The sequence below is a fragment of the Lissotriton vulgaris genome, chromosome 3_1 (genome assembly GCF_964263255.1).
Source record: "Lissotriton vulgaris chromosome 3_1, aLisVul1.2, whole genome shotgun sequence".
NCBI lineage: Eukaryota > Metazoa > Chordata > Amphibia > Caudata > Salamandridae > Lissotriton > Lissotriton vulgaris.
This window is the reverse complement of record NC_141689.1, coordinates 345677491-345749579: the sequence shown is the minus strand read 5'-3', so window position 1 is coordinate 345749579 and position 72089 is coordinate 345677491.

The window sequence follows — 72089 nt, the reverse complement described above, 5'->3', positions numbered from 1 at the left end:
CCGGAAAAAGTCCGTCATTACACTGCCCCACTTTGTGTGTAGGCAACCCAAAATCCTTGATTTGGTCTAACCATTATATGGTACAAGCTATTGGATGTCCTTGGCCCTTTAGTCCTGACCTTGGAAGGGAATGTGGACTTGGATGGAGAGTCATCAGAGCAACTCCCTTTTCCAGCCTATTGATAAAATAGTACCAATTTAAAAAAATGCACCAAGAGGAGACAAACGCATTCCACTTCTTGTCTTTCCCCCGAGCAAAAAACTCCACTGCAAGCTGTTGAAAAGGAAATAGAGGAAATAGTATGACATGGAGGCAAAATAAGATCTATAAAGAGGCCCTAAAAAGCATCTGGAGAAAGAATTCAGAAAGTGTAGTCTGTGGCCTTTTCAAGGCAAATAGCCAATGCTGGTAATGCATCAAAGGAAATCATCTTTAAGACTGTTCATCCTTTCTTATCCCCTGCTGTCTGATAACAAAAAGTGACAGTTTTGCACACCCTATGGAATAACCTGTTGGAGTTCTTCTATGAGGAGATGAAAAGCATCTTTAAGAATTTTGACAATGTAAATGGCTTCGCCTCTGCAGACACTGATTGCCAAGGACTGGGCTGCAAGGTGGAGAGGGACAATGACTTAACTTCTTTGAAAGAATCTCTCAGGCAGACTCAGGGTTGGTAGTCCTTAACTGCAGTTCAGGCTCCTCCATCAACCCTTGTAAACCATGGATTCTAAAACTAGCAGCCTCAGCCATAAACTCCACTATAAATGCTTTGTTAAATCAATCACTGCAATTAGGTTCATGAGGAACAAACTTAGACAAGGGGAAAAATAAGTAGTTAGAGCTGTCTGCAGAGGATGTTCGGCCTGGCCAGACAATGCTTAAAATCTTTCTTGTCTGATTGTACATAGGCCGTGCACCTTCTGCCTTACATGTCCAGCTATAAGGAGTTGAGGCACGGTGTCCCTCAAGGATCTGCCCTCAGTTCTACCATGTGAAGTGCATGTAACGTGTCCCTGGCCAAGGTGGTGGAACCTTGGGGTTTCAATATTGTGTCATATGCTGATGGAACTCTATTACTGCTGTCTTTCTATCAGTTTGATAACATATTAATACAGAGGTTCCAAGGTTATCTGTCTGAAGTGGGTGGATGGAGGCAGATGGGCTGTCTAAAACGTAACTCTGGCTAATCAGAGGTACTATTCATCTGACGCTCTCGCCATTGAGCCTACGTGCTGGTGGCCAACAGATGTAAGGAAACACCCAGCTCCATCCATGCAGTAAGAATACTGGGGATAAAATGTGTTCAGGAGTCCTACTTTAAAACCCAAATCCGTCCATCACACCCTCTTGCTTTGCCTTGCTGAAATCCCTAAAAAATACCTTAAAATGCCTTACACTCCACATGCGGAAAATAAATTGTCCATTCTCTAGTGACCTCTACATTAGACTATACCAACTATATATATCCAGGGATCCCAACTGGTGTCATCAATAAATTACAGATAGTACAAAATGCTGCTCCGTGGCTAATTCTTAATCACCCCAGATTGCATTTCATCTCCCTATTTGCAGAAACTTCAAAGGTTCCCAATAATCCAAAGGATCAGTTTCAAGGCCTTACTTATCACTTTTAGAGTGATATATAATAAGGGGCCTGTCTATTTCAGCAGTAGGTTGAAGGAATATGTACCTGCTAGAGTGCGGCACTTCACAAACCAAGGACTTTTGCTTATTCCAAGAGTCCGCAATGTGTTTCTTTTTATTTCAAAAGTATCACCAGGTATTACTGGCTAGTGTAATTAATTAAACAGAAAAGACCCCCAACGTAGTAACAATGTCAAAGTATATGCATCCCCATCGTTTTGTCTTTAGTCCCTCCCTTCCAGAGCTCACTTGCCATGCTATGTAGGTTACCCTCACTCCTCGAATCCACCCCCCTGCAATCAGAGTTAGAAAACAGACCATGACCATGTCCAACCCTGCCCCTTTAAGGGCTTGATTTTATTTTACCAGAGCAGCACCCACCCTCCTTTTAGTAATAGCTGTATACCCACTACCTTTGCGACCCCTGACGCTCCTGGTAATTCGCTCCCCCTCCACGCAGCTCCACCTGTGTGCCCCTGCTGCTGCGTACCCACTGGTAAGTGTGCTGTACCCCCGTTTCTGTGCCCCGTTTGTGCCCTCTGTGCCACTGTTTTCCCCCCTCTCTGTGCTCTGTTTTTGCTTCGGTGCCACTCGTTTTTCCCCTCTGCTTTGCCCCGTTTTGCCCTCTGTGCCACTGGCTTCCCCCTCCTCTGTGCTCCGCTTTTGCTCTCTGTGCCACTCGTTTTTCCCCTCTGTTGTGCCCCATTTTGCCCTCTGTGCCACTGTCTTCCCCCTCCTCTGTGCTCCGCTTTTGCTCTCTGTGCCACTCGTTTTTCCCCTCTGTTGTGCCCCATTTTGCCCTCTGTGCCACTGTCTTCCCCCTCCTCTGTGCTCCGCTTTTGCTCTCTGTGACACTCGTTTTTCCACACTGTTGTGCCCTGTTTTGCCCTTTGTGCCACTGTCTTCCCCCTCCTCTGTGCTCCGCTTTTGCTCTCTGTGCCACTCGTTTTTCCCCTCTGTTGTGCCCCGTTTTGCCCTTTGTGCCACTGTCTTCCCCGTCTCTGTGCTCCGCTTTTGGTCGCTGTGTCACTCGTTTTTCCCCTCTGTTGTGCCCCGTTTTTGCCCTCCGTGCCACTGTTTTCCCCCTCTTTGCACCCCATTCTGCTCTCTGTCCCACTGTTTCCCTGCCCCCCCTGCCCACTCGCTGCTCCAGCCTCCCAGCTGCTCCTCCCTCCCACCCCCCCATATAAGCAGGACACTGCATGGTGAGGTGAGCGACCCCTGACCCTCCTGGTAGGCCGCTCCCCCTCCACTCAGCTCCGCCTGTGTGCCCCTGCTGCCGCTGCCGAGTACCTGCTGGTAAGTGTGCTCTACCCCCGTTTCCATGCCCCATTTGGCCCTCTGTGCCACTGTTTTAGCCCTCTTTGTGCCCCATTCTGCTCTCTGTCCCACTGTTTCCCCGCCCCCCTGCCCACTCGCTGCTCCCACCTCCCGCCTCCCAGCTGCTCCTCCCTCCCACCTCCCCATATATGCCAGACGCTGTGCTGTCGTGCAGCGGACACACGCAGCGGGTGCGCCTCAGGGAAGCCCGTCTGCGCCCGTCTGCGCCTGGACCGCGCCCAGCGCCAGAACCCCTGGACCTCACGAACGCCACAACACGAGACTCCACTACGACGCCAGCACCCCCTACGCACTCAACGCCAGCCGAAACCACACCTGCTTCCAGTCTGCCCCAAAAACACCCTTCTCCTGCCACACCTGCAGCTTCACCTGTGACAGAGCCTCCAAACCTCCAAGGACTGGACCCAACCACTTCCGCTGCATACTCCTCAACACCCACTCTGCACGCAAACACGCAGTCAAGCTCTGGGATTTGCTCAACACCTCCGCCCCAGATGTGGTCTTCCTAACCGAGACCTGGTGGAACGACTCCTCGGCGACCGACATCGCCATAGCCATCCCGCAGGGATTGCGCCAACGGAATCGGAGGAGGAATAGCCATCGTCCACAAGTCCACTCTCAAGGTCGCCACCCACGCAGATGACACCCTCAACACCACCGAACACCTGCACTTCCGGATCCACAACGACCCCAACACCACCCTCGGAGGAACACTCGTCTACAGACCCCACGGACCCCGGGCTCAGTTCAGCTTCTCCATCGCCGACCTCGCCAGCACCCACGCACTCGCCTCCACGGACTACAACCTCCTCGGGGACCTGAACCTCCACCTCGAGAACAACGACGACGCCAACTCTGCCACGCTGATCGACAACCTCCCCAACCTCGGCCTCAGACAACTCGTCACCACACCCACCCACGCCACAGGCCACACGATGGACCCCATCTTCTCCACAAGCACCCACGTTGCCTTCGACCACACCACCGAACTCCACTGGACCGACCACTGCTGCATCCATTTCACCTTCAAGAAACCAACCACGCACCACTGCACCCAACAGCTGCCTCGCCGCTGCTGGAGCAAAGTCACAGAGGACCAGCTGATCACCACCCTCGCCCAGAACCCACTAACCGACCCCACCAACCCAGACGCTGCAGCCCGCAACCTCAGACAGTGGATCGACGACTGCACCAACACCCTCGCCTCACTCAAGAAAGCCTCCAACAGCCACGCCAGCAAGAGAGCCACCTGGTTCACTGACGGGCTCCAGACCTCCAAACGCGAACGCCGGAAACTGGAGAAGAAATGGCTCCACGAACACATACCGGACAACCACGCAGCCCACTAGGACGCCATCCGCAGACATCACCACCTCATCAGATCAGCCAAGAGATCCTCCTTAAAAGACCGCCTAGATAGCAACGCACATGACGGCAAAGAGCCCTTCAGCATCGTAAAAGAACTCTCCAACCTCAGCGCCAATGCCAACGACATTCCGCCCTCACAAAAACTGTGCGACTCACTGGCCATCTTCTTGCACCACAAGATCGCTGACATCCACGACAGCTTCAACACCACAACTGCCCCGACTACGCCAGACTCCACCTCCCCTGCGAACACCACCAGCGCCAACCACCTGACCTCCTGGACCAACGTCAACGACGACGAGACACGCAAGGTCATGAACTCCATCCACTCAGGATCTCCGTCAGACCCGTGCCCACACCGCGTATTCATCAAAGCAGACGCAGCCATCGCATCCCAACTATGGAAGGTCATCAACATCTCCTTTGAAACAGCGACATTCCCGGAAAGTTGGAAGCACGCCGAAATCAACGTCCTCCTCAAGAAGCCCAAGGCGGACCCCAAGGACCTCAGGAACTTCTAGCCCATCTCCCGTTCCCGTTGAAGGTCATCGAGAAAATCGTCAACATGGAATTGGCCCGCCACCTCGAAGACAACAACATCTTGGACTCATCCCCGTCCGGATTCAGACGAAGCCAAAGCACCGAGACTGCCCTAATCGCCGCCACAGAAAACATCAAGCGCAAACTAGACAAAAGCGAAACATCAGCCCTCATCCTCCTGGACCTTTCAGCTGCCTTCGACACAGTCTGCCATTGCACTCTAAAGACACGTCTCCAAGAAGCCGGAATCCAAGAGAAGGCCCTTGACTGGACCACATTCTTCCTCCCCGGCAGAACCCAGAGCATCTGCCTCCCACCCTTCCGATCTGAAGCCACCAACATCATCTGCGGCGTCCCCAAGGGCTCATCCATCAGCCCACCGCTGTTCAACGTCTACATGGCTCCCCTTGCACAAGTGGCCCGCCATCACGACCTCAACATCATCTCCTACGCCGACGACACCCAGCTCTTCCTCTCCCTCACCAAGGACCCACACACTGCCAAAACAAACCTCCACGAGGGAATGAAGGCCGTCGCCGACTGGATGAGGAGCAGCCGTCTGAAACTGAACTCAGACAAGACAGAGGTCCTCATCCTCGGACCCACCCCCTCAGCCTGGGACGACTCCTGGTGGCCGACCACACTGGGAACAGCACCGACACCCACCGACCATGCACACAATCTAGGATTCATCCTCGACTCTTCCCTCTCCATGTCTAAGCAGGTCGACGCCGTCTCCTCCTCCTGCTACAACACCCACTGCACGCTCCTCAGGATCTACAAGTGGATTCTGACCAAAACAAGAAGAACAGTGACACAGGCCCTCGCAGGAGCAGACTGGACTACGGCAACACACTCTATGCAGGAATCCCAGCCAAACACCTAAGGCGACTACAACGCATCCAAAACGCCTCCGCCCGACTGATCGTCAACATCCCCCGCCGCGGCCACATCACCCCCCACCTGAGTGAGCTACACTGGCTCCCCATCGACAAGAGGATCACCTTCAAGCTCCTCCCCCACTCACACAAAGCACTCCACACGCCAGACCAGTCTACCTGAACAGCAGACTCAGCTTCTACACCCTCACCCGTCAGCTCCAATCCGCCAGCCTCGCCCTCGCTGCTGTCCCCCGCATCCAACGAACAACCTCCGGCGGCAGATCCTTCTCCTACCCCAAGACCTGGAACACCCTCCCTACCCACCTATGGCAGACCCAAGACCTACTCGCCTTCAGAAGACTCCTCAAGACCTGGCTCTTCGAGAAGTAGCGGCACCCTCCTCTCCTCAGCGCCTTGAGACCCTCACGGGTAAGTAGCGCGCTTTACAAGTACTCTGATTGATTGATTTGCTCTTGCCTCTTCAACTATTTAACATTAATGATGTCTGCCAACTGAGAGTCAAAACAAATCCTCCTCCCTGTTCTTAACACTGTTCCCTCCTTCCTATTCGTTCCTTATCTGAGTAGAAAAGTGATGTCTGCTACCTCCCCCAATCAGTCCAATAGCACCTTGATGCAGTGGCCTTACAAAGGGCCTTCATGCTAATGGTGGTTCTCCGCTAAGAGGGAAGAAAAGATACAAGGTCCTTCTATTCCGAATAGCCCATGTGAACCGACCAAAGGATTCTCATTCAGCATCACAGGCAACTAAACAAAAAGAAAACAAAATGGAATGGAAAATTCAACAAAGAGATCATCATAACAGTGCATAATATCTTAGGACTAAGGAGAAGACAGATTCAGTAGAATAGGTGTGTCATAGATTAGGGTGAAAAGTGCAGACTACCTATCCTTGGGCAAAGGCTGCTGTAATTATTTCTCTGCACTATGATGCCCCATTCTTGCCTAGGTAGGAAGGATGGCGTGGGCAAATTTCAGTTTTTTGTAATCTCCTGCTGTTACAGTCGGCATAGCTTTAACCACACCTGGCCTATGGAACTCAAAAAGATAATGTCAATTTTAGATATTTATGGTAAATGTGGTACATGAGGAGTCATAGGGCAGAGTAGAGGCTCCCATGATTGTGTACCATTTACTAAGAGCCAATCACGTACAGACTCCAGACAAGACAATTGCTTACAAGTACCCTGCAGGTCATAAAAGCAATAAAAAATGCAAATGTACCTGCCAAGTGACATGCCCAGACCACATATACTTAATTACAGTTTGCCACTTGAGCCACTAGTCTGTATTATCAAACCTCTCTCCAACCAATTGGAGTAGGCCTCTTTGATTACTCGTTTCTCATGGAAGTACATAGGCATTGGTCCTTCTTTTGGCTGTTGTCAATATCACTTGCAGGTTTTATTTCATCAAACAAGAGATGGACCTGATGAACAAGAAAATGAAAAGAACTTAAGCCTTAGTCTAGTCTACGTAAAATAAGTGGTCTCAGACTTTCGTTTTTGTGTTATTGTTCCTAGTTTAATGTGAAAAAGAGTTCATCCTCAAACCTAGGGTAGTCGTCTGGAGAATGATTAATTGTGATATCCGACCATTACCCTCCTTTATAGGTGTGTGTTATGAAGCAATATTATTTTTGGGCATGAAATGTTTATTTTATTTTAATCATCATGAGCCTCTTTAAGTTTTGATGAGAGAGACTGGTCCCTCTGACCATGAAAACTGCCCCATCTACTCTGAACACATGTTCCAAACGGATCCAAGTTAAAATATCGATATCAAAAATATTGATGAAAAAAATATCGATGTAAAAATATCAATAACAAAAATATCGCCACCCTATACTTAAAAAGGTAAGTACAGTAATATTGACTCAAAAATATTGATGTAAAAAATATCAACTTTAAAAAATAACATAACTTGAATTAAATTAATTAAATATTATTATTATTAATAACAAATTAAATTAATTTGAATATATATTTTAACTAATTATAACAAATAAACTAAATGTAATTAATATAAACACAAAAAAGTATGCCTCTACATATATTTACTTAAATACATTTTCTATTATCTTTATTTAATTTATAAACTTTATTAATTATATAAACATAAAATAAAAACATATATAAATAATTAAAAATAAATAAAAATATTTAATATATTCTATATAAAAAAATACATACATTTGATAACAAAATATAAACCTTAATAGTTGAAACATTAGATAGCGAGAGGGTAAAAATTACTATTCCCACTCCAGTGAGTAAAACAGTAGGGAAAGCGCTGGATAGCGTAGGGGTAAAATGTACTATTCCCACTCCACAGAGTGCATCAGTAGGGAAAGCGCTGGATAGCGTAGGGGTAAAATTTACTATTCCCACTCCAGTGAGTACCAAAGTAGGGAAAGCGCTGGATAGGGTAGAGGTAAAATTTACTATTCCCACTCCAGTGAGTGCAACAGTAGGGAAAGCGATGGATAGCATAGGGATAAAATTTACTATTCTCCCTCCAGTGAGTGCAACAGTAGGGAAAGCGCTGGATAGCATAGGTGTAAAAATTACTATTCCCACCCCAGTGAGTGCAACAGTAGAGAAAGCGCTGGATAGCATGGGGGTAAAATTTACTATTCCCACTCCAGAGAGTGCAACAGTAGGGAAAGCGCTGGATAGCACAGGGGTAAAAATTACTATTCCCACTCAAGTGAGTGCAACAGTAAGGGAAGCGCTTGATAGCGTAGGGGTAAAAATTACTTTTCCTACTCCAATGAGTGCAACAGTAGGGAAAGCGCAGTATAGCGGAGGTGTAAAATTTACTATTCCCACTCCAGAGAGTGCAACAGTAGGGAAAGTGCTGGATAGCGTAGCGGTTAAAATTACTATTCCCACTCCAGTTAGTGCAACAGTAGGGAAAGCGCAGGATCCCAAAACAATAACATAATTAATATATAAATATAAATATATTATTATTAACAAAGATAAAAAAATTATTATTTAGCACTATAAAATCCACAACAACAAATACCTAAAATTAATTACACAATTACATTTAATATTTACTAATTAATTAATGAAAAGTAATTTTTTATTATGTATTGATTAAACAATTAATTACTTACCAGTTTTAACACCATTTACACATTTAAACACCACAACACATACCTAAAATTTGTTACACAATTACAATTAATAATGACTAAATAATTAATAGAAATTAATTGTAAACTATTTAATAATTAATCAATAAAAAATTAATTACTTACCACCCTTCACACCATTTACATATATAAACACCACAACACACACCTAAAATAAATCAAACAATTAACATACTACATATTAATTAACTAATTGAAATTGATTAACAACTCATTATCAACTATATTTAATTATATTTAATTAATAAATGAACACATCAATTAATAAATAAATTTTACATAATTAAATTACTTTCCCCCCTATTCCCCTATAAACCCACAACCCGGTACAGAACTAATAACGCAAAATTAACTTAAAATAAACTAATAAGTAGAAAAATTCTAAAACATATAATGAAATGACAAATAGTTTGTATTAAAAACACTAAAATACATAACACCTTTTGAAAGTTTTCCTGCAGCAGGTGAAACAATGGGATTGCTTGACTCATGTACTGTCGCCCATGCCTACTTCCAATTTCACAATCTCAAAAGGCAGTAGCATTTACATCAGGCACTCCACTAGCTCCCATTTATCCATCTCCATAATCATGGCTTTGGCAATTGCATCCTCTCTCCTTTGTAGTACGTAATGCTCAAACATGCATTGCAGTTGTGTATTAAATGGAGTTCCAACATGTTGGCACTTCCTGTATGAGGACTTTTACAGTGACTCTATTAGCATGATGAATTATCTTTAACTGCTTTTGTCTTTGTACAAATGACTAAAATGAGTGCCAGTTCCGTGACAGGTGACCAGTATGCTGTTGCCTACTTCGTCTTTCGTGAGGAAGTCCTGCACAGTTATGTTTATACAGTGCGCTAAACACTGGACTCTGAAGTATCCTCCATCAGATATGTATTTGACAATATGACTGCCATTGTCAGTGGTAACAATCCAATGTTGAGATCTCTGGGTTGAAGTAATTCATTGACTTTGGTATTAAATTTGTCCAAGATGTTGGCAGTTGTGTGAGTTTTTTCTCTATGGCGAAAACTTGCAACTGTTGCATACCATTGAATGCCTTGAAAAGCATCATCATTGGTAACACCAGTGGCTATCCGTCCTTCTTTCTCTCAGCGGAGATCCACTGTGCTGTGATGCTTGATAACTGGTCCACGTCTTTCATGAGGAAGATGAACTGCCGCTTGAGTAGAAAATCTACTCGAGTGGCAGAAAGAAGCAGTGCCCTCTTGCGCTGTGCATGGTGCAGTTTGTGCTGATTTCTTAGTGCAGGACAAACACCCAGCGCTATAAATCTGTGCAATCTGTGCAAAAGGTGCGTAATAAAGCACTCTGCTGCTTGCGGAATCCTTGTAGCACTGCAGAGTTTTGGGTCACTGTGCTGAGTTCCACACCCCTCTTTTTACGCAAAAGAAAAAGGAATGAGGTTAAGCATTAACATTTTGGCAATCTTCCCATTGTATAAATTGATTTTCTCATGGATGGGATTGGTGTTAAAGTGACTCCTTGGTGAACGCAGCGTTGATTGTTGATTGTTTTGACTATATTCTTTCTGATACTTACACCAGTGACCTACGCAGAGCAGGTAGTCTGCTTGGGTTCTTTGCAGTGACTGTATCACTATGTTACTTGAGAAACAGAAATAGAAACGGTCACAGGCTGCTTCACATGATGCCGACATCCTCTTCTTCCTCACAACCACCTCCATTAGTTTAACCTTTTCTTCTCTCTCACCAGTAGCTGTCTTTTTGACATGCTCTTCCAACTAACATTCATGTTGATTTCTCTGCTGGCCAGTTGGTCCCTGGTGCATAATGTACTCCTGACTTACCACAAAGAATGTGCTTGCAGCAAATTAGCATTCGGTGATGTGCCACTCATGCAGCCTGAGTGTGAAGACATCCCAAATTGGGGAGGAGAGCTTTTTTATTGTGCCAAACTCTGAATAACTTGTTGAGGTGAAGCCACGCGGTTTTGTTTGCTTTTCTCTATGGCAGGCTATGATTGTAATAGGAGCGATGGTTGATGCAAGTGTTTTAATTCTTCAAAAATGGAGCCAGGCAGTGATGATGCAACTACATTGCTCAAAGTAGGTTCATTAGAGGTGATCTGTACTACCTTTGTGTCACTCTTCACACTGGTAGTCATTGGCTCAACATCATCTTCCTCAATTCAAAGTCTTTCAAGAGACATCTGTTAGAAATGGCAATTTCAGGTTGGCTAAGGCTTGCGCCAAAGCCAGGCAGAAACCACCATTCTATGTCAGGACAAGGAAATCACCCGCCAAGATAACCCCTGCTCACCCTCTTGGTAGCTTGGGATGAGCAGTCAGGCCTACCTCAGAGGCGATGTGTAAAGCGCTTGCTCTCGCACCCATCAACAACACCCAAGGCCCACCCCAAAGGAAACTCCACACAAGGTTATATATAAAAATAGCCTTTGTATTATACCAAACACATTATATAATAAACAGACACTTTACAATGTGCCATAGGCACAGGCAGAATTTAAAGGGGATTATATACATGGGACAGGGCCACATAGACCACAGTCTGGAATAAGCACTTTTAGAACTAGCACTTGGTAGAATTAGTCCTTTGTAGGAATTACGCTTAGCACATAGCACATATAATATATGTAGCACCAAATAACAAATTTAGCACACAACCATAAACCACTGGCAAAAGGTAAGTACCACCTACGCAATCCTAAACACCTTAGGCAAATATCACGCAGGGAACCATGAACTCACTGGCATCACTATATTAGGGCAAACAACCTCCTAAGCATAAAAATACATTTAGGGGTATAGGCATAAAAGTATTGCATATGTCATAACAATCACATTAGGCAGGTAATCAGATCTGCGCCTAAATCCCATGAGGCAAAAACATGTAATTTGTCCCTAGGCCAACCTGGCCTCTCATGGGCTGAAACGCCCTGTGTCCAAAATGTCAGGGCAGGCTGCGCAGGCAGCCAAGGAAGAATGTGCCGGGCCTAAACGAAGCAGCTGCCCACTAAGTGCGGGGCAGCTGGGGATCTCCTCTGGGCTTCCACAGAGACAATGGGGCCCAAGGACGACGTGGGAGCCACGTGGGCTCTAGAAATCAAAATGCGCCCTGGGAGCCATCTAGGCTCTAGAAATCAAATGCCCCAGGTTGGAGCCTCGTGGGCTCTGAATATAACTGTGCCCGGGAACCACGTGGGCCTGTAACAACAATGCCCCAGGATCGTTGACGCCCCGGGGCTCGGAATTCATCATTGCCCCCAAGAGCATCTCGTGGGTTTGGAAGAAAAAAATGCCCCCTTTGAGCTGAGATTACAGGGGGGACCGGCCCGCTGTAGGAATAACGCTTAGTGTCAGGAACCACACAATTACTACCATCTTGAACAAACCATTGCTTTGTACCTTTAAGAGAAGACCCAAAGTGGTAATCAAACCACACATGGTCAATTTTTGGTATAATTTATAATGACAGCTAATCATTGCAAGATGGCCGCCGCATTGGTTGAATGCGACGCCATTTTGTTTCACATTCACAGTCTAGTCTATTTAGATGAAGCGCGCAGGTTCCACTGCGCACTTCAATTTGAATCTGTTTGAAGCAACACGTTCCGAACCGTCTCTCCGCCTAGTCTAGTGCGTGAGAGGGCGTTTCATTAATTTCCAGTCTTCAGAAGTCGTTCAGTTTTCGAGAGGCTGAGCTAGTCTCACTCAGCTCTTGGAAAATTCAGTTGTCATCTTGAGTCCAGAGTTCCAGAGTATTTCGTGCGCTGAGAATCATCAGCGGAGAATACAGCGAGTCGTCATCAGAGATTCCGAGTGCTTCGTGCGCTGAGAGGTATCAGTGTGGTAGTACTCACTAAGGAGGAACTGTAAAATTAGTGGCTGGGAAAAGTCAAGCGTCGCCACTACCCAAGTAAGACTTTTCCATTGGTTGTCGCTCTGAACAATATTTCCTCAAGACAACGTCCTTTTGAACCCTGTCCTTTTAGCGCTTTACCTATCTTTTCCTTCCCTTTCCTTCCTTCCTCGTTTCCCCTTTGCGTGTCAACTAAAGGACCTTCTCGTTCAACAATTCCAGGACTTGAAAGAAAGTCAAGGGTTCTCCTCAATGTAAGGATATTGAATAGACAACTCCTCTTTGGAATTAGAAGGTAAAGGTTCTAGTAGTTGTTGAGAGTAAGAAGGAAAGACATTTAATAATTAGTACTAAGATTGTTTTCTCATTAAAGAAAATTCACATGCTCTGCTAGTTCCATCGAGTACCATAACTACACCACAGAAGAGAGGCAATACTCCAAGTTAACACTGGTATAGTAGATTAAATATTAGAGAATAGCAAGACAGAGAATTGGTTAGAGTGTTTGTGTTTAAGTCTCTTCCCATTTGTGCATTAGGTGTCCCTTCAAGAAATACGAAGACCAGTGGCTGCCTCAGAAGATTATTCGAGGACAACACTTGGAGTGTCTCTTCTTTCTCTTCCAATTCCCCTTTCCCTTCCGTTGGTGGAGTTGCTCTGTCAGAAGCGCGACGTCATCGGCGGTTGGAAGTTGGGAAAGAGCGGCCATTTTGTTCCTGCGAAGATTCTGGGTCCTGACAGATTGAAGTGCCCACGAAATTACTTCACCCGAGCAAAATGGTGGAAGGGTTTAATTTAAAGTCCTTGGGGGAGATGATAGGAGGAATCCAGCGTGAGATGGGGGCAGTCAGAGAAGAAAATAAAAATTTAAGACAAGAGTTAGTAGCGTCCCGACAGGAAACCATGCTTCTCTCACAGAAGGTTGACGGGTTGGTTATGGGGAATCCGGTAGCTTCTTCTTCCACCACAGACAAGTCAGCACCTGTTCAAGACCCCCGAACAGTGGCACAAGTAATTCATTCCGTTTCACCTTTACATCCTTTGGCAGCACCTGAAAGGTTCCTCGGAGACCCAAAAAAGGCCCAATTATTTTTAACTCAGTGTTCCTTGCACTTTATGTGCCGTTCTACCCTATTCCCAGATGCCCAGTCTAAGGTAGCGTTTGTTTTGTCCTATCTAGGAGGTGATGCAGCGAATTGGGCCATGCCTTTGGTAACCAGAGATGATCCCTTTTTGCATGATTTTGATTTGTTTAAAGCTGAATTTTTGCGCATATTCGACAGGCGTCGGATATCCCAGGCCACTGATAATGAGTTGCTTGAGCTTCGTCAAGGAAATAAAGATTTGATTACTTATTTGACACAATTTAACAAACTATTCGTGGAAACTAACTGGCCAGAAGAAAAAAGGGCAGCGCTCTTCTATAGAGGTCTACGAGATTAAATTAAAGACACCCTTGCTCAGATTCCCAATCGGCCTACAGATCTGTCTGCTTTGGTGGATCTTGTTTTGGAAATTGATTTCCGTAACTCAGAAAGAAAAGGTGAGAAGAGGAAGAGTTCAAATGGAATATCCCACGCTTTGACAGAGTCCGAACGGAAGGAGGGAAGTCGGCAGGGTCTAATTCAGAGGTGGAGCCAATGCAAATTGGAGCCGTTCGGGGTCCTTTGAGTAAAGAGGAAAAAGACCAGCGACGATTAAAGAAACTGTGTTTATATTGTGGAGCATCTGGACACTTTGTAAAAGAGTGTCAAAAGAGACCCAAGTTCCCGAAGGAGGGAAACGCCTTGAACCATCAGTAGAGGGGGTCGCTCTGATGGCAAAAGTAGAAAAGACGATCCCAGACACTCACGTAATAATGAACACCTTGCAAACGTTTATCCCTCATGTGATACTCCATATGACACTCAAATTTCAAGAAAAAGAAATTCTGGGAGTAGCCGTAATGTTGGATTCTGGAGCCACCGGAAATTTCTGTGACATAAAATATGCCCAGCGAATGGGAATACGAGCAATTCGGAAAGAAAAGAGTGAGCCAGGCCGTGCTGTAGATGGAACCAATTTGTCTTCGGGCCCCTTCACTTGTCACACGGAACCTCTAGAATTAATCCAGTCAGATGGTCATCGTGAGATAATACAGTTTAATTTGATTGATGCACCTCAATTTCAGCTCATTCTGGGGTTACCTTGGCTGACTATTCACAACCCCACCATAGATTGGGAAAATCGACTGTGCAAATGCAATCCATCTTCTGCCAGGAACATTGTTATCACTTACATGAATCAGAGTTGGAACCTACTCAAGCAAGTTTATTATCTTTTGGAGGACAGTCGATCGGAGTGATCAACTCAATTGAGATTCCCCAGGAGTATTTGGAGTTTGCAGAAGTTTTTAGTGAAAAAGAAGCCGAACAGTTACCTCCACATCGTCCTTACGATTGTGCAATAGATCTTGAGCCAGGTTCTGTACTCCCGTGTAGTAGGATATATGCATTAACCGAAGCAGAAAACCAACATCTCAAAGAATACCTGGACAGATACCTTGCCAATGGGTTCATTCAACCTTCGCAGTCCCCAGTATCCTTGCCTTTGTTTTTTATCCCTAAGAAGGAAGGAACCTTGAGGACTTGTATTGACTATCGAGCCCTAAATCGAGTTACGATCAAGAATCGTTATCCACTTCCACTGATTTCAGTTTTGCTGGATCAAATTAAAGAGGCCAACATTTTCACTAAATTAGACTTGCGTGGGGCTTACCATTTGGTCCGAATGAAGGAAGGCCACGAGTGGAAGACTGTGTTTCGAACAAAATTTGGATTGTTTGAGCATCGAGTCATGCCCTTTGGACTTTGCAATGCCCCCGCAGTCTTTCAACATTTCATCAATGATGTAATGGGAGATCTACTGGATAAGATTGCAGTGATCTATTTAGATGATATTCTAATCTACTCCAAGGACCCTCGAGATCATCATAAACATGTGCGATTGGTGTTAGAGCGTTTGCGCACTCATCAGCTCTATGTGAAACTTGAAAAATGTGTTTTCGGGTCTCCTCAAGTAGAGTTTTTGGGGTTCATTTTGTTTGCACATGGGGTTACCATGGATGAACGTAAGGTGCAAGCAGTTTCTGAGTGGCCGTCACCAAGAGATGTAAAAGAGATTAAGAGGTTTTTTGGCTTTGCCAATTTTTACCGACGATTTATTTAAGGTTTCTCTCAGCTGATCGTACCCATCACACGTTTGTTGAAAAAAAAAGGAGTAAAATTCCAATGGACTTCCGAAGCAGAACAAGGCTTCTCCAGTTTGAAGAAAAGATTTACTTCTGCACCGATCCTTTTACTTGCAGATCCAGATGAGCCTTTCTTTGTTGAAGCGGACGCTTCTGATCAGGCCATAGGAGGTGTACTTTCGCAACGACATCGTGACACTGGACAGCTACATCCTGTGGCGTATCGTTCTCGGAAATTGAGCTCTGCTGAAATTAATTATACCTTTACTGAGAAAGAACTCTTAGCGGTTAAAGATGCCTTCGAAGATTGGAGACACTACTTATTGGGAGCCAAGCATACGGTCACAGTAATCACAGATCATAAGAACCTCCTATTTTTGAAGACCGCCAGGACCTTGACGCCTAAACAGTTACGTTGGTCCTTATACTTTGCGGATTTCAATTTTGTCATCACTTTTCGTCCAGGAAGGCAGACGCATTGTCGCGGCTGAATACAGAGGAGGTTGAACATTCAGTAGAACCACAACCCATCATCCCTGAATCTAAAATTGTGTGCGCTCTTTGGATCGAGAAGTTTCATGAAGAAATAAAGAAAAATCTTTCTCCGGAGGCTATGCGACAGTGGGTTCCCACGATGTGGATAGAAAAATTTGCAACCAGTTACCGTACTATAAAGACTCTTTATATTTACCCACCAAGGAATTACAAGATCAAGCCCTTCAAGAATGCCATGATCAGCTTTTAGCAGGTCATAAGGGAATCAATAAAACTCTAGATTTAGTTCAGCACTATTTTTGGTGGCCTGGGTTGTCCTCGCATGTTAAGCAATATGTTCAATCTTGTGAATTGTGTGCTCGAGGTAAGGCTTGCAGACAAGCTCCTCAAGGTATGTTGCAGCCTTTGCCCACTCCTTCTCATCCGTGGCAGATTATTTCTATGGATTTGATTGTAGATTTGCCTTTGAGTCAAGGTTTTAACACTATTCTTGTAGTGGTGGATACCTTCTCCAAGATGTCTCATTTCATTCCTCTAACGGGGGTACCCTCAGCAAAAGAGTTAGCCAAGGTGTTCAGTGAGCATATTGTCAAGATTCATGGGGTTCCCAAAGTGGTAATTTCGGATCGAGGTACCCAATTTGTGTCCCATTTTTGGCAGGCCTTCTTGCAGGGATTAGGAGTGGAGCCCAGATACTCTACCAGTTATCACCCAGAGACAGACGGTCAGACGGAGAGAATAAATCAAGAACTAGAACAATATCTTCGTTTGTACCTGTTGGATCGGGGAGGTAACTTGTCAGAGAAGCTTTGGATGGCAGAATTTGCATGTAACAATGCTAAAAGTGTATCTACTGGTTATTCACCCTTTTATCTAAATTATGGTTATCATCCGAACCCTTTTCACACACAATTGGATTTAAAAGTTCCAGCTGTGAAAGAACTAGTGAGAGATCTAACAACCCTTCATCAGTCGGCAGATTCTAATCTAATTAAAGCTAAGGAGAAATACAAGATAGGAGCTGACAGACATAGGAAACCCGCACCCAAGTATGTAGTGGGAGATCAGGTTTGGTTGTCTACTAAAAACCTTTGTTTGAAAGGGAACAGTAAGTTTCAGCCTCGTTTTGTAGGTCCCTTACTCCATGACACAAGTTTTAGGGCCTGTTACTGTAAAACTGAAATTACCTCCCAAGTTAGGCATTCATCCAGTCTTCCATGTATCCCTTTTAAAAAAGACATCCCCCACTGTACGAATTTTAAACCCCCCGGAACCATTAGACATAGATGGACACCCTGAATATGAGGTAAAAGAGATTTTGGACTCTAAACGTTCTAAGGGGAAACTTTTCTATTTGATTGATTGGACAGGTTATGGCCCTGAGGATAGGTCATGGGAACCATCTGCTGATGTTCATGCCCCTCAGTTAGTCAAACACTTTCATTCACAACATCCTCACAAGCCAGGACCGATAAATCGGTCATTGCGGAGGGGTACTGTCAGAAACCACGCAATTACTACCATCTTGAACAAACCTTTGCTTTGTACCTTTAAGAGAAGACCCAAAGTGGTAATCAAACCACAAATGGTCCATTTTTGGTATAATTTATAATGACAGTTAATCATTGCAAGATGGCCGCTGCATTGGTTGAATGCAACGCCATTTGTTTCACATTCACAGTCTAGTCTATTTAGATGACGCGCGCAGGTTCCACTGCGCACTTCAATTTGAATCTGTTTGAAGCAACACGTTCCGAACCGTCTCTCCGCCTAGTCTAGTGCGTGAGAGGGCGTTTCATTAATTTCCAGTCTTCAGAAGTCATTCAGTTTTTGAGAGGCTGAGCTAGTCTCACTCAGCTCTCGGAAAATTCAGTTGTCATCTTGAGTCCAGAGTTCCAGAGTATTTTGTGCACTGAGAATCATCAGCGGAGAATACAGCGAGTCGTCATTAGAGATTCCGAGTGCTTCGTGCGCTGAGAGGTATCAGCGTGGTAGTACTCGCTAAGGAAGAACTGTAAAATTAGTGGCAGGGAAAAGTCAAGCGTCGCCACTACCCAAGTAAGACTTTTCCTTTGGTTGTCGCTCTGAACAATATTTCCTCAAGACAACGTCCTTTTGAACCCTGTCCTTTTAGCGCTTTACCTATCTTTTCCTTCCCTTTCCTTCCTTCCTCGTTTCCCTTTTGCGCGTCAACTAAAGGACCTTCTCGTTCAACAATTCCAGGACTTGAAAGAAAGTCAAGGGTTCTCCTCAATGTAAGGATATTGAATAGACAACTTCTCTTTGGAATTAGAAGGTAAAGGTTCTAGTAGTTGTCAAGAGTAAGAAGGAAAGACATTTAATAATTAGTACTAAGATTGTTTTCTCATTACAGAAAATTCACATGCTCTGCTAGTTCCATTGAGTACCATAACTACACCACAGAAGAGAGGCAATACTCCAAGTTAACACTGGTATAGTAGATTAAATATTAGAGAATAGCAAGACAGAGAATTGGTTAGAGTGTTTGTGTTTAAGTCTCTTCCCATCTGTGCATTAGGTGTCCCTTCAAGAAATACGAAGACCAGTGGCTGCCTCAGAAGATTATTCGAGGACAACACTTGGAGTGTCTCTTCTTTCTCTTCCAATTCCCCTTTCCCTTCCGTTGGTGGAGTTGCTCTGTCAGAAGCGTGACATCACCGGCGGTTGGGAGTTGGGAAAGAGCGGCCATTTTGTTCCTGCGAAGATTCTGGGTCCTGACACTTAGCACATAGCACATATAATATCTTTAGCACCAAATAACAAATGTAGCAAACAACCAGTAACCACTGGCAAAAGGTAAGTACCACCTACTCAATCCTAAACACCTTAGGCAAATATCACACAGGGAACCATGAACTCACTAGCATGACTATACTAGGGCAAACAACCTCCCGAGCATAAAAATACATTTCGGGGTATAGGCATAAAAGTAATGAAATCAAAATGGGCTCTGGGAGCCTTCTAGGCTCTAGAAATCAAATGCCCCCAGGTTGGAGCTTCATGGGCTCTGAATATAACTGTACCCGGGAACCACATGGGCCCGCAACAACAATGCTCCAGGATCGTTGGCGCCCTGGGGCTCGGAATTCATCAATGCGCCCAAGAGCCTCTCGTGGGTTTGGAAGAACAAAATGCCCCCTTTGAACTGAGATTACAGGGGGGAGTGGCCCACTGCCTTCCGGGGCCGCTCTTCCAGCCAAAAAAATGCTGCCACCAACGTTGGAGCCACGGGGCTCTGAATTAAGTGATGGGGCATGGGATAGGCCACCACTATGCGTGTGAGCCCCACTCGGGGGACATTTTACCCAACAAACTGTCTCCCAATGTCAGAGTCCCGCTCTGGGACTCGGCACCCAGTAAGCTAGCCCAATCACATGGCACTTCACTCACCGGGGCATCAAAGGTCGCTCCGATCCTCTCCTCGGTCTCCCAGGGGAATGGGCAGACCATGCACAGCTGTGCTCGCGGGATTCACCTCCGGCCGGGCTCCGATTCCTGCTCAGGGCCGCCTGTCTCCTTTCGGGGATGCGACCTCGGGCAGAGATGCCCTCTCTCCTTCCGGAGACCGGGGAGGCGGGACTTCCTGCTTTCACGCCTGGGACAGCCAATAGCAGCGCGGCCCCGGGCGTCGAGCCTCCGGCTCGGCGACGGTGACTCTTCCCACACAATACGGGGTAGGCTCCCGTCTTGAATCCCAAAGTCTCGGCGCGTCCCTGGCGGGGTGAGCACCCGCTAGGGATGAGAAGGGCAGATAAGCTGGGTAGGCACTGGACCAAATCAAAGGTCCCTGGTGGGGTGGGCACCGGCTAGGGAGAACTATAGAAATCACAGGGCAGCAAAGTCACGGGGTGGGCACCCGTGCGCTTCAAGTCACAGTCACCACGGCGGCCACAACGCGGGGTGGGTACCCGTGTTGCATTCCCAAACAGGCGGCGGCCAGCCAAACAGCGCATTGCTTTCCCCCACACAGCGCATGGTGGGCTCCTGCCTTAGGAAACTAAAGTCCCACTCCAGGAGGGCAGGGACAGAGCGCTCTCCAGGAACAAACAAAGCTCTTCTTTACCCTACTACAGGAAGCAAGCGCTTCCAGGCGCTATAGTCCAAGAAAAAAATCCTTCAGAATGGGGGGGGGGGGGCAAAGGCTGGGCCCAGGGGCCAGCTCACAGGGCCCTCCAGGCAGGGAGGCAGCACCCAGTGGCGGTATCCTCCTGGCGCCCAGCAGCAGCAGGTCCCCCTCAAGGCAGGATCAGGAAGAGAACAACCTTCATGGGGACACAGGCCCTTTTTATCCACAGAAACCCTTTGTCTCGGGGTGCAGGGTGGGGGAAAATACAGTCGCAGCTGGTTTTGGAGCACTCTGATGTGCTGAGCCCCTCTTCCCATTCACTGGCCAGGCTAGGGTCATCAGTCGCACCACAGGGGCGGAGCCAGCATTGTGTGGGGAAAGCCCAGCCCTATTCAGGTCCCAGGTGCACTCCTCCCTCACATCAATCATGCAGATCTCTCCACTCACCACCGGGGCAGACCCATCGTGACTCCTGGAGCCAGGCTCACCAGCCAACTCCAGCCAATCACAAGCCAGACAGCCAATTCACATAAATTACACAGACATGCCAACTTCTAGAAGTGGCACTTCCACACTAGGTACATTAACGCCGCACACATCATCAAGCAGCATTTAATCACAGAAGTCCGCACATGCCAAACTCGAGCTTGCACTCCCCACGCATCAGGAACTACCAGGGACCCATACATTCCCCATGCATTCCTATGGGAGGGCAGGCCAACCTCACTACACGCACGCACTTTACCATGGGACACAGTGGGAAAGTGAGGCGAAGCCAAAAATCACTAACACCAGGTCACAATTAAAAGGAAAAAGTTCAGGGGTGAACCTGCCAGTAGGGCCAAGCCCAACACCATCCATTTCCCTCATCTTTCTTGGTAGGTCTTAATCAAGTTTCAACCTATTTGAAGGTCATTGGAAGGGGGGCTCGCAGAAGATTCAATAGTGCTCTTTATTTTCCTTTCCCAAGATCATAAAGTTGATGTATCCAATTGAAGAGCAGTCACAGTGACATCCTGCTCTGCACCAAGCCTAATGTCTTTTACTGCTTCTACTTCCGGAAGATGAACTGTACTAGAGTGTGGTTCCTATTTACTTTCCTGTGAAGATTCAACATGCTACTGGGACAAATCAATTTCAGACTTACTGCTCTCCATGACTGCAGTCACTGCAATGCAGAGAGACATGGCTTTGGTTTTGGTGATGGTGCCTTTGATCTAAGGGTGATCATCCTGCCAGCCTCTTTTTGCCCAGAGAAGGGTGCAGTGGGAATGTCAAATTTCTGTAAAAGGGATGAGGGCTTGTTGATGGTGCCTTTGATCTAAGGGTGATCATCCTCCCAGCCTCGTTTTGCCCAGAGAAGGGTGCAGCATGAATATCACATTTCTGTAAAAGGGATGAGGGCTTGATGCCACTGGTGCCACTAACAGCAGACTATTTTTCTCCTAACTGGTGTCGCTATCAGCTAGTTGACAGATTTATTTCACAATATCATGCTTTACATCTCGGCACCTGCAATCAATAAAAAGTGAGCAGAAATTCAGTGAGACTTAGGCAATCTGGTCTATGTAATACAAGTTATCATGATCACAGATCTTTAACAGTAGAGTACCCATGCATGAACTAATTTTATTTTTTGCAAGACTTCACCCTAAAAAAGCTAAGTTAGTGCCTCTCCAGGGTCCATGGAGTCCCAGTAGGAGGCAGAGGAAAACAGGTAAAACTCGAATACACTGTTAATAAATAGAAGCTGGTCTCCCTCCAGGGAAAGCTCCTAATAAATAATTAATTTCCCCTCATCATTGTCCATCAAAATACCCTCAGGCTGCCTAGAGCACCTTCATCTCCACAAAAAATATTGTAGCATTGCAGGGAAAGGAAGACATGCCTCCCTCTCTAAATCTCCATGATATTCTGTGGACCCGTCTCCCAGGGCCATTTTTTTTATAATTAGGGGAGTGGAGCATGGCCCCCTCCTCGTGCCTCTATGTGTCCCTCAGGATCCCATCCTCAGGGCAGTTTGTATAATTAAGGGAAGTGACATACAAACCCCCTCCCAGAGTCATAGATAGGTCCAGGAACCTCATACCCCTGGACCCGATCCAAGCAGTGCCCCAGGGTTCTCATCAGCAGGGACACTGCTGTTTCATGCCTAGGGGAGCAAGCGTATACCCTGCCCATACTGTCCCAGGCAGGAAACACAGCTTTGCTCACACCCTGACACAAACAGAGAAAAATGCTGCTCCCTCCTGGGTGGAAGCTAGTTAAAAGACCTGACTCCAGGCAGCACTACAATGGGTGCTGACTGGGGAGCCGACTGGGGCCATGGTGGCTTTGTAGCTGCCTCCAACAAAGGACTTGTTGTGGGTAACCCAGTTGGGCTCCGGGGCACCCACTTTAAAAAATAATTTTAAAAAGACCAGCTCCCGCCATGGTGGTGGCTGGGCAACCGGCAGAGGCAGCCGTCATTGATGCCAATATTGTGGGTGCCCAGGGTGGGAACTAGGTCCAAAACCATCTTTATTTGTATTTTTAAAAAAAATTGAGCTGCAACTGTCCTTGTGTTTTATTCACCTCTCTGACATTGAGCACCCTATATTGCCCTGTAAGGGATCTATGTTTATAATTGTTGATCCTGGTGGTGCCCCTAAAAGTGGCAGAAAAATCCCTAAGCAGTTTCTTAATGTTGTGGAGGGCTGCTGGGAGCACAGTGGCCCTCAAGCAACATTAACTAACTGTCGGTCTCCTAAGTCATTGAATCGATAAAGCCAGGAGAGATTAACATTTTTAGGTCTCGCGACCTATCGATGCGCGCAAGCGCATCGAGCGTAGCGAGAATTCATGTCGGCGAAAACATCTTCAAACCAAAGGGCTTTCAGCCCCGCGGTTTTCATGCAGTGCCCGTGTACATGCACGCGCATCGCATCCAAGCCCAGCCCAGTCCTCCCCTAGCAGCACTCCTCCCACGCCAGCAACTCCCCCCTCCCACACCAGCACCTCCCCTCTCTCGCATTCGCGCCAACCGGCTTCTCTTCCCAACTCCCCCCTCCCACACCAGCACCTCCCCTCTCTCGCATTCGCGCCAACCGGCTTCTCCTCCCCTAGCAGCACTCCTCCCACACCAGCATCTCCCCCCCCCCCCCTCCAACCTCTGCTTCTGGGCACAGTCGACTCGGGACCCCGTCGGCAGCTCCACTCTCGGATCCAGCCTCCCCCTGCCGCCCCTATTTGTGCTGCTCCAGACACCCTAGCAGCTCTTCTCCATCTTGCGCAACCTCCTTTCCTGAGCCCTCCTTATGCATCATCCTATATCTATTCATTTATTCATCTATTCACGCGCCTCTACACAGTCGCCATTTCTTGTATCGCTGTCCCACGCTAGTTTGGTCAGTACATATTTTATTTATTCATTTATTTATATCATCTGCTCGCAATTACGTAAAATAAAAAGCTACAACCTAATAAAACATTTGTAACTTCCAAACTGCCAACTTGAGGACACAATCGTATCTTCAGTTCGGGCAAAATGGTGCCCGGCGTACATCCTAGACAAATACAACTAATGCTATATAATTCTGCTGTACTAGAGGCTATCTTTTCTTGGCGCCTTAAATAGCAAAAGTGACTACCAGCCGCTCATTATGTTGAATGATGACTTCTTCCCTGGGGAGACCTAAAAACGTGTTCATGTGTACACACCCATCTTTGCAGCAGTCGCCCAGCGAGTTACAAAAGAATAGGCGTGAACTTTGCGCGTGAGCCTAGCCCGCCTGAACCTAGAAACCTGCTTTTTCGGCCTTAGACCATCCTTCATTTCCATGTGATTTTTTGTCCACGGCACCTTTATTGGCACGGCACTGGGGCTGAACTATGTACAGCGTTCGTGTACATTACAGAACAAAAAACCATTTATTTAAACTCCACGCAAAGACGGACTCAGCTCGTGACAACTGACTAACTTTGCACACATTCAATGAGCCATGAGGGACGACGGTCATGAAGCAGCCGCGTGACGAGGGACAGGCCCCGAGAGACCAAAGTGAAGCCGTGAAAGACACAAAACCCGGAATTACACAAGCCACAGCCCAGGAGTGCAGATACAGTAGGCGCAGTGTACACACCAGAATTACCCCCTAGCTTACACAGGATTAGCACGGGGGCAGAGTTGTCCTTTCACGCAGTCCTTACCCATGTTTTAATGCTTTCATACCATGTTTGCCTTATCCTACCATGATCATGTAAAGCGCTCTGATACCTCTGGGTCTAGCCAGCGCTATATAAAACTTTTAAAATAATAAACCACCTCTCGACCGTCTGTCATGTATGTAGCGCTTACTACCCAGCGCTTCTAGCTGGTACACAGCTGCTGTGCAACCCAAGATTTGGGATTAAACCAATAGTTTGTTACTGGTTATTAGGGTTAGTTTACTGCGGACTCCCCCCGAAGGCGCCAGTGTTTCTCACTATCTTTCACCCCTGCCCCCTTTCGTGAAGCGCCCTGACACCCCGGGGAAAGTCCGCTCACACCAAATGCACAAACCAATAACCCCCTGACTTTCGTCCACGCTCCGTCATTCCCCTCAGCCCGCGTCGAACACCATCCTACATGTTAATGTTATACAGTGAACTGTCTTATGTACTTTATTAACTCGAAAGGAGTTTCGTTCAATTTGCACTAAGTCGTCATATTCCCCCAGCACATCCGCGTTACACACTCCCTTCTCTATCCACCATTTCGCTCACTACCACTGCCGATCTGTGTTTCTGCTGACCCTTGCCTCCTTATTCGACGGGGGGGGGGGGAGCGTTCTCAACTTCCTGCCGGCACTTCCAAGGCTCCCTGCACCCTTCGCCCCCTCCTCCCCCACTCCCCTTATCTGCTGCTCCCTGCTATGCCTGGTGGAGTGGGCTCCGCGCCCCCCCCCACTTCGCCAGCCCTTACCCTCGGTGGCCCTCCCTGCTCTCCTCCTCCTACAAATTCCTTTCCTCATTCCCTGCCTCCTGTCAGTAACCACCTACGCTGTGTCTTCCCTGCCCGCCCAGTCCCGCCCCCCACCTTGTGGCACCCTTACCGCCCCCCCGCCCCCTGTTCCTCTCGCATCCTACCCCAAACCCCCCCCAGCCCAAACCCGCCTGAATTTCACCGGGACCGCGCCGGACATTGTAAGCCTCCTTCGTTCAACTTCGTGCTATCCCTTCCTGGCAAGGTGAAACTTATTCCGTTCACTCTGCTAGGACCCCCCAAAGGCAACCAAGTTCCGTGTTACCCAATCTAAGCCTCATTCCTGCCGTAAACTTTTACTGCCTATTCGCCCCGAGTGCCAATCCAACCTCCGCTGATACTACACATACTTAGCTCTTCTTTATTCCGCTCCCTTTGCGTTGGAGGCCTATTCTCCGAATAGCACTTAACTGCACGTCTCTCCCACGCGCCCATAACCCTAACTCCCCACTTTCTGTCTCTGGACGGCCCCCAAACCCAATTCATCCCTCCTTTGCCCTGCCAGCCGCCCCCCATTATGCTTCCTCGCTTGGCGCACTTTTCCGCCATCCTTGTATGTCCGTTCTTGCGCCTCCCATGGTCCCTCCGCACCTTCCTTACCTAGCCCTCCCCCAACATCCCCCCATCCTCTAAGCGCTGTAAATCAGGCAAATCAATGTACTGCGACTTAGCCTTTCCGCCTCGCGCATGTCACAGAGTGAGTCAGCTGGGGCCAGTTTATCGCCTATCAAAACCCTGTGTGTGAGTTCCGTTTGATGCTGTCCCTTATGCGTTGGTACTTGTGACTTTTAACTGAAACCTATTTTATTTCTCCCCCTTCATACTGCCGGACAAAACAGTGACAGTTCCCTCTGCTATCACTTCTCATCCGCTTGACGCCCGGGGGCTGCGCCTTCAGCTCTTGACGCCTCTTGAACTCCGATGCCCAAAAAATAAAAAAACATGTTTTTTAAACAATTCCAAAAGTTTGTCTGCCCTCTTTTTACTGTGTCGCCTGCCTCCCCTCGCGCATTCACGCTCCCCCACCAGGCTCTCCCGCCCCCATCCGGCTTCCCTCGTAATCTGCCCCCTTCCCTGCTGCTGCTCGCATCGCACTCTCTCCTCCCCCCTCCCTTTTCATCCGCTTTAATCAGGCTCATCTGCTGCTGCCATTCTCCCCTCCCTTCTCGTTGTATTTCCTTCTCGTATTTTCTTGTTTTCATTCCTGTTCGCCAATGCTAGTTTGAATCCATTCTAAACAGGCAAAAGCACTTGTGTGTGTTTTAAAAGCATGCCATGGCTTCAATGTGCGATGGCATTGCACAAATCGCCTGCAGTCCTCTGGGAACCCACCCCCACAACAAATAAATCAAAGGCGTCCTCCCCTGTGCACCCGTGAGACCCCCCAGCCATCTGCAGGGCAGCCCCGCTCAGATAAAGGCACAGCATGCAGAGTCACAGCAGCCAGTCAGCCTGTCTGAGACCCGGGGCCCTCAGTCTCCCTGTCTGCAGAGAGCTGCAGGCAGACGGGCCCTTTCACTCAGTCATCTGCTGGGACGCGCCGAGCAGCGCCTCGAAGGCCTGGTTTGTGAAATTAGCGCATTGTGACACACTCAACAACACAACCACACCACTCAGGGACATCACCACACCACTCAGGACACCACCACAACACTCAGGGACACCACTACATCACTCAGGGACACCACCACATCACTCAGGGACACCACCACATCATCAGTCAGGGACACCACCACACTACTCAGGGACACCACCAAACTACTCAGGGACACCACCACATCACTCAGGGACACCAACACAGCACTCAGGGAGACCACCACATCACTAATGTACACCACCATATCACTCGGGGACACCACCACATCACTCAGGGACACCACCACACCACTCAGGGACACCACCACACCACTCAGGGACACCACCACATCACTCTGGGACACCACCACATCACTCTGGGACACCACCACATCACCCTGGGACACCACCACATCACTCTGGGACACCACCACATCACTCTGGGACTCCACCACATCACTCTAATACACCACCACATCACTCAGCACCATAACAGCATCACTCAGCACCACAACAGCACTGTCCTTGCTGGATAACAACAAGCATTCCCATAGCCAATAGGACTCGCATTAGGAAAGTGTAAGCTATTGGCTTTGTAAATAACAATGCTATTAATTTATATATTTTCAATGCCAACACATATTAAAAAAATAATCGTCATTTACAATACCAATAGCTCACACTTTCCTAATGCGAGACCTATTGGCAACGCCAGTGCTTGTTTTTAAAGTACTCTGAGCTGGAGCTGTATGCTCTTCAGCTGGAGTGGAGGCCCTCTTGTGGATAGTTCTATTGTTGCATGTTGTGGCCTGAAATTTGTTAAAAGAAAGACTCTGAGATATGTTATTTTTTAAATAAGGCTTTATTTAAAAAAAAAAAGGAATGACAATCACTTTCATTAAATATTACAAAGTGTGAATTTATAAAATATACATTTCACTACAATTATTGGTGACCTTTCGTCAAAGACAATAGGTCTGCTTCATATATGTTGATATGCTGACCACTTGATAAAACCAGTAGGCCCAATTGTTATATTTTGGTGTTGTGACCCTTTGATAATGTCCTCTACTTTATATTGTAACATCACATAACCAGCCATGCAGCCCATTGGAGTTGCAGGCCCTGTGCCCAAGCCCCCTCATGGTCGAAGGCTGTGTGCTGGGGAAGATAGAGTGCCCAAGGGTGGTATATACCCAACACTTATCATGATTCATCTATTGGACTCTCTTGGGACTTTTTTACTATCACCAGGAAATCAGCAATGTCAGATAAGAAAAAAAACATTGAAAATGTGTCAACCACAAACAAACCAAGGCAACATCAATTACCCACCCAAAACAGTTTTAAACGTTGCCGGAAATAAACTCACTAATCAACCACTTTGCACATACACAAACTCACAAAACATGGTGGGGAAGCAAATGGGAAAAAAATAGTTCAGAACAAAGGAAAGTTTATAGGTGCATGAGCATTCACAATGCTAGTCATCAACAGGTACATGCAGACATAAAATAACCTACATTTTGTATGAATACAAGGCCATTAACAAGCCCCTAAAATGTAAAAAATACCTATTGTGCAGCAGCTGTGAGAACGCCAAAAAGACATTAAAAATACCCTCAAAATCTACTGCAGGCCAGACTGGGCCCCAAATAGTAGAACAACAACACAGTCAAATGTTTAACAAGTATATACCGTGTAAACACCATCCCTTAAAACCCCTAAGTCCCACATTGGCCCCTAATCCAAACTTCTGCCCATTCAGTCCTAAGCAAAAAGAAAAAAACACAAAAGTTGCAAAAATAGTGGTTCCTGCTCTTACTTAAATGGCAAACTTTTGCAAAGTACTACATAAAACCATTTTTTTTCAAAAAGTAAAGATTCCAAGGGTGTGAATGCAGCAGAGATTGCAGATAAAAATAAAGTGATGTTTTCCTCCAAAATCCAGATTCAAAATGACCATGGGGCTCAACAAGGCAGTTGAAGTAGTTGACGGGACAGGAAGCAGTTGCAACTATGTATACAGTAACATTCCAGTCTCTATGACACTTCTAGTTGAAAAAACGTATGCGTTGTGCTAAAAAAGTACTGAACGCTCAACACGACCAAAAAAAAATCCAACTAAAAAATATGTGTTTGAGTGGATTTCAGGAACCTGTGTTAATGGGGAACTTCTGCTTACATGGGGTCAATATTGCAGCACTGTTGCAAAACCGGCCCCCAGGAAAAAAAATAGCCACCACCACTCAAAAACCAACTCTCACCCTTCTGGGCCTCTGGGAAAATTCCTACTGACCACTACAGCCAGTCTGGCCCTGCGTACAAATTACTCTATTTCCTGGGCTCTTGTGTTGTTATTTTTACCTGAAAGGTATTTCTGGTTACACAAAATGCTATAACTGCGTATTCTCTGGCATTATGCATATATTTGATCACTCCGCATGACTAAAATGATACCAAATTATGCTGGTGTACCAACAATTATGCTGGGTAGTTTGATCCAGGTTGGGTTCAAAGATTGTGGCCAGAGTTATCTCTACAGAGAAACTGTCTTTCTTGATTGTCTATCGATTACTAGAATCCTTAAGATCGTTTTTGATTATCTAAGCTGTATTCTGTCTTGGTTTCTGGACACTACCTCTTTGTTTCCTATTGGTGAGTTGAATCTTCAGCTTCCTTGTTCTTCCTTCTTATCCTTTTTTATTTGCCTCCACCTCTTCTACATCAGTACTTCACTATGCTCTGTCCAATCACTTCTTTATCTCTACCTTGTCCTCTTTTTCCTTAGCTCTTGCTGCTCTATCCACTCACCCATAATATTTTTTTCAGCAAGATCTGTGAACTCTTACTTCTGTTCATACAGCTAAGTCTATTTTTAATACTTTTTGTTCTCTGAACCACTTTGCTTTGTATTCTTCCTCTTAGACAAGGCTCCTATCTATTCTCACATAAACCTTTCTATTCCCTTTACTTTCTTGCTCCTTGTAAAGCATTCAACTCCACTTATAAACCTTCTCAACTCTGGGTGACTATTGAACTACCCTCTCTTAATTCCTCTGTACAGCATTTTGAATGCCTTTGGCGAAAGCACAAATAAGACAATCTATTGTGTCACCGTTTAAGTGTGCCAGGGAATGGTACTTTCGCCTGATTATTCAAGACCAGGCTCAGAACCCTCTCCGGTTATTTCATACTTTTAATCATATTGATCTTTGTGTTATTCCTGCTCTCCTAATGCTCTTGCTATTTAGTTCATTTTTTAAATCTCTCATATTTACTTCTTTTCCATCTCCTGTCCCTAACCTTCTACTTCTATGACTACTTCTTCTATATGCCCAACCTTTCAACCTTTCACTGAGGCTGAGGCTTTTACCCTGCACCGCAGAAAAAATCATACTGTCCCTCTTTCTGATTCACGTTCATCGTCACTTATGAAACAGGATGTCTTTTGGCTTCTGTTCTATCAGACTATATTTTTCATCTCTCTTTCACTTCAGGAAGCTTTGGGCCAGATGTACGACCCCTCAATTAGCGAGTCACAAAATGTGTCACATTTGCAACTCGCTTATTGAGATACACAACTGTGTCTGAGACATTGTTTCCGATTCCAAATGGGGTCGTAAATTGCATGCCTCATGCATATTAATGAGGCTGTCGCAATTCCATGGATGGTGGCCAGCTAGGGTCAGCAGACATCCACGTCTGGCATGCTTTTAAATAAAGCAGTTAATTTTTTTTAATGCATCCCATTTTCCTTAAAGGCAAACGGGATGCATTTAAAAATAAAAATGAAACTTTTCCGTTACATTTTTTTAATGACAGGCAGTGATCCCTCGGACCACTGCCTGCTCATAAAGAATATTTGCGCATGCATTCACAAATGGTAAGCGGTCCCCTGGGGACCCCTTCCTGTTTGCAAGTGCTTTACTACCGTTCTGAGAAGGGTTGTAAACTGTGAGTGATTTGTGACCGCAATTGCGGTCGCAAAACATTCTTACATAGCTTAAGGAGTTGCTATCAGGAAGGGACACCTTTGGAACGCCTCTTCCTAATAGCGAGCAGTTAATCCTATTTTGCGAGTCGCAAATTGATTTGCAACTCGCAAAATAGGATTAGTACATGGGCCACAGGTTTTGTGCGGGTGCAAACGGGTCTAAAACCCATTTGCGGTCAACAAAAAAACCCTTTGTACATCTGGCCCACAATTTCCTCCAATGAAAACGCTATCATTCTCCCTCAAAATAATACTCCTTGAATCCATACCTATTGCTTCACTTGCATGTCTTGCATATCTTCCTAAAAGTCTACGGTGCATTCTCAACCATATTACTTTTGACAAATTATTAGTCTTCTTTCAGCTCTCGATCAGGGATTCGATCTGGCTATTAAACTGAAATAGCTCTGATCTACATAGCTAAATCTAACTAACTAAATTAATTTGCCGGGTTGACAGTATGGGTCACTCCCATTTGTCTTCAGTATAGAGTTCCCAAGGCTCTGCTGTACGCCCTTTAGTAGTCTCTGTGCACCATTCATTTATATTTACCATTTCTTCAAGTGGTTTTTAGTCTAACTAAGGAACTGATAATTCTCAGATATTTTTTCCTTTTTCTTTTTTTCTACCTCCTTCATTAACGTTTACGTGCTTGTCTGTCTAAATTGGAAATTTGGGTGCCTCAACTTACTCAAGCCAAAAATACAGAGGCCCTTTTTTCAGTTAACCCCTCTTCTCTCCCATCCATTATTCTCCTTCCAGATTATTATGTGTTCCGTCTGCTGCTAGGAACGAGCACATTTTATTTGACTCTTCTCTTGATTTAATAACACAGGGATTGTATTACAAGGGTTTGCACATCCTCTTCTCTAAAGTACATCCTACTGGCACTACGTGACCTGGAGCGATCTCAAGGGGGTATTTCCTAATTTGCATGGGGCTTGGCTCCCTGGAAAATTAGGAAGCACTGTTCCTCTGTGCCCACATTGAGGCAAATAAGCTGTCGGGAGGCTCCCCTTTGAAAGGCAAAAAAGGGCTCCATAGTCCCCCTGTGAATGACTTCACTTGTCTCGAGGTAAACTTCTCACCCTCTTTGAAATGGAGGCCAATTACCACCTGCACAGTGAGAAACAGACTGATAGCTTCAAATAGCCGGCCCACCTTTCACTAACTTGACACCCCACAGAGCACATGGGGATTTTCAGTGGCACTGGGAGAGCACTCTAGCAAGACCCACAATCCCGGTATGAGCATGTCTAACCATGTTAAAGTTGCACCACGGCACAGACCAGGACAGTGCATTGCATCACTATTGTAGGCTCAGATTTTCTATGTGAGAAAGTATTGCCATTTTCACGTACTTAGGGCCTCATTAGGATAGCGGGCGGACGTTGCTCGCCCGCCATCCCATCGGAAAGAGGGACCGCCCGCCATAAGAGCAGGGTCCCGATGTTGGCATTAGGATGCGCCCGCCACAGTGGCGGGCTCATCACTAGTTTTTAACATCACTAGTTTTTAACATTGTGGCGGGCGGTGCTCCCTGCACCGCCCGCCACAATGTTAAAAATGCATGCATGCATTTGCATACACGAAGCGGCAGGGCTGTGTGCACCGCCCACCCCTCCTTCACTCTGGGGGCCTGCAGGGGGCCCCCAGAGTGAAGACTGCATGCCTTTCCGGCATCAGATTGGGCCCATCATAATATGACTGGCGGTGTCTGATAGACACCGCCACCATATTATTCTGTTTCCGCCCCGGCCACAAGGTGACCGGGGCGGAAAAGTGGCGGATGGTCTTTCTGTCCGCCTAGGTCCCCCCCACCATACTAATATGGCGGGGGAAACAAGTGTGGATGTCGGACGGATTGCCCCTGCCAGGCTGGCTGTGGCTACCGCCAGCCTGGCGGGGGCAATCCGCCCGACATTGTAATGGGCCCCTTAACCCCTTCCATGCGGGGCTGTTTTTCCTGCTGTGCTGGGGGGCGGGGTGCTTATGACGAGGTCAGCTAGTCATGAGCTACGGCGCTCCGGTGCTCATGACGAGCTGAGCTCGTCATGGCCACACCCGTTCCAATCGAACGCTCAGCACAGCAGGGGAATCAGCCCAGCATGCGAGCGTTCCACGGAACGGGCGCGGTCATGATGAGCTCAGCTCGTCATGAGCACCGAAGCACCGTAGCTCATGATGAGCTGACCTCGTCATGAGCACTCAAGGGGTTAATATCTGTAATATTAAAGCTATTGTGTCTTTTTCTGCTCTAAAAACTGATTCTCCATACCATGTTCCTTATGTGGTTTAATTATTTACTGCCAAAAGTGTCTTTGCTCTACGAAGAAGGAGTTTTCCACTGATGTTGCCCAATGAAAAAGCAAAGGCTATAATGGATATATTGAATTCAGTGACTTTCATATATTTGATATGAGATACATATCTTCCTAGGAAAGGCTTCTGACTCCGTCAAGGCATTATTTGTGCATTGAATAATGTTGATGGAAAATATAAGCAGGGTCCATTGCTTGATTCTTCTGTTTTTAATGTGTTGTTAAACATCAGCAAAATTAATTTAAGCCCATCTACAATATTTTAATATCGGTATAATAATCTAACAAAGGTAGAACATAAATGTTGACATAATAGGGGACTCACAGGAGTGGGTTAATTCTGTATCCTCCTATTTTCATGATAAAATTAAGGATATTCATAAATCCTTTCCTCAATCAGCTCTTCCCGCCCAGACAATACTCCCATCAGCTGAAATGTACATGGAATCTGATCCCCCAGATACGGATCTTAGAGAATACCAACCCTTCTCAGAAATTGAAGTAGACATTGCCCTACACAAGATAAATGCAAAAAACACACAAATGCCTAGACCACTCTTTTTTTTAAAAACAAGGGCAATTAATGAAGGTCAAGAATACTCTTTATTGAATTCTGACCATGTACTTATATTTTATACCTTTGACTTCTTTTTTTACTTTCAAAGTTTTTTTACATATATTTTCATTAACAAAGATAGGACAAACTGTACATATATTTACAATACTATACAAACCAATTTATAAACAAAACATGTCACAATGTATCTACACAAACTCAAAAAAACAACATCATCACAACAAAAAACACATTAAATTGATGTGTACTTAATCTCAATAAATGGGAGACAAAATCAAAAGGAGGAAAAGAAAGGCAGGAAGGAAGGAGAGCGTAAGGAATAGAGTCACATTAATTATACTCTTTCATGGTGTTAAAGCTAACAAATAGTTCTTGTGAGTAAATTATTCCTTCAAATGTGCCTCCAAGTGTGCCTGTGCCTCCAAGTATGCCGACGCGTTTCGATTACAGGAAACCAGTTCCTGGAATCTCATCAGGGCCTTTTTTCTTTTGTCTGTATGAAGTGAACAACAAAACAATAACGTTTTGTGTTGAAAAATCTCATTGTTTATCTCCATTAGAGTTGCACAAATGACCAATGCAATGTCTCTGACTTAAGACTACATACCAGATTTGTGGGGGACAGTGGGAGACTCTCTTGTTATGCTCGGAAATTCTTTCTTTAATTCCCCAACGTTTTGGCTGTGAAAGTTGCAGGGGGCTGTTAAGAAAATGTGAAGTGTAAATTATTCACACCTAGAGCCTCTCTAGCCTAGTGTGAAAGCCATTATGTGGCCTACCTTTGTATTCGATGTTGGCAGATTCCTTTCTGATTCTTCGCGTTGTATGTGGAGTTTACTCAACACATGTACACTTTCAAACACTCCATGTCTTGGAAATACAGAACTGCAAAAACTTTAAAAACGTTTCAATGCTGCTGTCCTGCCTTTCAAACAATTCTAGCTTATTGGGGGGCTCCATTGGAGCAATAAGGCCCTTACCTGATCATCTAAAGTGATTTATACAACGGTTTTCTGCCACACACGTTCGAGTACTGTAAAAGACAAAAGGGGAACATTGTAACACCTTTGGATAGCGCGCTTACTCAAGCTGGTTTTACCACAAATCTGGCAAAGCGTTTACATATTTCTCTAGCCACTCTGGATGTAACACACGTCCCGGTTGATCTCAACAAAGATGGCCGCTCGTTTTGTGGGCATGCTTTATGTCATGCTCAGACCCAAGGATTGTGGTACTTGTAGTAAAATCTATCTTTTCAATTAAAATCGCCCTATTGCAGTGTGGGATATGGATTAAAGGTATGTGTGACTAGAGAAATGTCGCAAGCTAGTCATATAGTTATTCATTATGCCCAAGGACATGTTGTGTTTGCGCCTACTGTGTTGGCCTACCACTAAAACGCAGTATGTGAATTGAAGGGCTTCCTGTGCGTAGTGGCTAGTGCCTTAATTCGCGCAGCCCCAAGGTCACCGTTTTTCATTAAGGAAGAGGGCTCAAACCCAAAGATTAAAATGAGATGAGGGTAAGTGGTCACTAACTGCCAATTCGGTCCAAGTGAAGACGAAATTTCATAGTCATGCAACTTCAGATAGGTTATTCAACACTTTCTGACTACTATTGAATTTTAGAATGAGGTAAGCTTCCTTTTGTAAAAGGACTCTTTCTACATCAAGACAGCGATTGGTTTGCTTGGCCATGAACAGGATAGACCATTTGAAGTCATTTTCATCACGGCCTTTCTCGACAAAGTGCTCAACCATGGGTGCGGTCATAACTTTCTTCTTGATGCATGAGCGATGTTGGCTGATTGGCATATTTACCTGTTGGCTTGTTTTGCCAATGTAAATCAACATGCACGGACAATGTATCACATAGATAACATGCTTAGTTCAGCAATTTGAGAAATCCTGATGTTTCCATTTTATTCCTGAATGGCAAAATTATTTCCCTTCGATGGTATTGGGACATGCCACACAATTCCCACATTTATGGTGGCCCTCGATAGGTTTCATGTTCCACTGAGTAAGCAAGTCATTTTTGGGAGTGGTTTAGGCATTTGTGTGTTTTTTGCATTTATATATGGTCCAGCCTTGTCCCCGTCCAAAAAGGACCTAACTCCTTTGGGCTACACAAGATAAAGTCAGGTTCCCCAAGTGATCCAGCTTCCTCCCAGATCCTTCAAAAAATTGCTCCTGCTATCACTCCTGTGTTAACAATAATTCTGAATCTTTCCCTGTTCCACACCTCGGTTCCTTTGCACTGGAAGGAGGCGATAATTAGACCAATCCTGAAAAAGCCCTCAGCCGGTGCAAAACAACTTTCAAACTACCGCCCCATTTCTCTTCTGCCACTATTTGGTAAAATATTAGAATCCTTGGTAAACAAGCAATTAGGCTCCTACTTGGAGACAAACAAGCTTCTGGATCCTACTCAGTCTGGCTTTAGGGCGTTTCACAGAGCTGAGACTGCCTTGCTCGAAATAGTGGACAAAGCCAGGATGACTTTGGACGTTGGGCAGTCCGCCATACTGGTCCTGCTTGATTTGTCCGCTGCCTTCGACACCATCTCGCATCACATCTTGATAGAACGTTTGACAGAGATTGGTGTTGAGGGCCCCGCACTGCTTTGGCTTATGTCTAACAGGCGCTCTAGGGTCCAAGTGGGAAAACATTTCTCGGACTATCAAGGAAATTATAAAGGCATACCCCAAGGATCAATATTGAGCCCTACGCTTTTTAACCTATATGTGTCCCCTCTGGCCAAAGTGATCCAAGCCTTCGGTTTTGGAACTGTATCTTATGCTGATGACACCCAGCTTTTGGTTACCATCGGTCCAGATCCTAATGAGACCAAAATAAGATTTCAAAAATGCATGATTGCAATACACGACTGGATGTCCAGACATTTTTTGATGTTAAACGCTAGTAAAACCGAGATTGCACTCTTTGGAAAGGCCGATAGGATCTGGTCAAAAGAATGGTGGCCAACCACTCTGGGTACGGAATTTTCCAGTTTAAAAGAGAGGGAATTCCACAGTTTAGCAGTACAGGTCACAAAGCATTTAATGCCCCAAAGGGCCATTCTGAATTTTTCATGCTTGTGGAGTGTAGGGGTCTAAGAGGTGTGTACCAGCTGAATTGCTGAATAAGGCAATTATTCCACTATTATGTAGTGCCGTTCAGGCAATTCATAAAGCCTTGAATGCAATCCTTTTTTTCATATGCAACCAATGCAGTTGGTTCAATGCCATGGATGCTGAGTTGGATTTGAGGAGCCCGAAAATGAGACGAACTTTAGCATTTTGTAAGGTTTGAAATTTGGATAACATTTTTGGCTGCAATCCGATATATAATCCATTGCAATAGTCCAGTTTGGACAAAATGAATGCCGACATAAATAATTTTTTAAGATTAGTGGGGGTATATGGTAACATTTTTCTTCGGCTCTTCAAAAGGAAGAAAACTGAGGAAGCTATTTGTTAATCTGGTTTCAAAGGAGAGTTTTTTGTCAAAAATTACCCCTAGATTTCTAAACTTTTTCACTGGGGACAGGAGTGGACCCATTTCTCGTGGCCCCCGATCCGGGGACCAAAATGTAATGTTATAACCGAAAAGTAGGATTTTGGGCTTATGTGGGCCTACTGATGATGCATACCACGGAAGGCAGGTAAAGGTTCATCATCATAGGCGAGTACATGATTGTATGGTAATTCGATAAAAGGTTTGGCTGTTTCTACTAGGACTTTTGTACTTATGTCTATTTATGGAGAATGTACAACAGCCCTTTAAATCCACAAAGTCCAACTATTTAGTGTGTAGCTACTTGCATTGTGTCTGTGATGTATGTATGAGAGAATAATGTGATGAACCTCATGCTACGGCCACCTGTCCTTTACTTGTTCTGTTTTAGTGAAGGGTGTGTTGCTGCTGTCCAAGCTGTACCTTTGTTGTGTTTTGAAACACAATTCACAATTTTGCACTACACAAAAGAAAATGATTTGCATTTCCACTAGTAGCTTTAAAGCATGTGTAAATGAGTGAACCCTCACAGAATATGGGAGCAGAGTTTATTTTTGGTTATACATGTGAATCAAGCAGGTTTTTAAAACTGATTAGAAGTCTTTGTCAAATTTTAAAACATGGCTGACAAGGGATTCTATGTTGTGTACAGCACATTCAGCCTGTTGTTCAGGAACTTTAGCCAAAAATTGCTTGGCATTCAGGTGTTTTGAGCACATAATTAAAGTGTTAAATGAAAAACTACCAGCCACACAATGTTATGTTATGTTAAATTAGTTGTAATGCACAGCGAATATCTGAGGGAGTCTTTGCGCTGAAGCGGTAAGCAGTGAAAGGGGGATGAGTGACCTATTGATTGAAAAGCCTAGTTTTCGGAAGCTTCCTGAATTGAAATAGGGAGGGAGCTGATCTGAGATTGAGTGGTAGGAGGTTCCAGGCTGTCGCAGCTCTACCCAAAAAGCTTTTGCCACCCCATTTAGATTCTTTTCATCTGATGGTATTTGCACTGAAAGAGCCTGCTCATCTTACATTTCTTGAGGGAATGTACAATGATAGTGCTTTCTTGATAAACCAGGGTCCTGAATCATGGAGAGCTTTATAAGTTATGCAGAGGGCCTTACATTCAATCCTGTTTATGACTCTCAGCCAATGGAGATCCTTGAGAGTATCGGAAACCGAATGGTGCCTAGACAGGTCAAGGAGGAGTCTGGCCACCGAATTCTGAAGAATCTGCAATTTATTCAGATATTGAGCTTGTAGGCTGATGTAAAGGCTATTACAATAGTCAGTTTTGGATAATACAAGTGGGGAAATCACTGACTTCCTGGATGAAATAGGCAAAAAAAAATAGAATTTTTGTCTGTATCCTCAAGAGGTTATATGAGGAGGAGACCACTGTGTTCATTTGGTTTTCCAAGAGTAAGTGGTCATCAATCATGATGCCAAGACTCTTAGCTTTCCTGATGGGTACAGGTAGGGGGCCCATCTCCCTAGTCCAACACGGAGCAGGCAAAAGGTTAGGTTTATTGCCGAGTAAGATCACCTCAGTCTTTACCGCATTAAAGCTTAAGATTGTGCCTGTTCATCCAGCCATTGATACCTTTCATGCAGTCATGTATGCGAGCACCAGTATAGTTGGCATCATGGGAGTCTAATAACACGATTTGCGTGTCATCCGCACAGGAAGTGAGGGAAAACCTGAAGGATTCGACCAGTGGGGCAAGGTCTGTGACATATATAGATTGCAAAGAGTTGGGCTAAAAGAGGATCCTTTTGGCACCGCGCCACGCAAGCAAAATGAGCTTGTTGAGAAGGCATCAAAATTAATTGTGTTTTCCTTGTTTGACAGGAAGGATGACAGTAGTTTCAAGGCAAGTTTTTATGCCTCGTGCTTCCAGATGGTATATCATGATGGAATGATCCACTGTGTCAAACGGTGCGGATAAGTCCAGCAGGATAAGGGCTGCTGATTCCCCCATTGTCTAAGATGAATTTGAGCTCATCTGTGGCCTTAATCAGCGCAGTCTCTGTACAATGTTCAGATCTGAATCCGAATTTTGTAGGGTCCAAACAGTTGAAATCCTTGATAGACTGATTAGTTGCATGTTTCTTTACATTCCCTACAATCTTCGCTAGGATAGGGAGCCTGGTAATAGGTCGGTAGTTGCCCGGTTTCCAGGATCCAAGTTGGAATTTTTCGATAGAGGCAGTATGGACCCTCGTTTCCATTATGAATGGAAGATACCAGTTTCAAACATCATATTGAATATGTCTGAGAGATGGGTTGCAATGATTTCAGGGACTAGCTTTGTGATCATCATGATGTTGGTTGAAAAGCCATAATGGATGCTGTTATGTATCATATGGCATAGACCCAATAGGCAGACCTGTGAAATGCAAAATACAATGTAGTGCCTCACTTCCTGAGTGTTTTTCTTGTAGGTAATCACTGGCTAAACAGCCCAGTGCATTTGAGAGGCAGTGACTAAGAGGTTATTTATAAGAACAGTGCAAGGAGCAGCAGCTGTACTTTGAGATACAGAGAAAGGAAAAACAATGTGCTCGCACCTCCCTTTCAGGGCCTCTGTTTGGCCTAGAGGCTTATGTGATTCAAATGGAAAACCTTCCACAGCAATGTGATGGACTCTACCTGGAGAAGAGCAGCACAAGCAGATTCTGCCTGCGATGGCCGCCAGTGTAGTAAATGTACACTGACCAGTCTCAGGGAAAGCAAACAAGCAAATATTGCATGCTTGCAATTACGTCACCAAACAGCAATATGGAGTACAGGCTACATGGGAGAGATGGCATAGCCGAAGGGGTGGGACTACATCATGAGAGTTTATGCCGTGCTGATTTCATTTCTTTTATTTCAGTGATTTATTATTAGTTCTTTGTAAATGGCATTCCCCTTTTAATGATTGATCATTGTTATTGCATAGATTAAGTGGTAATATGTCATGAAATAAAGGGTATTGTAATAATACAACGCACCCTTGTCTCCACTTCTTACAGATGCCTGAATAGTACGTATGTACTCTTACACTAGGACACTTGATAATGCCTGGGCTTAACCATTCCTACATTTTCTGCCACAAGAAGACTACCAATAGGTGTAAATGATGACATATCACCATATCAGAGTTAAAACTGTGCATATTTGTGTTTAACTGCTTTTGTCTGAGTCACAAAACATTAGGAGGGTTGTGCATGTAATATAAACTCATACATCACCAATGTAAGTGCGTGGAACTCAGGATTTCATTTCCCAGGCCATTCATGTGTGTTTCAAAATCTTTATAAAATATTTATTTTTTTATTTTTGTATTTCTTTATTGGTATTTTTAACATATAAATCACACGACACTTAACATGTAATCACATCGCATTTATATTTACAGGGGTGACAGTAGCTTATCGTTGTACAGTTCGCCCATAGTGCCATGAGCTGGCACATCCCTGCAGCTCTACAGTCCCACATATATCATATAGACATATAATCATTGGCGTTTGGTGCTAGGAGTAGCCATCCGGATGGTCGGTGTGTTACAAAGTGTGTACTTATGACCGTCCCCCTGACCCGCTTTCTACTCTGACAGAAAAAGAGAAAAGGGGGGAAGCGGGAAGAGTTTAGGGGGAAGGGGGAATAACCTGCTCTTGTGCTTTGGAGTGGGGATGGACCCTTTGGTTGTTTTTTGGCTAGGAGTTTCATGGGGGCTCGTAGGGTGTTAGGAACTTGTCCAAGGAAGCCCACATACCCCTGCTGGGGTTTTTCCAAGGTGTGTTACGTAAGGCTGTAATAGCGGCTCCTCTCAGTTAAGTCACCCAGTTTAACCACCCCTTGAACGTGGCTTTGGAGGTGTCCTTCCAATTGGTGAATACTATCTTAACTCTTGCCAGTAGCAGGAAGTCAAGGAGATTTCTGTCCTGTTGTGAGTCTATACCTGATGCTATAAATGCGGTGGTGATAGAGGCTCTTCTTTAAGTGTGCAGCCTAAGGCTTTCTTTATCAAGGTAAATATTTTTTTCCAAAATTTTGTGACCTTTATGCAGTTGAAGATGAGGTGTTCCAGGTCTCCCTGCTCTCTGTCGCAAATGGTAATTTTCCCTTAGGGTTTCTTGAGTTTCTTTATAGACTACCAACATTTTATGATCCTAGGGGATTTAAATTCTCATCTAGAGCACAGGGATGACAAATACACTGAACATTAAATTGATAAGCTTCTAAGTTTTGATTTAGAACAACACGTCAAACTTCCTAGTCATGATGGGAATCATACTCTCAATGGTATTTTTTCTAATAATATTGAGCCATCGATTGAAAACATAATACCTTTGACATGTATCAATCATAAAGCTGTTGTGTCTAAAATTATCGCACCCCTTAAAATCTGTTTTGGTCGTAAAGCTTCTAGTTTGCTAAATGATCGGGCTTGGACAAAACTTGATAACACAGCATTATGTAATAGTCTATGCAGCTGTAGACCTTTGCTAGGAAGCAAAATTGAGCTTGTTGAGAAGGCATCAACATTAATTGTGTTTTCCTTGTTTGACAGGAAGGATGACAGTAGTTTCAAGGCAAGTTTTTATGCCTCGTGCTTCCAGATGGTATATCATGGTGGAATGATCCTCTGTGTCAAACGGTGCGGATAAGTCCAGCAGGATAAGGGCTGCTGATTCCCCCATTGTCTAAGATGATTATGAAGCCTGGTTAGGGGCTGCGATCGATCACGCAAGTAGCACCTCTTAAGTCCAAAATCAACCATCGGACTGCTCCTTCTGCTAGCTGGTATTCACAAGAGCCTAGGGAATTCAAAAAGAAATGTACGAATCAACAACAGATTCAGAGAAACTCGTATAACTCAAAAGAAAAATCAAAATATAAAGCCATGTTAAAAAACTATAAACATCTGATTTTGATTAAAAAAAACTATTTGTTTTACAGATAAAATCAGAGCAGCTGGAAATTCATCCAAGGAACTGTTTAAAACAGTTAACACCATTTCCGCTTGGTGCAATGCGAAGGCGATAACCCCTAGTCAAAGGTTCTGTAGCTAAATTGCAGAATTCTTCTTTTCCAAGGTAAATTACATTTACGAGGACTTTAAAACACCTTCAATTATCCCTGATATAAATATAGGATCAACTTGGATTGAGGATTCTGTAGCACTGGCCAATAATCCTCTCCCAATGGTATTTCAATCTTTTTCTTCTCTTAGAAAGGAGAAAGTTTCCAACTTGATCCTTGTAGGAGAGTAGGGTCTGCAATCCTATGATCACCCAGATTTTTTGCTTTTGTTTCACTGGTTTACGACTTTCTCTGGCTGTGGGCCTGCCAATCAGACCCACAGCCTGGCTGTTCTCTTTCTAAAATTACCTCATGTACCCTAGGTGCATCTACCAATTGGTACTGGGCCACCGTATCAGACCCTGTAACTCAGGGCATAGGTGTACCCAGGGCTGCCAGGGGCTGCAGCATGTATTATGCCACCCCTGGCTGGCCTCCTAAATTTGACACAACTGGCTGCATGACAGCTGGGGCAAAGTCGTGTAATCACCCTTTGCTGTAGGTGTAGTATACCTATACCTAACCCTAAAAATGGACACACAGATTCCTATCAGTCACTCCTATGGCAGGCCTTGACAATCCTGAAGGCAGAGTGCTTGGAATCGTGTGAGATGGTGCTCTGGCATGAGCTGAGCCTGTCTGCAGCTTGCGGAATCAAGTCCTAATAGCTGTTCCATGATATCGCATACCATATACTCTTAAGTGCATTATAATCCTCGCGGTTAAATGCTATCTTTGGTATTGCTTTATCAAAACATGTCGAGTAAGGTGTCATACGAATTGGAATACTAACCCCTCGCCAATTCTGGCGACGGGGTTAGCATTCCACCCTTCTAGAGGGACACGACATGTATGTAACTGTGAACCCCGGTTAAAGTTAACTGAAGCCTCAGCTCCACAAAATGGATGCTGCCACCACAGACACGAGTCTGACCTCCTGCTGCTGGGAGTCCTTCCAGCGAGGGAGGCCTGGACAAAGGGTTTCCTGTCCGGGGCGGTGCTAGCACCGTCCCAGACATGGTTTTGTGTATCCTGGGTAGGCAGGGCTTTTCAGGAAGGTGACTGCTGAGTGGCACCCCGGTGCTCACTACGCATAGGCCAGTCAGAACCAGGTCCAGGGGCACACCAGCCCCTGGCCTGGGGAAGTCCGGCAGGGGAGAGGGGTGTAACCACCCCCCTCCTGGTCCCACCCATAGGCAGGACCTAGTCACCGGGTCAGCCCCCTTTTTTATTATAAAGATAGGAGCGGGCCCCCTGTTCAAATTAGATCATCTTTGGAATCAAGATACCACTTTCTTCTAAAGGACTTCACGATTTCTTCTTCAAGATTCTCCCTTGTGGCTAAGGAGTAGTCACCCTGCATCAAGCGGGCACCATCCTAAAGAACACTGCGGTCTGCTGCAAGTCCTTCATCACGAATCCGACGACCCAGCTCGACGAGACCCGGCTTCCCTGGCACCTCTGACCTCTACTCACCTCTACAGCCAAGCTGAGAACCGTGAGTGCGACGAGACCTCGAGGGACCGACGATCGCCAAGACTGCACGACATCTTTACTGCAAGCCCACCGTGTCCTCCACTGGTGAGTGCTTTGGGGTCCGAGAAGCCCCGACCCTGCGCAGCTCCAGCACCCAAGGACAGCCTCCCTGCATCTCCACGATCTGCGTGGGGCCCTTCTGCTGTTTGCTGTGCACTGCGTTGTTTGGCTACTAGCCGGCTGGCTTGTGGCCTTCTGAACGACGCCCGACGACATCTCTGCTGCTGGTCTGGTTGCTCCAGGCTGGCCCTTGCTTCCTTCTTCAAGAGAGGCACCCCGGACCCTCCTGGTCCCCTCCAGACGCCATTTTAGGTCCACCGCGTGGGCTTGAATTTGCCAAGGCTTTGTTGCCCAATCCTGGGTCCAGCGACGCCGACAGCTTCTAACTTCGTGGGACAGCTCGATCCTCCATCCTGGTCGCCGACAACGCCTCCTGGTCCGTGAGATCTTCGAGCTACAGCGTCACCCACTCACCTTGTCGAGGTGGCTACCATCCGGTGCCCTCCTGGTGCCCACTGACTACTGGCTAGTAGTCTCGAACTTGGTCCCCTCTGCTTTCAGGTGTCATCTATCTTCGAGATCCAGGCTTGGATCCAACTGAACTTTCTTCACTGGTCACCGGCCAGCATCTTTTCTTCCGGCTCCTGGTCCGTCTACGAGGATTCCCGACGTCTTTTCAGACCTATGCAGCTGCAGCCCCTGGGCTAGGTAACTTCGGCATTTCGGTGCCCCAGCATAGCCTCACTATCCAAGGGTCAGAATCTACTTTCGTTTTCTCCCTACCAGGTCGGGTTCGCCCGAGAACACTAACTTTCTACTTCCTAGCTACCATAGACTTTTGTCCGCATCTCGCGTGAGAGTGCACACACTGCACCCGAGTCCCCTAGGCCTCCTAGAAGTAATCTAACGATTCCCTAGTCAAGTCCTAGCGATTCCAAAAGCTATTAGTACTATACTTACCTGCTAGGAATTTCACATTCCACTTTCAGAGTATATGGTTTTCCGTGCCCCTCGGGCATTTGTATATACTGTGCTAACTTAAGTATTTTTGTAAGAGTTTTGGTTTGTGCTTAGTACCCTGTCCTCATAAAGAGTACAGGGCTGTTGTGATTCTTAATAAATAACTGTTTATTTTCATAACACTTGTGTGGTGTCCTTTCACTGGGTATTCAAGGGGTATATGTGTGGTAAACAGCTGGCTTAACACGCCCTCTCGAGTCTTTAGCCTTAGACTGCTCGTATCCATGCTACTAGGATAGCTGGTCTATAAGGTTGACTTACAACCAATCATCAATAAGGGTTGTTGGACTGATACATAGTGTTCACTAGAATAGTGAGCACTGCATATCAGGCCACCTTCTCACAATCCTCTCTACTAAATTGGGAGCCCCAGGAGACCTCTGCCCATCTCAGATCTTACCCACAGTTGCAACAGCCATTGCCACTCATCTTAGCCCGTTATTTAATATGACACTTGAGTTAGACACTTTTCCAGAAACTTGGAAGAAATCGTCCGTCTTTCCTTTGCTAAAAAAAACATGATTTACCCTATCAACCTAAATATCTATAGGCCAATCCCATGGCTCCCACCGCCAGCCAAAATATTGAAAAAGACTATGAATTAAGACATCTCCCTCTTTCTTGAAGAATCCAAAACACTCTTGACCCTGCCCAACATGAGTTTAGGCCATACCATTTCACAGAATGTGCCCTATTAGCATCATCAGAGGCTATAAAAACGATAGTGGATAGAGGTGTCAACACGGCCTTGATCCGTTTGAATCTTTCGGCCATGTTCGACACGGTGCACCATGCTTCTTAGGTAAAACGTCTAGAAGATCTGGGCTTAAGAGGTTCTAACCTCAGACTCATGAAATCTTTTGTGTATGATCTAAAACAGTCAGTGGGGCTTACATCTCTCCTCTAAATTTGCTGGTGTGTTCTTTCGGGTTTTCAGTGATATCATACGTTGATGACACCCAAATAGTGGTGTCTGTGTCAACTGATTCCAACAAAGTAACTAGGGAATTTAGATCATGTGTGCTGATGATCGTTACCTAGATACGACCATTTTTTTAAAGATCATGGCAGATAAAAGAGAAGTAATACTGTTTGGTAAATACCACCTACTCTGGAATGCTTCCTGGTGGCCACGCAGCATTGGGCCCCTTCCGTGCCCAGTTCAGAAGGCAAAAAATTAGGGGGTCATCTTTGATTCAAAACTCAACTTCTTGGATAATTCCTACCAACTAACATCATCATGCTTTCTTATATTAAGACTTCTTAAGAAAATCCTACCTTTCCTCTGGTAATTCTAGCTCTTGTGATGTCTAAGATCCACTATTGTAATGCCCTTTTTGTAGGCACCCAGCCCTGCCTGTTCAACAATGTACAAATGATCCAAAACGCAGCAGAGTTCTTAACAATATGCCTATATTCTGTTCAGACTCCAAAGCCATTATAGATAATGGGGTAACCCAGTTACCCTCAGAACCTGGGTATGTATACAAAACAAAAACAGTGGTCTGTCGGGAGTCACTAGTACTTAATTTTAATGTACTTGATACGTATCGTGAATATTACATTAATCATTAATGAAGGAAAACATACAAACACAAAACGGTAAATTGAGTTCAGAGAATGAGTTCCATTTTACTCTTTAGATGAATCAGTAAAAATATATACAGCTGTCCAACACAATAAAGCATGTGGACTGTAAAGCAATTAGTGACTGATCGTGTTTGGTGACATGGTGCGATACACAAATAATAACATATATAACACATATTTACACAGATGTACGAGATTTTACACAAATGTCCAACATTAGATACATCAACCACAGCAGGATATAGTATCGATCTGCTGGCGAACAGATCTATCTGAATCGGCCCCCATAACTCTTGTATTAGAGCAAAGATCACTGAATTCTATTTCCAATAGCTGGAATCATGTAAGAAACGGGAGTTCCAATCTGCTCTGAAATTCTGAATCCCCGGAATGAATTTCGCTCTGAGTGTAATCTTTTGATCCAATAAAAATACCAAATCCGTTTGGCAATATCTGAGAGATTCTTGGACCTCGTGCCACCCAGGCGATTTATATATGAAATGGCAGAAAAATTGTCGAGACGGATTAAGATACTGGAATTCTTTAGGAATTCTTTGAAGCTTATAAGAGCATTTAGAGCTGCCAACATCTCTAGAGAATCTATGTGGAGGGATTGTTCCTCTAAGGACCATCTCCCGCCGGTCTCTAAGTTGTTTAGGCAAGCGCCCCACCCTCGGTTGCTCGCATCTGAATCTAGTGTAAAATCTGGGATGTTCCCAAAAATAGCTTTCCCGTTCCAGGCCTGGAGGTTCTTCAGCCACCAGAGAAGATCCTCCCGAGCATCTTCCGATAGGGGAATTGAGTCCTCGTACACAATACCTTTCCTCAAACCATGAGCTTTCAATCTCTGAAGGCCTTTGTAGTGGAGAGGACTGGGGGAAATAGCCTGGATAGAAGAAGATAGCAGACCTGAAATCCTGGCTAGGTCTTTTAGATGAATAAGATCCTTTGACAAGATAAGAGAGACAAGTTTCTTTATCTTTTTAACTTTTTTGTGAGGAAGGATTAGGTTGGAGAGGATTGTATTTACTCGAAAACCAAGAAATTCCAGTTCCTGTGTGGGGACCATGATAGATTGTTCTGTATTTATGATAAACCCTAGATCCTGAAGGAAGTCTACAGTCATTTGCAGATGGTTCAAAATTTCCAATTTGTCTTGAGACATAATGAGGATATCGCCTAAGTAAATAATCCGACAAACCCCTATTTTTCTGAGATAGCTGACCACTGGACTGAGGACTTTGGTGAAACACCAGGGTGCTGAGGACAGGCCAAAGGGAAGGCATTGGAACTGATAGAGAATTCCTTTCCAAGTACAACGAAGGTATTTTTGATAGTCTGCATCCATGGGTATAGTAAAATAAGCATCTTTTAGATCCAATTTTACTAGCCAATCCTTTGTTTGTAAAATATCCCTTAAAAGGTGGATACCCTTCATCTTGAAATGTCTGTACGTTAGGAAGCTGTTGAAATATTTCAGGTTTATTATGGGTCTCCAGCCCTGCTCCTTCTTTTTGACCAGAAAGATAGTGCTTAAAAACCCTTCTGTGATATTTGAAAAAGGAATCCTCAAGATGGCGCCTTTGTCTAGCATTTGGGAAATCTCCAATTCTATCAGTTTTGCATTCTCCGTCTAGAGATAATTCTATTAGAATTCTTTTTTGGAATGGTTGTTGCCAAAAATCTATATTGAACCCCACAATAGTTTCTAAACCCAAGGGTCTTGAGTAACTGTCAGCCAATTGTGAGCAAAGTGTTTTAGTCTTCCCGCCACTTTTAAGGGGAAAGAAGACATCGAACTTACCTTGGAAGGTTTGATTTGAAGCTCTGGCTCTGCCACGAGATCTTGCACCCCTTGTTCTCTAGGGGTAAAAGTTTGAATTTGAGCGGTAGCCTCTTGAACAAAAGGAGCCTCTATCATCTTGGGGGTAGAATTGGGATTGATAGGAGCTACGGCCGATAGACTGTACCCTTCTGTCGGCCCTTTCAAAAGGTGGCCGCCCACCGAATGCTCTGCGCATGCCTGATTGAGATCTGCTAAATGCGTTCAAGGTTGAAAGATAATTACCCAAGGATTTGACAAAATTGTCTCCAAAAAGGAGCCCCTTGGTGTCACTCATATCTTCCTCAGCAGATAGTTCTGCAAGTTTAGGGTTCATTTTCAGCAGCACCGCTTTTTTACACTCAGCAATGAGGTTAGCATTCAAATTGCCTAAGAAGCAGATTGCTCTTTGTGACCAACCTCTAAGCAGGTCGATATTCACTGGAGTATTGTTGATCCTAGCCTCCTCAGTCATGTCCATAATCTTGGACAGCGGTCCAAGAATGTCCAACAATTTGACTTGGCATTGCTTAAGACATTTTTTGATCCCTTTCCTTGGGTCCCTTCCAGATTTAAAGAGGAAGGTAATCAGCTCTGGATCCAGATTGGGGGTTTTGCAAACTTTATCCTCCGAAGAGGGGCGAGGGCACTCATTACATAACAAATTACGAGTTACCCCATCTAAGGGCTTTTTATCTCTCTGAGACAAATATTTCCCCACGTGGTCCATAGGCCACCATTCAGTGCTCCGGGGATGGCGAATAGTAGATGGGTTAAACATCTCCCCTCCAAGGGGGTCTTTTACAATAGAAGTTGAGGTAGACGGTAGGTCCAGATCCTCATTGAGATCCTCCACGGTATCCTGAGGATCAAAAATAAATTCATCCAACTCTGAATTTTCAAAATCCTGATATTCATAATGAGTAAGTGAAGGATTGTCAAAATCATTTGTACCGTAAAGGTTACCCAAATCTCTCATGCCGCTATGGGCAACTCTTCTCTCTGTCCCAAGGGGATGGGATCTCTCTTTTGTGTTGCCAAGAACACCAAGATCTATTGTAGCGCGAGGGCTACCATACTCAGTTGCATGAGTGAATGCTTCTTTCATATGTTTCCTTTTTTGTGAAACTTTTTTACGTCCAGAGGTAGAGGGGGAATCTCTTCTACAGGAGAAGTCCTCTTTCTTTTAGTTAGTGTGGCACTGCCAGCTTTCTTGACGGAAGACTTGAGTTCTTGCCCAATACATTTCTTCAAACTCTAACCCAGGAGCTCCTTAGGGGGCTGCTGTGACATTACAGGATCATTGTCCATTTTGTAAAAGTAGATCTTTAAATCAATAAATATATAGAAATATATCAATATAAAAATAATGTATTAAGGTCCTTTAAGGACTACTCACATTCGCAGTCAATGTTAATTTAGTTTGTATGCTGAAAGCTCCTTTGATCAAATATAAAATTGAATCAGGAGCGATACATAAATGGGCCACCAGGTGGTGTGCAAAGCTCAAATATTCCGCAAATAGCACAAAAAAATGTAGAAAGAGGCTCTAACTCGGCAGGCGCCATTACGCGATTTGTTTTTTGTTACCATAGTAACCTGCCGAGTCGGAATGAAAAGACGCGCTGTCATGAACACGCGTCAGAAACAAGAGCCTCGCTCTCGCGTCTCCGATCCGGTTGCTGCACAGTTGCTAATGATAGAGCGCAAGCTCACCTGCTCAACATACTCACCTGGGCCCATAAAACTAAGTATATATTTAAACAGGTAAACCTACACTCAATCAATTTTAAAATGTTACCATTTGGAATCTTTACCATTTGACTTACCAATCCAAGTCACCGATAGCTAAAGTCCGAGAGGATCAAGGGATTTAGCAAGAAAATAGGTAGTAAAATAACATTTAGCATTTCGTAAATAACCAAAAACTCGAGAAAAAGTTTAAATTCTTTTATCTAAGTAAAATCTTTAAATGTTTAAAAAACATGAAATCAATAATTTCTTGATCTATTTTAGAATGATGAAGTTTTGAAACAATATATGGAATAATTTAGAAAAAAATAACCTTAGGCATTTAGACAAAGGGTGGGTAGAGAAGGGAAAACAGTACAATGACAAACCCACACTTTACAGTGACCTAGAATGGTGTGAAGACCAACCCTGGCCATTGGCTGAGACAAAGAATAAGAATCCCAAAGTGCAGGTGCCAGCGAGGAAGAACAGGTACAGACCAGAATCAGGAAGGGTACGGAAGAAATTGGATCAGGACAGGACCACCACAGGCTAGAACCGGCACCCACAGCTAAAGAGCAACTCCAGCGTCACACCCCTCTCTGCAGCTAACAGTCAAACTCCGATTGGGTTATCAAACTCCTTCCCAGAGCCCCGATTGGGTTATCGAATCTTCTGACAGAGTGCTCCGTCCAGCACCTCTGCTCTTGATCACCTATTGAGTGCCTTGGGTCAGTAACAGGTCAGCTATTCGGACAAGTCGGACAATCTATCTAGCTAAGCCTACCCTAGTTATACTATTTTCCAGGTCAGTGTACCACCCCCCAATGTTGGAAATGTGTGAATCCTACAATTTTATTGGTCAGAAGACGAGGAGAGGTCACCACACCATATTATTATGAGGTAACTGTCAATCATGTATTAAAATTACGTTCCCTCCAATAACTTTATCTTCTCGTGTACTTTTATTCCACCCGGCAGTGAAATGTAATAATAACATATCAAATTATTCGATTTAGCTTCCTCTGGCAGTGTGAAAGGGTCACTTTCTCATAGTATTACAGTCCATGTCTGATTCTGGCACTGGTTCAATGTCATGTCTTCAGTGGCTTGAGTTTATTTGTGCAGGCGCAATTCCTCCAAAGATGGAGTTCAGAAATACATTTCAGGCCCAAATGCGATACATGCAAAAATAGAAGAGAAACAGTTTTAGAGACACAAAATAAATGAATGCACTGTATACCACTTATCTCTATTTTATTCCCAATATTTTATTTTAACTATTGCATTAAAGGTTAGGCAGAACAAACAGCTTAGCAAAGCAGCAATGCAAGCTTCTTGCACGTTAGGACACAGAACAGCCATCTTAGTTCTAGTGCGCAGAAGAAACAGTTTCCCACTAAGCGAAGAAACACGTCATGTCACATGAGTGTGACAGACGCATGCGCAGTAGAAAATCCTGCATACCAGCAGCCATTTTAATGCAAGAGGATTAGAGTTAGTAAAAGCACATTTTCGAGCTTCCCCTAGATACTAGAAATGTTGTGTAATGCAATATTAATATAATGAAAACATGTTAGTTAGTACATTCATATTATTTTTTGAGATGGCTGAATACAAGCAAGTCGCTTTACATTGTGCAACCTTGCTCCATCACTAGGAGACGCGAGAAAGAGGCAAGGGGCATAAAGGTTTGCCGATTTTTAACTTCCTGTATCGGAAGGGGAAGGTACAGTAACGTCTTTGTTACAACCAGGGCTAATGGCAGAAACAGAGGCTCCAAGCTTTGAGACACAAGGTACATCACGCTAAATTGATAAAATTATTAAAACGCTTACCAAATATCTAACTCGATCGGAGCATGATCGAAAAAACAAAGAGACTTAATCCATTCCCCGCCATAAATTGGACAGGGGAGATGGTAGCTGCAAGAAAAGGTTAATTATAGTAAATTAACAAAGCCAATTACACATTGATATGTCAAAGAAAACGATCAAAGACAAGATATAACGTTTAAAATACCTAATATTTACAATGGGTTATCAATAAAGGTATAATTAAGTAAAGTAACTGTCACTATAAAGTACTTAACTGTGTCAGGAGCAGCGAATAAAAGGGGAAGATGGGTGTGTGCACTGTCCTATTATGGTATGTTAAAGTTCTATTTATTGTGATGTATTGACATTCTTTAAAGGGCTGCATATTGGGCAGAAAATTAAAGTATTTGCATAATGGTAGTCTCCGGTCTTGTAATGAAATTAAACACCTACAAGTTCAGGAATCCACTCCCTTCACTTATTAGCTTCCTCCCTTATTCAGCGTGGATTCGCTTCACCAGGCCTACGCTTACTTGACCTATTAGCTGTCCTCCCTCCGCCATCTATATAAGAAGGGTACAATGACACTAGCGCCAAGACGCCTGAGGGTAATCGTGCACTGTATAACATTTAATAACATAACTTACATTTGGATTATATAACTATACCTTAAGTTAGGAGAAGTGCATTGACAGATGTTTATCAATCGCAATTTAGTTCAGACTGGATGGGTTTTTAACCATATTAGCATACAACGTTCTTGACTAACCTTTGGCACTCTCTGGGAATACTCATTGCCAATGTGCAGTGAAAACGTCCAGTGCGAACAAACTTGAATTTGACATCCTACACTACAAACTTGGAACTATGAAAAGAGAGATTTTTCCATCCTAGACTAAACTCCAGATCTATATTTTACTTTCCTCGAGAGCTGAAGTAAATATCCTGGAATGTAAAAAACACAACTAAAATCGTGTCTGTTTGTGCCGTAGATTACACGGTTCTGTCTGGAATTGGAATCAACTAAACTGGGCCTAAAGGTTCTATCAATGAGTGATGGCTCGCATTATAAATGTTGAATACAAAGTGTTCGGAGCCACTGCTTGAATGCAGCCTCTACAAAGTCCTGTTGTGCACGCATATAATTTGTGAATCCTACACAAGCTATACATGCAGACAGTATGTATTTTTCCGGGAATAAGTCAGATTTACATCTGGAAAAGGCTTTGTGAATCATCAGTTTGCAAAATCGGGCCACAGGAGGTTACTGCATTTTTCACAAAGGTTGGCAAGGTAAGAAATCTGTTTACCTAGACAATCTGCCACTGTAAAACAAAATCCTCGCAATGAACATCCGATTCCTATGATCTGGATGGGGTAGTTTGGAAAGGCCATTGGGGCATTTGCATGTCCAGGTTGTTCAACAGCTGAAATGCTAAATCTGTGCGATATTACCGTTTAATTTCACAATAATCTCTAAATGTTTCAGGGGTCAAGTCAAGTCATAAGCTTTTATTCGATTTGAGAAATACAAATCATACAAGCATAAAACATCTAAAAACAATTCATTGCACACGTAATTATCCTAAACAAAGTGACTCAAATGAATTTGGGAATAATTCATTAAAGAAGGAGGGAACATACTCTGGCATACACTGGACAACAATGCATAGTTAAAAGTATAAAATGGAGCTAAAAGGCTAAAAAAAAGAGATCATACATGTACAGACAGGAATAAATATAATTATCACACAAAGTGATTTTCCAGGCAGCTGTACATTTTAAGGGGTCATTTTGTTACAGGAAAAGACGGTGGTAAAGACCGGTATAAACAATATTCTTGTATGTTAGTCCTTGGATTTCTGGTCCAGCCTCTAAACACGACAGGTGATGCTGTTCCCTGATCAGTGCTTTCCTTTGTACTTCACAGTCCAGTTTGTATTTGGGACCATTAAATAAATGCAAACACATTCATTTTGCGATGTACAGTTTGGATGCTTAGTGTGACTATTTTTCTAAATCTCCAGCCACAATCCAAGATAAATACATCATTACATTTAATCAGCGGCAGCAAGTAAGCCTAATACAAGGAAGCTAAACGGACCAATCATCCCCTGATTAGGTACAGAAATACAGCCATAATTGGGGTGAATAGGGTCCCTCTGCACCTGCTGCACTATTTATAGCTACGCCCTTACATTTAAGAGAGGAGTAAGCAGGCACACCACTAGCGAATATATATGCAAGTTACTTTATAAATGCATCAACTGATAACCAATATAGCAAAATAGCCCCATTTTCATGTTAATACTGATTTTTCTAGCTTAAGCACAGAGGAAATCTAAGATTTTATTAAAGACAAGGCGGCACCCATAATAATGACAAGGGGGCAGTCAGCTTTCAAGGGCAAGTCATATTGCAAAATCACTAACACTTCAAACCTGTTAAACTACAACTTTACAGCAATCCTTGAAAATATGTTCACTTAAAACTGCTGGATTAGGTTCTACTTTTATTAACAGTCTTTTTTTTAGAATATGTAAAACACCTGCAACATAGCACAAATACTAAGGGGCCTATTTATGAGCCGTTTGCTTCACGTTTGCACCATACAACGTGGTACATGCATGACGCAAACCTTACGTGAGATTTATGAAGCCAGATAAGGCCACTTTGTGAGGTCCTGAGTGGCTCCATATATCTGGAGTAAAGCAACCCAGTGAAAATCGCTTCATTGCCTTACTCTGTACAAGGGAGGCATTCCTGGGGCGTTGTGTGGGTGTTCCAATGCAGTTCCCATGGTTCCATGGTTTTTGACGTATTACCAGAATTACCAGAACTGGTAAACCTTTGAATGCGCCTAAAAAGCTACGCCTTCCCAGGAGAGGTGTAAAGAGGAGAAATATCTTTATTTCTCCTCTTTGCTCCCTCTTTCAATGACCCTCAGGATTGTTGTGTGCAGGAAGGTGTCCCTTCCTGCACATAAGCAAACCTCCATGCAACGCAAGCACCCTTGCAACATTGTGCAAGGGTGCCTGTGTTGGTGCGAGGCTGCTAAAAGGGCACCAGTGCATAGGGGAAAAGGCAGGAATGTGCTCTACAGCCTTTCTGCCCTTACCTTGTCACTTAGTGCAGCGCAACATGGTGATTTGCTGTACTGCGTTACAGTGTGTGAGATTCTTGTCAATAGACCCTAAGATCTTGAGCAGCTTCAGTCATGCAGAGTGCATTGAATTGTCATTTGCAAACCAGTATCCTATTCATTTTCAACATGAAACACTTACAGTGTATGATTTTGAGTTCTTCTGATGAAAGGTGAATTCACATGGATGATTCCGGATTTCCTGGTTGATCCCAAATAGATATATTGTAGGCAAATCTTTTCCAGTAAGAGCAGGGACCTTGGAGAATATTTTCGCCAATTTGTGTCATTTAGGGGTGATGGTAGGAGTACTTATGTCCCTCCTTGCTTTAGTGTGCAGAAACTAAACTCAGAGGTCTAGTCTGGTTTGACTCTAGCCCAGACGTTTGCAAAAGCAATGATTCACAACTATAACTGACTTTGTGAAGGAATTAAAAACCTTCCATCAGTCCTAAATATCACCTTGTGTGAGGTCATAAGTTCAAAGGTCATATGGCTTCACTTTTGCTAATGCTGTCTGAAAATGTATGTTATGTCACTTCTGCTAACCCTTTTCATTTGAAATCATATTGGTGTTGTCTTCAGAATGATCAGCAGTATTGGCAGCCTCACAACGTGAAGTAAGGGGCGTCACCTAGTGGTGATACCAAGTAACAGCAAAGGGCTTGAAAATGTTTTCCAGCAGGCAAAACACTTTTTGGCCTGCGCTCAGAATTCTTGCACCTTTCCTGATGATCAGCCAAGTTTGCTTAATCCAAATTAAGGTCATAAAGATTTCTTTCATCTGAAAATAAACAAAAACACTTTCATTTCTTTTATCTTTCTGGAGAAGCAGTGTCAGTGAACACACTTGAGAATATATCCTTTTGACCCACCCTGCTTACTGCAGTCACGCAGATGGCAATAAGTGCTCCAGTTTAACAGCATGCTGCTAGGAATAGTTACTGGAGCTCTGGACACGGAGCCTTTTGAAGAAAAGCTTGGAGAGCCATATCTGTATGCAGCAAAGCAAGCCATTCTTCAAAAGATTCTCAAGGAAGACCAACAAAGCTCACAGTGTCAGTGTCAGTGGGAAAGCAGCCCTCGAGGGGGATGACGACGCTGACAAAGAATGAGAGAATTCACATCCTGCTCTCTGACAGTTCAGACTCTGGGCTCTGGGAGTAAATAATGCTACCTTGGTGGCCTGGGAGCCTTTCCTCTCCGCTTAGCTAATAACCGCCCTGTCACATTTGACATTTGGCAAAATCAAACGGATTTTTTACATTTATGACCAATAGCCGGCGATCTGTCCCTCTGTTGTTGCTAAATAAAAAGTAGGGTGATATAAGAACATTTATTAACATATCTGTAGGCCACAGAGATGACTGGATGCACTGGGGTTTTAAAAGGTGAATCGGTTCATAGTCACTTGGGAGCAGGGGGCATCGCATAGCTTAGTAATGGCATCACCAGCTCTCACTTTTTTCAGTAAGGATTTGTTTTGTTCAATATTTGCAACCGTCTAAAATCATGTAATTGATTGCACCGGGTATCTCTGTGTATCAGAATAAAGTTTGAAATAAAACATAGCATAATGTTGTGATTTTTATTGATTAATTTTTAGTTTCAGCTTAAATAGTGGTTTTACCAAATTGCCTAGTGTAAGTCAACATACAGAGGAGGAAAACAAAAATGTTGATGTCAACATATACAAATAAAAATTACAAATTACCCCATGAGAAATGTGCCCAGGATTGTTGTCAGCATTTATCTTAAGTAGTGCACTGACCCTTCTATGTGGGCATGTAACAAGTGGTACTTTTACACAATTTAAGGGTACCTAATGTCTACAACAGCACCGAGTGAAAGGGTACAAGAGCAGGCACAGCACGAACGTCAGTGATAAATTTGTGCTGGTGACTGCCGTTGGGGATAGCCGCCATCTTTTTTAAGGAACCAGGGCAGTTGGGCCCCTCCTGTGGGCGGCAGTCCGCATGCTGAGTGAAGGAGGCATTCATGACTGAGTACAATGATACAGGGACGCACTACCTAGGCCCATCACACTGTTGAGCTGTGCTATGGGCTGCCTGCCTTGTCTCCCCATATCTGGGAAGGCTTCACCTCTCTTTCCATTTTAATTTTCTACTCATGCACAAACTCGTCTATAGCATGCATGACTAGGCTTCAGCCTACCTAAGCGAGGGGTGGGGGTACATAATGTGAAGGTACAGAGTGGCTACTGCAGCAAGAGCTGCACTCTGCTGCTGCACTTAATCAGAAAGCTACACTGTCTAATTTATTACATTTCCTCTCTGGCACTGTACTCTCCAGTGCCTCCTCACTCTGGCAGTATCTGACATAGCATTGCCCCAATCTGGCATCAGTACTTGTTACCTCCACCCTGATCATACTCCATTGGCTCCCTTTGCCAGCACCAACCATCTTCAAAACTAGCTGCATTGTCTTCCAATCATTGAAGAAGACCCATTGATTTTTGTATATATATTTTTTCCTCACTTTGTCACCTTGCGTCCTTCGCTGTTGTTCCACTTGTCACTTGCGCCGTCACTCACTGTAATACAAGCACAAGGTGCACCAAGTTCCCTTCGCATTTTATGCCCACAGTGCTGCTATAACTGTCCTGTATAAGCTGTGAATTTAAATATATGATGCCATGAGCACTTTTGAAAGAATACTGGGAGTCTCTCCTTTTTGTCGTTACCTTGTAATGTCTTGTACATACATATGTATCTGTCTACCTCATTGAAATTGGTTGAGACATTGTTGTCAATTATGTATACTTACCCAGATCTCAACCTGGTCTATGGGTTATACTCAGGTTGTTCTTTACTACCTCGTTTAGAAAGTGATCACAACCAGCACCTCTACTAATGCAGACAAGCTCACCAACCCTGGTGGTTCTCAGCACTCCCACTGGCAGGACTAAGAAGTGTGAAAAAGCAAAAACAAGAGTGCAGATCTTTTCTATCTATGAACCCAGGCTCTGGGACAACCTTCCTGTATCCATCAGGACCACCCGAAGACTGCTCCGATTTAGGAAAGAGTTGAAGACTCACCTCTTTATAGAACGCCACATCACAATGCATTAAGCTTCCATGACTTAGCTTCCTCTCCCAAAACTCGCTGACATTTGGCTGCCTTTAACCATATAGTGGTGTGCCTTGATGATCTATCTCTCCAGCTGCACCTTCTTACTGCCGAACTGCAGGTCTTGAAAGCTCTGACAATCGAGCATCTCCCCCGATTAGCTCCCTCCTCTCCCTCCAAAATTTTCCCGTAGGCCCCTCTAGTGTGATAGCCCGCCCTGTCCAATATCTTCTCCTCCCCATAATACCTTACCTGTCCCTAGTACGGATTCCACGCCTAGAAGGATGAAGACCGATCTTGCATATGAAGACATCAAGGATTTACTCTCCTTTTACTCCCTTAACTTAATCACCAACAAGACCGCTCTTAGTCAAATTTTGACCATTCACCCTAACCCGAACAGAGAACCCCCACTCAACCTCAGAGTTATAAATAACGACAACCTCAAAAGAGTGAACTTCACACAGACGCCACCCCCTCCCACAGGGGCAACTCAAATGCACACTTCTCAACTGCAGATCAGCCAATAAACATGCCTCTGATATCTTCGACCTCATTCATAACAGGAGATAGACAGCAGCAGCCTTACTGAAACTTGGTTGAATTTCGCCTCCGCTCCTATCCTTGACCTCTTAGTGCCTCCTTCCCATGACATAATTCGCCTTGACAGAGCGAAAAAGCAGGGCGGGGGTCTAGCTTTTATTCATCAGAGCACTATCGCGATCTCTCACTCTGAGACCTCTGCGCCCTCCTCCAGTGAATACCTCTGTCTCAACATTTTAAGTAACCACATCCCGATTTGCAGCCTACCTACTTTCTATCATACCCCGGGGGACAATCTCTCCTTCATCGAACAATTATTGGAAATCATCTCCGGTAATGCCGATTCCTCAGTTCCCCAAATCTTCCTCTGTGACTTCAACCTTCTTTGGTCTAATCACAATGACAAAGCTGTTAAATGCCTGAAATCCTTCTTAGGTGATCACGAGTTAACCCAATATTGTGACAGGCCAACGCATAATAAAGGAGACATCCTGGATCTCATCATCTCCAAAGGAAACACAATATTATTGGATAGCATCTCTCTTTGTGACTGGTCTGACCATCACATCATCATCTTCTACATTAACCGGGTGGTGTGAATGAGGAAGCCTCAATCGAAGAAGCTAAAGGTATGGAAAAGTGACCTAAGACATATTAATACAGCGGAACTAGCAACCCAATGTAAACTTTCCCTTTCCGCACAAGTTGTCAAGCCAGAGGTTAACTCACTTACCGACTTTTATAACTCTACTATTTCAAGTATCATGGACTCTGTTGCACCAATCCACCAGAAAAATGCATCAACAAAAATTTTCAAACCATGGTTTAATGACAACCTAAACTCCGAAGGACGCAACCTAATAGCAACTGAACGATCTTGGAAATCCAATCCTCCCTTGGATCAACTAAAAGTCCTCGAACAGTAGGAAGCTCCTATACCAAAAAAATTAAGAGCACCAAGACAGACTACCTCAGATCTCAACTTAACCAAGGCTCTAATCGTCCCAAGAAACTTTTTGAAATTGTTAAACAACAATCGTGTGATGCACTCACTCGTTTTGACTGAAGACACAGCCCACCCTCTTGCAACGCATTGGCTACGTTTTTCGCTGAGAAATCGAGACTCATCAATATTGAACTGGAATCTAAAAAGGCCTCATTACGATCCCATTGGCCTGCGCTCCCCCATCCCCTTCTGAACAGCACGAAACCAGCTAGTCTGAGCACCAAAAATAATGCCTCTTCCTGGGACACCTTCACCCCTTTTAGCGAAAGAGACATAAAAAATATTCTTCAGAATATTAACCCATCCAATAACTTTAACGACCCGCTACCACCCGCCATTTTCAAGGAAATATAGGAAGTCATCACGCCCACCTGGACAAATATTGTCAATGCATCACTGTCTCAAGGTATGATCCTTGACTGCCTAAAAGCGGCTCAGGTTTCTCCTATTTAAAAAAAATATCTAATTCCGCCCTATCTCCAACATCACTACTCTGGCCAAACTCCTTGATAAATGTGTCCAATCCCAACTTTTTGCTCTTATTAAAAACTTCCAACTCCTAGACCATCTCCAATCTGGCTTTCGGAGCGGACACAACACTGAATAGGCCCCTCATTCATGTTTTTGATGACGTTTTAAAAATGCTCGACCACAATGAATCCTGCCTCCTCATCCTTCGTGACCTTTCCTCTGCATTTGACATTCTAAATCACGATAACCTATTATCAGTTATGGAACACAGGATGGGCTTCTCTGGTTTGGTGTTACAATGGTTCTCGTCCTTCCTCCACCACAGATCTCAAAGAACAAAGGTGAACCACTCCGTATCCTAGCCCACTTCTGTATCCATCGGTGTCCCACAAGGGTCCACACTATCCCCCATACTATTCAAATTATTCCTGCAACTTCTTGCAAATGCACTAAACTCAATGAACATTCTCTTCCACATGTATGCAGATGAGACGCAAAGTTACCTGAAAATCTCACATCACACCCTCATGAACACTCAAAACTGAGAACCACCTCCAACTCAACACTTCCAAAACTGAATTCTTGCTAATTTCTCCTCCAAATCCTACCCCTAAGGTAGACCTCTGGTTGAACCATTCCACTGCCTTCAACCGCCCTGTCATTATTGATTCAGCCAAATTGCAAGGAATCACCCTGGACAAACATTCTGGCACAGTTTCATCCAACACTGCTCCACTTTAGTAAAGTTCAGTTGAGCACTGCTCCTACTCGGGCACTATTCAGTTGAGCATTGCTCCCACTCGGGCACTGTTCCGTACTGTACTGTTCCTCTCTGGCATTGTTAAAACTGCACTGCCACATGCAATTCTGTCCTAACTAACACTGCCCCGTTTTTTAACCTTTCCAGACAGCACTGCACTAATCTAGCACTGTCCAACTCTAAAAAGTTTTCGCCCAGCACTACTCCGCTCTGGCTCTGTCCCTTCCGGCACTACCCATCTAAGGCACTGGTCCATCCAGTATTGTCCTACTGGCCACAGCCTGAGCCCGCTCTGTCCATTCCATGACTGCACCCTCTGGCACTGCCATTCTCTGGCAGCCTGACATATTGCAGTGTTATATCTGGCACTCATACACTGTGGCACTGATTAATTCCAAAACTTCTCATGCAGTGTTGGCCCACACTGGCACTCACCCAGTTAGCATTGTTAAGCATATTTAGCAACTTTGCCTTCCTACTCTCACACTGTCCTTTTGAGCAACCCTTTCCCTCTTCCAAAACTGGACCATGAAAATTCAAGAACATTTTAAGAATGTTCATTGATATTTGAAGGTGTTTATGAAATGTAAGTGAACATTTGGCTATAAATGCAGGGGAGCCCTCCTGAGCCTGTGGCTTCCTTCCTTGATTAAGCAGCCTCATTCAATGCCTACCTTCCTGCAGTTCAACTTTAGGCATTGATGTACAGGCAGCACCTGGTGCCACAGGTGTCATTTTGAGAACTTGCACTTCCCATTTTTATAAATTTATCACTGACGAACAGTAGAAGAGAGTGTGTTTCTGAGTTTAGGAGCATTGAGCATCTAGAATTGGCAAATCCAGTAGTTCTAGCCTTTGGCATCCCGATGCTGTGCAGCATAACTAAAGAAAAAACGCCTTTGATGCAGCCTCGTGTATCATTTTGTAGGTGCGTGCGTATGATGTAGATGTTTTTTTTATTGTTTAGTTGCTGATCCGAGTTGGACCAATACCTAAAAAGCTAAAAAAAAACATGCAAAAGTGTTGGTTTTTTAGAAAGAAAAAAGCATGTTAGGGGAGGAGACGCAATGGACGACACCGCAATGTGAAGCAGGCATGGGAGAAGAAAGAGGCCAGCAGGCAAACGCTGGGGGGGGGGGGGGAGAAGCAATGGGTGAGACAGGAAGGCGAAGGTGGGGCAAGCAGCGTGGAGGGTGGAGGTGGGAAGTAGAAGAAACAGCTGAAAGAGCAACGTGGATAGGATGGGGTTGAAGCACATGGACAAGAAGCTGTCTAAATGCCACATGTTTATTGGTTAGTGTTTAGGATGATGTATTCGATTTCTAAGAAGCAATTCATTTTAACATATTTTTAAAGGAAACCATGGTATAATTTTACACTTGTATTGACTGTGTGCGATTTGTTGTTTTCCATTTATGCATGAAGGGATATATGATGAATGTAATTACTCTACAATAACACTGAACTGAATTGAATTGAAATTGAGCAACAGAAAGTTTAGCAACGTCCCACTTTACAGGAAAAGCAAGACAGACCACTGAGGACCTAACACCAAAGAGAACCAAGACTGTTAGGCAGGTTTTTTCATGGCTTGCCTCTAGACTTTAAAACCACATTCATGAATTTATTAAAACAATTTCAAACCTCTTCGGCTTCTTAAAAAAATGTAAACACAACTTCACAGGCTCTGTCTACTGTGGCATTGTAATCCCTGGTCGCTAGGCCGCGTATATGCTGCTTCATCCCATAATTCTGTCCTAACTGAATCGTTATATGCAAAGTGATGACTTGCACCGTGGTTAGGAAAGTGCTCAATAAAACACCATAAATAAAATGAATAAATAAAATAAATGTGAATGCAAATAGTTTTTACATCTGTGTTCTACCTACTAACTGAATGAAACAAGTTGCTTTAATAATACTGTTATACATTATGTAATTCCGCAGAGACATGCTAGTTCGACAAAGACATTACATTCATTCAGAGTTATACTGGGAGCCTGTAAACCCTGTATAAAAGTCTCAATAATTTCGTTGCTATATTCGTGATATCTCCAGTCACCTGTAATAACGAAATGATGTAACTGCTGAACTGTAATACGTTATAACAGTTGAGTTGTGATGTCATCATGCCTATTGTCAGAGCCTGCAGCCAAGGTGAAAGGCACCTTATTGAGCATAAATACAAATGGAGTTTAAACAACGAAAATGAAATCTGCCTTTTCCTTCTGGTATGTTTTTATAAAACGAACAGGGATCAGCAGATTTGAAATGTCTTTGGCAACGTTTATTATTTGCACCTCATAGATCATTTGGGGAAATATAGAATCCCGCTGCACATTTCTACACATTCTGAGGTACGGCATTTATTTTTAATCTTACTTATACTAAACGAATGATAATACCTTGTTTGCAAAAATCTACTGACTGATTTTGGTGTGTTTAATTTTGCCCAACATATTGTACAGCTGTAGGGCTGGGAGTGCTATACCCCATACATGTTGAGTTAAGGGATAATTCAAGCACACAGTTAGACATATATGAATGAAGGACTGGGTTCTTTGGACCCAGCGGTGCCAGGGCACAACACCTGAAACCTTCGTGGGTAACCTGCTCCGGCGTACAAGTCACAGAGACACGGGACACTTCCTTCGGCGTCAAAGAGTCAAGGTTTATTTACTGCAGGGAACACAGAAGTCACAGGAAGTACATCGAGTGTAGTTCGGGGAGACTGCTTCAAATTGTATTTGTGGATCGCTCCTTTTATACAGTTTTTACCCATAGGATAACATGATACACAATAGTTTACAACCTGGTTCCCACAAGTCGCTCTCAGAGGGGTCGCTTAGATCACTTTGAAACACACAAGATCCGGAACATAAGTGCGGAAACATTTGGCGATTCCCAACTGTAAAAACCCATCTTCCCACCATTAGCAAATTCCAATCAGCAGTAAAGTAGATCGAAATAGGAACGAAGACAGGTGCAGAGGAAGACGGAGACAGTAGGGAGATCGGAAAGGGTGTAAAAGGGGAGTGTCGAGAAGCACGAGATACAGGCATCAAAGGGACGTGCCTAATGAGATGCACGACTGAGACAATAAGCCCGTGCGGCAAGATGAGCCTCGAGCGGCGCCATCTGCCTTACAGTAGCATCCCCCTCGTCATAAAGACACTTACAAAGAACATGCGTCTTCCGCCATATCTTGGGAGTCCCAGGGTCGCGAAGCGGACAGCGTCCGTTCGCTGGCTACTTGAGGGCAAGAGACAAAATGGATGCCGTATCTAAGATGGAACCCGTGGGTACAGATGACAAACCCACATAACAAACGAACGGTTTAAGTTAGCACAGCGAAACTGCGCACACTTACAAAACTCGTCATTTGCGGTTCATAGATACTAGACTCGACCATATTCGTGCGAGTTAAAAACACCACTTACAATTGTCACGGAACCTCAGACGCTCCTTTTGCCCTCATGTAGGCAAGCACTAGTCGGAATCATACTTGATATTCATCAGACCATCAAGATGTCGTTGTAGCATAGCTCTGTCCAACCGAGTCCCCTTGGTAACAGATGGTTGTCTCATACACGTTGTAGCACAGAGGCCACATAAGGCAGGACCACACTGCACACAAAGGCAACACGTGAACAGGAACACTACCACAACCCCGATGATCGTCAGAATCTTCCAACCCCAAGTCGACATCAGGCCCCAAAACCAACCGAGTAGCGTCCAATCCCCTACATCCACGTGTATGGATTCGGAGATCTTGTGCAACTTCGAGATGGCTTGATAGACAGTAGGAGCATTATCTGGAATGAAAATGCAACAGCTCGAATGGATCACTTTACATACCCCACCGCGATCTGCTAAGACAACATCTAAAACCATACGGTTTTGTAATGTCATAAGTCTCTCCGCCTGAAGTTCTGTGGTGATATTACCAAGGGCACTGGCAGTAATGTTAGCTGTCGATTCTACCACTCGAGTCAAATGTCTCAGGTTCCTACTATTAACCATAGGTCCCCAAAACGGGAGGAAACCCTTGAAAAAGTCTCCTGCCTCTTGACCGGCAGTATCCTCTTCGCTAATTACGCCTCGTACAACTCTAGTCTTATGATAATCGGCATCTACAGTAAACGTCGGAGGCAACAGATTTGCAACAAAACATGAGCCCATGAAGTCTGCGGGCAACCATGTATATGCACGATCATGACAGATGAAGTACGTACCCTTGGCAGCCAGAAGCACAGGGATCGGGGACATTGACAGAACGTAACTTTCAGTGCAAGCACTTACTCCAAGTGAGGCTTGCGAACCACGACCCACGATACAAAAATTACCAGTGTGGGGTACGACCCATATCGGAGGCGAGCTTTTAAGCTGCTTTTCATTAGTGAACGTACTATATTCCCCTCTATCCGGTGCCCTATAGGCTTGTACCTCTGCCTTAGGGATGAGAAAAGCATCATAGATCTCATCTTCCAAATCCTGTATTATCATCGATACCACCCACTGCCACGAGGTAGGACCCGGTTTGGGGGAACGTTCTGGAGAGGGGTGGAAACCTAGTGCGCTTCGAAGCATTGTTTGGAATGCTCGAGCTGACCCTTGGGAACTATACGGTAACACCAGATATGGAATTCCCTTACCCGTAGTATGTGGCATCAACCCACACACCCAACAATTAGTAGTGTTAACCACTAACTGATGCTGATGGAGGAGCTGGATAAAGGAATTGTTGCGGAATTCTACACGTCTAGCCTGTTCGTGTTCTGGTAACATATGAAAGGAATGAGGAGAAGCAGTAGAAGTAATGTTAGGGTAAGGAGTAGGAGTAGGGGTAGGAAGTAAGAAGTAAGACATAGTGTAATACACCCCACCCGCCAAAAATGCAGAAGCAGTTAAAAACAAAACAAACAACTGGGATACAAAACATTTCGTACGACTTAGTTTCTGCAGCTTGACTCTATATGCCTGAGCTCCTTCCAAATCATTCAGCTTCGAAAATGCCATTTCCCTACGACCGTCCGCAACGTTTCTTGACGCACTTCGTTCTGTGCAGCAATAGTCAATCCCCAGGAGTTCCTAGGAACCGACGGTCTTTAACCTAGTGTCAAGACCTACTGTCCAGAAGGAAGTACGCGCGCGGCCCTACGGCCCTCAATACACAATATGTATATATTAGCACAATATTTCTCAGCTGTGGAAGAAAAAGATACAAGGAAGAAGCTTGATATATATATATATACAAAACAATTTTCAATGATACGAATGTTCAAAGTTGATCATGGGAAACGAAGATATTGCAGTTATCAATTTCAGCAAAGCAAGCAAATTTTTATTTGTCCTTAGTGTGAGATCGCAAAGAATATCGATGTTTCCCGGGACGTGTCTGCACGTCGAACAAAGGATCTGTCGAAGAGACAGCGTCCTGCTGATCAGTTCGTTGGTCTGGTCTTGAGTCTCTTGCTGACAAATGTTCAACAGTGGCTTTCTGCTGCGCTGAGGGTTCTCCAACAAGCTGTGCGTCGCTAAAAGGTACAAACGCCGGCAATGTTTCTGTTTCTGTTGACGCAATGCCTTTCCTTACCCACGGGTCTGCCGACAAAGGAATAGGGACTCGCTTACAATGGGTAGCATGTACCCAATTTTTCCGCCCCTCAAGACGAACGGCAGTCCTCGTGGCCAGGAGCACCTGGTAAGGTCCGGTGAAGCGAGGGTCCAGATTGTTTTTTCGTGAAAAATTTCGGGTAACCACCCAATCTCCGGGCTGGAGCTGGTGGCCTGGACCCTCCGTCTGCGTCGGCAAGGCGTCGTAAACCTGTTGATGAATTAACCTCAGTTTAGCAGTCAAGTCATGTAAGTAATCAATCAACATCGGAAACTCAAGATCAGAGAATATTCCTGGCCTAGGAACCCCCCACACATTCGCAGGACGGCCGAACACTATTTCATAGGGACTGAGCCCTATTCGGGAGTGTACAGTCGCCCTAGTTGACAGTAATGCTAGAGGCAAAGCATCAGGCCACGAAAGTCCAGTCGTAGCTTGAATCTTCGCTAATTTTAGTTTAAGGGTGCCATTGTACCCTTCAACCAATCCAGCTGACTGGGGATGATTGGCGCTATGGAATTTCTGATTTATTCCAAGGCCCTTACACACACTCTTCATCACACTTCCAACAAACTCACTTCCGTTATCTGACCACACGACTCTAGGCATTCCATACCGAGGAAAGTATTCCTTCAGTAGGATTTTCGCAGTAGACAAAGCAGTATTGTCTTTGAGGGGATAGGCCTCGATCCATCGGGAGAATGCGCAAACCACAACCAAAACGTATTTCAGGTTATTGCATCGCTCCATATGGATGAAGTCCAATTGGATCACCTCAAAGGGATACAAAGGAGGAGCAAAACTGCCAGGGGGAGTTGGGGTTCCTTTGCCAGGATTGTACATTATACACACCATACAATTCTTCACCAAACGTTCAGCACACTTAGTAATTCCATCATTCTTCCACACATCAGCCAACAACTTGCAAATACCTTTCGCGCTAATATGTGCTAACCCATGTGCCATTTGCACAACGGCCAGTACATACGCATCAGGCAACATCCATCTTTTCTGATCTGACAAATCAATCCAGCAACCATTCACATCCAACCTTCCCGTACTTTCTTTCCACTTCATCTTTTCAGTGTCGGTGGCCTCATTCTGAATTGCTTTCACACTCTCTATAGTATTCTCACACATACTTGATTCTGTAGGCCACCTAACCGAATTCGTCACATACATTCGAGTGCTAAGGTTCCGGGCAGTCTCCTTAGCAATCTCATCTGCAAACGCATTACCACGACCAACATCATCCGTCACTTTACGATGCGCACTACATTTAACAATTGCAACTTGAGCAGGCAAAGTCAATGCATCCAAAAGATCGTTCACAAGCTGGCCATGCTGTATTTTCGTGCCATGTGACGTCAAGAAACCACGTTCTCGCCACAATCGTCCGAAACTATGCGCTACACCGAAAGCATACTGACTATCGGTGTACACATTCACACGTTTACCTTTTGCTAATACACATGCTCTAGTAAGAGCGATCAGCTCTGCAGCTTGGGCAGAATTCTGACTCAATCTCGCAGTCTCAACAACAGTATTCAATGTCACCACAGCATAAGCAGTAGTCACATCACCATTCGGCAATTTAAAACATGACCCATCCACATACAGGATGCCATCCGGGTCTTCCAATGGGGTGTTTTTAAGGTCCACACGACCTTTTGTTTCCTCCTCTGTCCGCAAGTAACAGTCATGTTCTGTTACTGCATCTGACTCTGCACTAATTGGTAACAAAGTTGCCGGATTTAGGACATTACAACGTTTTATCTGAATGTGGCTTGCCAAGAGCGTCAATTCGTACCCAGATAACCTCGCACTCGTCAAGTGCTGAGTTTTCGTACGGTTCAAAAGAGTATCGACTGCATGCGGAACCATCACCGTAAGCATATTATCCATGACCAATCCTGCTGATTGTCGGATGGAGACCGCAGCTGCCGCAGTTGCTCTCAAACAACTCGGCAATGCTCTAGCTACTGGGTCTAAGGTCGAGGAAAAATATGCACATGGACGTTGCTTACCACCAAAAGGTTGCGTTAAGACGCTTAAAGCACAACCTTCCCTCTCGTGAACATATAACGTGAACGGTTTACTGTAATCAGGGGTACCTAACACAGGAGCCGAACACAATGAATCACGTAATTCAGAAAAACTTTTCTGACATTCTTCCGTCCATGGTAAAGGAGTCGAAACATCCTTGCACGTAAGAGCCACCAATGGTTTCGCCAGCAATGAAAAATTAGGAATCCACTGCCTGCAGTACGATGTGATACCTAGAAAGGCACGCACATCTCTTTGGGTTTGTGGCACAGCCATGCGCGCAATCGCTGCAATTCTCTCTGGGGTCAATCTCCTTCCCTCCTTTGACAATAAGTGACCTAGGTAGGTTACTTCTTGACAACAATATTGGAGTTTAGAAGGTGACACCTTGTGATTTAACTCACAGAGATGTTGCAGCAACGACACTGTAGCAATTTTGCAAATGTCCTGAGTATCAGCAGCCACCAATAAGTCGTCGACGTATTGGATTAAAGCCGCACCAACCGGCAACCTAAACGCATCTAGTTGACCCTTCAAAGCTTGACTGTAAATCGATGGACTTTCACAGTAGCCCTGAGGAGCGCGTTTGAACCGGAAGCTACGTCCACCAAGAGAGAAACCGAAAAGGTCCCTGCTCTCTTCGGCAATCGGGATGCTGAAAAACGCATTTTTCAAATCAATCACCGAAAACCATGAAGCTGTAGCTGGAATCAGAGTCAGTAGCGCCGTAATGTCAGGCACAACAGGGAATTGAGGAACCACAATTTTATTCACCTCCCGTAAATCGATAACAAAACGATAAACAGGCGGTTTGGTAGGATCAGTACGTTTAAGAATGGGCAGTACAGGACTATTGCACACGTTTCCCCGAGTTTCTTCAATGACATCTTTCTCGATCAAATCATAGATGATCGCTAACAAAGCTCGTTCACCATCAAGGGAGATACGATATTGGGGAATACGTGGCAATCGCACATTCGATTTCAACTGAACAACATAAGGGGAGATATCAAGTAGGCCCACGTCATTTGGACCCGTCGCCCACAAAGATGCAGGAAGAGAACTCAATTCCGGTGGAAGCTTATCGAGGGACAAGTACATGGGAGAGACTACCCTCTCTCCTAACGTAAGCTTTACACCCGCAGGAGAACAATACAAAGTCGCATACAAGCGTTTAAGCAAATCCAGACCCAAAAGATTTTCGCCACAACCAGTAGACAAAATCAATGGAGCTTCGAGCTCACGTGGCCCAATTTTAAGGGGCAAAGGGCGCGAAACTGGATTGCTAACGGGGGCGCCAGAGAATCCAACGGAAACATTTGTTAAGCCAGACAAAGGTGCGCCAGGGAGTTTCGAATGCATGATAGAACTTTTCGCTGCACCAGTGTCCAACAGAAAAGGCTCAACGACGCCCGATGTAGCAACTGCGACGTAAGGCCCTCTCTGATCAACCGGAACTGATACCACTCCCTCTCCTTGTCTTTGGCTGTCCTAGTAATTACTATCGTCAGGTCCCTGATCGACGTAATAATCGTCTACATTGTACTGCGCAGATCGTCCTTGCGATGATCCACGTTGATCGAAACAGTTATTAGAATTTGATGAATGGTCAGAGCGATCATTCTGAGCACCACGACCTCTACCACGTGATGCGTGCTGTGCACCACCACGACCTCCTCTAGACGAATTACCACCACTACGGTCATTTAAAGCAGGACAATTGAATTTAATGTGTCCCTCCTGTCTACAATAAGCACATTGATTGTACCCTAATGAAGATCTCTGAAAAGATGAATCATTACGCGGCTGCGATTGATTCGATTGCGACTGCGATCTATTCTGCTGAGGCGCATTCTGATTAGAACGCGGCGGATATGCTTGTTGTAACAACACTTTAGTTTTCAGCTCTTTCGTCTTTTTATCGGCACGGTCATTTTCCTCTTTTTCTCTATTTTCGTAATATTGTGCCGTAGCCAATATCTGAGCTGAGGTAGAAACGGCCCATGAACTTTCTGAATTTTTCAATTTATGGCTCAAGTCGGGCAATAAGTTCGATACGAATTTATCCACAAACAACCTCTGTCCACCCTCAGTACCCATATCCTGCCCACTATGATCGACGAATGTTTCCTCGAACCTCGTAAAGAAGTCTGAAACACTCTCATCTTTCTTCTGCTTACAGGCTGACAACTTGTCCCAATTTACCCTCATAGCTGGCATAAGCGTTTTCATTAATGTAATGATTCGCTGGGGAAGAAGTTCAATCAACTGATCGGGTTTAGTAGCAGCCACTTGTCCAGCGTCTGCCGCTGTAATGGCAGCCCAATCACCACCTAATTCATTCGCGTGATCTTGGTGACGAATCTTGGCCCATACCGGTTGCGGTACGACATTGCCAAACAACATGTCGATATCGGCCAGATTCATTATCGTAGCGTCTACGAGCTGCGATAATTCTTTGTAATACCCCGCAGGATTTTTGCGAGGATCAGGCAAAGTTTGTTTCACCTGAAGCACTTCCGATCGTTTCCAAGGGAGGTGTATCCACACTCTCTGGAAATGTGCTGGTATTGGAGCATTAGCATTAGTATTATCAGCGGGTACCCAAACTGGCGGAACTTCACGCATAGGATATTGGCCAGACCCATCTCGTTGTTCAATGTCCTCAACGAACAATGCATGAGGAATAGGAGCGGGACGAAGAGATAGCAACCGCTCAATAGCACGTCGGACATTAGTGTCGACTATCAGTCCAGTTGCGAACTGAAGCCGGAGTTCAGACAGGGCGGTCAGCACCTCGTCAGGCGCATTGGCCGCTATCTGATCATGTAAGAACTTGCACATTTCATCAAACACATATCTCTGAGTAGGTATGTTGAATTGATCAAACGTTTCGAGGACAACACGAGGTGGATTTCTAACAGGGTTTATCATCCAACCCATCGCCATATTGTATAGCGCAACACGTTCTCTATTACCAGGAAGCTGGCTACGTCTCTGTGGACCATCAGAACCTGCAGACCCAAAAACAGGTCCGAGCGACTGAAAGAAGTTTGTCGCAAGGGGAGAATCACGATTACGAGTAGAGGGAGAAGAGTAAGACACAGGACTAACAAGAGAAGGAGTAGAGACGTTAGCAGCAACAGGGGTTAACAACACAGGAGCAGTAGCGTGAGCAGTAGCGGGAACAGGAGTATGTGGAAG